Below are 70,663 nucleotides of genomic sequence, written 5' to 3'. Positions count from 1 at the left end.
ACATCTCATCTACACACAGCCACTTTTAGAAACCATTCTACCATTAGCCCTATGTGGATGATTAGCTCTCGTCATTTGATTCTTACAGAGAATACTTACTATGGTAGTCCTTGTTATTGTTTTTACTGTAACATGAATGGAACAAATCTAATGTGTGTTCCTTTGAGTGAGAAACTGGGACATTAATAAGTCAAAATTTTTGTGTGTGTGTTTTTTTTTTTTTTTGTAGTACGCGGGCCTCTCACTGCTGCGGCCTCTCCCGTTGCGGAGCACAGGCTCCGGACGCGCAGGCCCAGCAGCCCTGGCTCACTGGGCCCAGCCGCTCCGCGGCATGTGGGATCCTCGCGGACCGGGGCACGAACCCGCGTCCCCTGCATCGGCAGGCGGACTCTCAACCACTGCGCCACCAGGTAAGCCCGAGTCAAAATTTTAATAGCTCCCCATTGCTTAGGGGATAAAGTTATTCTTTTGCCCAAATTATTAATAACTCAATATTGTCAGCTTTCTAAATTCTCTACATCTCCCTCCACTCCAGTCAAACATATGTTAAGCCTTAAATCGTAGCAACGTTTTCTTAGGTCAGTCTCCCAAGGCAATAGAAATAAAAGCAAAAATTTACAAATGGGACCTTACAAGCTATTGCACAGCAAAGGAAACCATGAACAAACCAAGAAGACAGCCTACGGACTAGGAGAAAATATTTGCAAATGATGAGGCTGACAAGGGATTAAATTCCAAAGTATACAAACAGCCCACACAACTCAATAACAAAAAAACCCAACCCAATCAAAAAATAGGCAGAAGGGGCTTCCCTGGTGGGACAGTGGTTAAGAATCCACCTGCCAATGTAGGGGACACGGGTTCGAGCCCTGGGCTGGGAAGATCCCACATGCCGCGGAGCAACTAACCAGTGCGCCATGCCTACTGAGCCTGCACTCTAGAGCCCGCAAGCCACAACTACTGAGCCCGTTTGCCACAACTACTGAAGCCCGCGTGCCTAGAGCCCGTGGTCTGCAACAAGAAGAGCCCACACACAAAGCCCACACACCACAACGAAGACCCAGTGCGGCCATAAATAAATTAATTAAATAAATAAATTTATTTTTTTAAAAATGGGCAGAAGAACTAAATAGACATTTCTCCAAAGAAGACATACAGATGGCCAATAGGCACATGAAAAGATGCTCAGCTTCGCTAATTATTAGAGAAATGCAAATCAAAACTACAATGAGGTATCACCTCACACCATTCAGAATGGCCATCATAAAAAGTCTACAAATAAATGCTGAAGAGGGTGTGGAAAAAAGGGAACCCTCCTACATTGTTAGTAGGAATGTAAATTGGTGCAGCCACTATGGAAAACAGTATGGCAGTTCCTTAAAAAACTAAAAATAGAGTTGCCATATGACCCAGCAATCCCACTCCTGGGCATATATCCAGAGAAAACTATAATTCGAAAAGATACATGCACCTCAATGTTCATAGCAGCACTATTTACGGTAGCCAAGACATGGAAGCAACCTAAATGTCGATCGAGAGGTGAATGGATAGAGAAGATGTGGTAAATATATACAATGGAATACTACTCAGCCATAAAAAGAATGAAATAATGCCATTTGCAGCAACATGGTTGGACCTAGAGATTATCATACTAAGTGAAGTAAATCAGAAAGACAAAGACAAATATATGATATCATTTATATGCAGAATCTAAAATATGATAGAATGAACTTATTTACAAAACAGAAACAGACTCACAGACATAGAAAACAAACTTATGGTTACCAAAGGGGAAGGAGATTGGAGGGATAAATTAAGAGTTTGGGATTAGCAGATACATACTACTATATGTAAAATAGACAAACAGCAAGATCCTAGTGTATAGCACTGGAATATTCAATATCCTGTAATAAACCATAATGGAAAAGAATATGAAAAAGTATGTGTGTGTGTATATATATCTGAATTACTTTGCTGTATACCAAAAATGAACACAACATTGTAAATCAAGTATACTTCAATAAAAGTACAAATATGTGTTAAGCCTTATAGACAGTATGACTATAGTTAACAATTCTGTCCTACATATTTGTATTGCTAAGAGAGTAGATCTTGAAAGTTCTATTACAAGAAAAAAAATTTTTGTAACTGTGTGGTGACAGATGTTAACTAGACTTATTATGGCGATCATTTTGCAGTGTATACAAATATCAAATCTTTAGGTTGTGCACCTGAAACATGATGTTAAATGTCAATTTTACCTCAATAAAAATTAATTTTAAAAAATATGTTTAGCAATTGTTGAAGGTTAGGTAGTGTCAGAGAATGATAGAAAGAACAGAATCCATGGAGTCTGATCTTGTTATAGCTTTGCTATTAACTCTTTATGTAACTTCATGAATGCTTATTACATGTCAGACACTATTCTAAGCAATTTATGTAAGCTATCTTATTTCATTCTTGCAATCATTTTATTGTCCTGAGACAGAGAAATCTCTTACTCAAGATCACAGAGTGGTAATAAGGATTCAAAAAGGGGCACCTAACTTCAGAACCCAGCCTTTACGTAGAGCATTTATCCTTTCAGTTTTTCAGTGTATATATATGCACACTTTAAAATTTTTTAAATTGAAGTATAGTTGATATACAATATTATATTAGTTTCAGGTGAACAACATAGTGATTCAGTGTTTTTAGAGATTATACTCTGTTAAAAGTATGAATGGAAGCCATTCAGACCATTATGTCTCTGTTAAAATTACTTCTGTTAATTTCCTGTGCTGTACAATATATCCTTGTTGCTTAAATTTTTTATTTGAAATATTTCCTAACTTAACAATATTTTACAATTATTCCCAAGTTGTGTTATTTTATATATGATTATTAATGGCTGCATATCATTCCTTATTAAGGCTGTACCATAATTTATATAGCCATTTATGTCATTTACAATTTTTTCCAATTAAAATGCTTTGACATTCTCTCTTGTAATCAGGTCTTTTTGCACATCCCTGATGATTTCTTTAGGACAAATTCCTATGAGTGGAATTGCTGGACCAGAGCAATCACTTCTAAAGCAGTTGGAGTTAAGCAGATGGAATTAAGGCAAAGCAACATCAGCTAACGAAAACACTTTAATGTCTCACTCTAAGCCCCACCGAGGGTAATTCTCTGCGCCAACCCCATAGCAAAGGGCAGTGCTCAGATTACTGGTGGCTGTAGAACAGAAGAGCCTCCAATGCCAAGATCAATAAAATGTCTTTCTGCTGGCATGTTCAGCTTTCCGCTCTGGTTTAGTAGGATTTCTGCCCTCAAGGCCATTGGGGGTGACCTACTCCAGGGTTTGCGTCATGTAAAATTACTTGGACTCCATTAAGGGACTTACAGGACAATCCCGCTATCCCTCTGCAGGGTCCTTTCTCCCACTTTATACTACACAGTTCAATGCAATAGCTTCAGAACAGCACATCTCTATTCTCTCTTAGAGAGATTCATTTTTTTGTTGTTATTGTCGGGTAGGTTTTAGAACTGATATCCACCCTATTATCAATAGCATAACAGATCTGGTGTCACTACAAGTCTTCAAAAGTGACATACCTCGCCGTTCTGTTAATCCTGGACCTGTTAGAGAGGTTACAAATCAAAGAAGTCTACCTAATAATGGTTATTGGGCACATAAGCGTCTCGCAATTTTGAGTTAACTGGTAAGGCTGTTGAAAGGTGCATGATTTACGCCTTCTTGTTTTTCTTGGCGTATGAATACAGAGCTTTATTGGGTTTAAAACAGTTTCACAAAATGCCGGCGGAAGGAATCGATTACACAAGGTTCTTCCTTCTTAAGTAAGATACTGTAGCACGAATATTTTCTCACGAGAGCCCGGATAGCTCAGTCGGTAGAGCATCAGACTTTTAATCTGAGGGTCCAGGGTTCAAGTCCCTGTTCGGGCGTTTCGGTTTTATCGTTCTTTTCGTTTTTTGTTTTTTTGTTTTTCTCAAGTACTAGAAACGTGAAGGAAAAAAAATCCTTCCCGCTGGGAAACTACCATGCAAACCCTCCATACTCGCCAAGAAATTGAGTGATTTGGGGTAGTCGCTTCTTTTTCTTCTCTGAGAGTATGTTTATTTAGCATACTCTGAAATCAGTGAAAAATGAAATTAATTCTATTTAAGGTAGAAGTACGCTGTGGCATTGAGATTTTCATATTTGTAGTAAGCTAAGAAGGGACAAGAAAACGAAGAAACGCCCGAACAGGGACTTGAACCCTGGACCCTCAGATTAAAAGTCTGATGCTCTACCGACTGAGCTATCCGGGCGCCTTCTTGAAACGCTCTCTCTTCTTTTTACTTGATAGTATTCTAATAAATTTCTTCTCACATAGATTAAATTTAGGTTTTAATTAGTATTAAAGTATTTTTTTCAGCAAGATGAAGAAAAACATTCACTTTTCTATATTTTTCTCCATTTACTTAATACATGTTTTCTTCAAGTTCTTTCATAGTTCGTGTTTTGTAAATTTCCAATATTTACTAAGCTCTCTAAAACCAAGCGGTACTAAATTACAGAGATGGGCAACCAAGACGAACATTAAAAATTCAGACAGCTGCAACCTCTTTTTATTACAATTCTTCTGTCTGCCATATATTACTTCCCTGATAGGACTTCTTAATTTTAGTTATATTCTACTGAACCAGATTACAGTATTTTTCCCATATTGTTAATGAACAATATATTTCCCTTCACTAGATGATGTAGCTGTTAAACAAGCATTCCTTAGCACAAAAGAAGGAAAGATACATTTGATTCATGAATAGAGGAGCTAATATAGGAAAACAGAAGTGACTGTGGAAAGGTGGGTGTGAATTTAGATTGAGAGAGAGTTTAGACCTTTAATTTAGATTTTGATTCAATTTTTGCCTTTCTCCCTCTTCCCAACAAGTTGCAGTTTTCAGGTCAGACTCACAAGGTGAATCCTTCTAAAGAAGTATAAGTGTGTACCAGTGGAACATGTACATGTGTACCAGCAACATGGAGTATTAAGAATAAAATCTCCAGATCAGCCTAGTTTTTCCTAAAACCAGCTTCATCGACCCTGACGCATAGGGTGTGGAACATAGGACTATGAAATTTCAAGACTGATAAGGGAATTCATTTTTGTTTCTGGGAACTTGAGGCTTCTGAACACAATGAACAAACTTGCCCAGCCTCAGTTGTAGGAGTTTGTTTCCTACAATTGTCTGATTCTTTTAGAACAAAGACTAACAAACTGTGTGATCCTAAACAGGTCTGGGTTTCCACATCTATAAAATGAGGGAAATTGATTAGACGAACTGTAAGATACCTTCTAAATCTAAAATTTTACTACTCTGTTACTTTTCCCACTGTGAATAAGATTAGAAGGAATAGACTCAAAATGCAACAGGAAAGAACAATTTAATTGAACAAACATTTATTGATCATCTATTATGGCTTAGGTTCTGTGCTGGCTCTAGAGTCAGAGATATATAGGACACGGATCCTGTTCACAGTCTAGGCAAGAAGGCAGACATTTAAGCAATTAATTTTAACAAAGTAATAAATGCAGTAATAAGAATTCAAGTGCAGGAAGTGGCAGGAGATGAGAATGGACAGAAAGGCAGTAGGTATAAAATGAGGACAGGGGTCCTTAAGTTTTCAGGATCGGAGTTGAGTTTCAACAAGTAACTGTCAGAGGTATGCAGAGGAAATTGTAATGAGCCAGACAGACATTTATTCAGACATTTCTTGAGCCCTCATGTGTTAGATACAGAAAAACTTTTTGCTCCGTTTGTTTGAATGAGATGTGGAAATGTATTATACCTAACTTTTTTTAAGAAAGTGAAATGGTGTCTGTCCAGCGTCCTAAAGGGGCAGAAATAAAGTTGTTTTTTTTTCCTGCCCAATGGCTTTGTTACATCATATTCCCTTTCCTCCAGGATAATAAAGCATTTGTTTAAATACCCTGAGATTAACTCATGAATTGCTTATTGAGTACCTATTTCCACAGCAGTGAGCTAGACAAGGTGGGAAGGAAAACAATAAGTCTGGAAGGAAAATGAATGAAAATTGTGTTTAGGGAATGGTGAATAAATTAATCTGGCTGGAATGGAGGGAGGTAGAGAGGAAGTGAGGGGTTAGAGACAGCTGACGGGTTTATTTCAGGCGAAAGAGAATAATTTTATCATATAGGCAACGGCAAAGTTTGAAAGTCTAATTGAAATTTGACTTGTTAACATTGTAAAGTCCCACCTGAGGTAGCATGAACTGAATCTGCTTTTGCTATGTTGCACTACAAAACGCCACCAAGTAGTGCTACCTTGTTCCTTTTTAGCATGAAATCTTCCCGGAGTGCTTCATCAAGCTTCTCATTCACATTGACTATTGAACTTAATTCTCCCACCAGAGGGCAGTCTAAACTCACAGATTCTATATTTGCGGAACCACGCCCCCCACCCCGCACCCCGCGCAAGCTAAATTTCTCCCACTAATTTTTAAAACGACGCTCTTTGCTCTCCTACTCATCAGACTCAACGGTCTTTGAAAATCGCCATCACCTCTGTATCAGAGCTGGGAAAGGGAGGAAGAAAGGGGTCGCCAAACCAATGCCTAATGTAACTGCCTATTCGGAGACCCAGTAGTTCACCATCACTGTATACAGTCTTTGAAGTTTGAGACCATTACAAGGTACTGGGAGGATGCGTGGTACAGAGGAGTTGTTCTGAAAAGTCTCCTTTTGTGTTTTTGGCCTAATAACTCCAAACTGAGAGCAGCCTGGGTTTCTGGTGGGCTTTCCAAGCTCTCTTCCACTACCGTCCTCTCTGAGAACACAGCAAGGGTAGCAACTCAAGAATCTCGCACAGCACCGAGAGCTCAGACACTGACTTCCTTCTCATTCCAAAGGGCCTTTTCAGCCCTGCCCTCCTGGATGTCTCTGCTGCACTTGTGTCCCCATCCCTCTTTCCTGACACTTTCTTCTATCCTCTTTTCTGACACTCTGAGGTCTCATTTCTTCCTGCTATCAACCTGGCTATTTCTTCTTGATGATCTCTTTTGCAGGCCTCTTCCTTCTTCTATATGCCCACCTGGGTGATCTCATATACGCCCATAACTTTATGGATCATCTATGAACTGAAGAGTCCAAAATTGATATCACTTGTCCACACCTTTACTTTCAATTTAGTTTCATAAATCCAAAGTCAGCTAGACATCCCCACCTAAACATTCTAGAGACACTGCAAATCCAACATGTCCCTACGTTCAATACATTATCAAATAGTATTGATTTTTGACTTCCTGACTCTCTCTTGCATCTGTCCTTTCCTTCTCACCCCCCCTGCCCCAGCTTTGAGATTCTCTGATCTTGCACTCTGAATGTAGACAGGGCCTCCCTGTCGAGCTCCAAGCCAGTACTCCTAACCTAGCAGGATGCCAATGGCATACTCCAATTTGAAGAAACAATTTACAAAGGGCTGGCAGGGTATAGCACAACCACAAGGAACAGTGTGCAGTACCCAGGGACCAGCAGGAAAAGGAGTTTCCACTCCCTGGATTGAAAGTCAAAGGAAGGGAGTAAGTGATTATGTAAATTAGAGAGAGAAGGGGAAAAGGAAGAGGGAGGGAGAGGGGCTGAGAGGAAGGGGGAAGCACCTGGAGGGAAGCTGTGATCTTTGGTTGAGGGTGGCAGCCAGCCCACAGTGAACACAAAGAGAAGGATCCTGAGGAAGAAATATCCAGACCTCTTTGACCTCCCTCCTCCCACTCTCCTGCGGTGGCTCTCCACTGGCCCACCCCTTCTAGGAAGCCAGAGGGCCAAGAGTGGATCTACAGGGGCAAAAGGAAGAAAGACATGCAGTGTGTCTTCCAAGTCCTCCTGTGTAATATGCACGTCACTGATCACATCACTCCCAGTCTACACCCTGGGTTCTCTGTGGCCTACAGGACAAACCTAAACTTTTTGATATGCCCTGGTTGCTCTTATAACACAAAATTTTCTCCCTACCAAAATGCTTTATAAAGCCTTTAATATGATCCCCCAGTGACCCAGGCAGGCCTGTTTCCTGTTAGCTCTTCCCTGAAGACTCTTCACTCCAGCAAATTTGGAGCACTGGTGGCTCTATGCTACTCTGTTCTCTTAGGCTTCTGAGCTTAGCCTGATGACAGGCACGCAGTAAGCTGTCACAAATATTTGTGTTGTGATCAAGCAGCGAATGAGTGAGTGAATGAATGCATGTTTTTATCCCCTGTGGCTCTTCAGGATCAGGAATAGCATCATGTAGACATCATGCTACATGTAGAGCATGCTGCCTGCGGTCATCAGAATGGTCCATTACGTTCTCTCCTTTGATCTTCACAACAGCCCTGAGTGGTAAGCGAAGCTGATGGAACTATTGATGCTCAGAGGGTGAATTGGACTACCCAAGGTCATGGCACAGTGGGTAGAAAACAGGAGCCTCTGTCACATCTCCTTTCATGAGCTTCTCCTCCCATTGTCTCATTCAAGTTTGCCTGCAATTAAGGGTCCTTTGCATTTGCCCAGATTTCACCTTATATGAGAACAGAACAATATCTATCCCAAGAGATCCTTCTGAATAATGAACTCACTTTTTATATTGCTTTCTTCCCCTACATAGGACTTCCTCTGGTTATTCAAATTCCCTTCCCAACAAATATTTATCCTCCTTTGAGCTCTGGAGTCTCTTCCAATTCTATAAGTCTATGAATCTAAGACTTGTGTTGGGTTTGTTGAAGTCTCATATTAGTGAGGAAATTTTAAAAGGCCCCTGATCTTTTTAAAAAGGCCTTTCCGACACCCTTAAAAAAAAAAACCCACAAAACTCCAGTGAACCCAAAACGGGCTGGAATAATAGCTTTTAACAAATATTTAAAAGCTACTAGGGGCAGCTTTGCAGAGAAGCTGTAGAAGGGGCAGGTTTGCAGATGTTTCCCTGGGAACCCTGGCTGCAGAGTCCTGGGTATCTGATCAGAGGCTGGGAGTCTTGAGCCTTAGATACCTGAAGGGGACTGCAGGGGAGGGAGGCTGAGAACCAGGTGTTGATCATAGTCTGGCAAGAAAGAAAGAAGGAGGGCCCTGGGGGAGAACAAGATTCAAGTTTTGAGGAAAACGTACTTTGAGATCAGAGATCATAGTTATTATGCAAACCAAATGCAAATGAGGATCTGGCCAATTATTTGTTTCTTTGGGTGGAGCCCTTAGGAAAATTCTTCTAGAGACCACTGCTCAAACAAAGGTACTGAGTCAAAATTTTAAATATAACACACTATGAAAGATTTTTTTCCCCTGCGATAGTTGGGTTGAAGGACCTACTACCGCCGCTCACCCCTCAGGTTGTAGATTGCTATTTTCTGGGGCTCGGGTCAGAAGACCCACTACGGCGAATAGAAAAACGAATGAGTTTGAATGTGCAAAGCGCCGAGACAGCTTCCCCCCACCGCCACCTCCATCCTCAAGGTAGGGGTTCTTTCCGGCATCTCTATCTTAATGATGGGGGGAAATTCCGCAAACCGATAAATGGACCTCAAAACTCTGTCATTTCCAGTAGAATGATTTGGCATTCATCTGACACAGAGCAAAGGGGTCCCAGCAGGGAAAAGTAACGACCATCTGCAAAAACCCTCACGCGAGTGGGAAGTGGAAATCTTGGCTCTTGGATTCCCGAAGCACAACTTGACGCCAGCGCTTTTCTCTTCCCCCACGTACTGGAAGAGGAGGGAGGAAGGAGGGAGGGAGGGAGAGGAGGAGAGGAGAGGAGAGGAGAGGGGAGGGGAGGGGAAGGGACGGGAGGGGAGGGGAGGGGAGGGGGAAGGGAGGGAGGTCAGGGTTCCAGGACCCGCCCCATCCTCCCGCTCGCGGCGCAGTGGGCGCTGCGGGCTGGAGCCGCGGCTGGCGGCTGCCTGTCCGCGCCGGGTCTGGCCGAGTCTCGCGTCGCCGTGCAGTGCGCCAGGTCTCCGGGAGATGGCTTCTCCCCTCTCGCCCGCTGCTCCCGCTATTGTCTCACCTGGGGTTGCCTGACTCTGCGGGCTCGCTCACGCTCTCGGCCTAGAGGACTCCCCGCCCCCGCCCCCCCGCCGCTGCGAGCTGGTCCTCGCGACCTCTCCTGCCTCTTTGCCGCCCCGGGAACCCTGGGGCCGGCGCCCGCCGCGTGCAGCCCGGAGGGGGAGCGGCCCGGGAGGAGGCGGTGCGCGGCCGCCTCGCGTGGGTGCCGGAGCCGCCCGGAGCCGTGGAGCCAGCAGCCCAGGTCGCCGAGCACACGACACGTCGGGTTTTGCAGGAAACCCGCAGTGAGCACAGGTAAGACGCGCACCCATCCGGGAGCACCGGCCCGGGGTCTGCAGATTTCCCGCAGAGTGGAGCGAGCGGAGGTCAGGGGCTCTCCCTCCAACATGGCAACAGCCGAGGGGCAACAATGGAAGGAACCGAAGGTTCCCGGTGGCGGGACGCAGACGCGGTGGGAACGGAGCTCCAGTCCTGGCGCCGAGCAGGTTGCCAGCCCCCACTGCCTGCCCGCTCCAGAGGTTTCGGGGCGTCTCGGACCCAGGGCACACTCTTCCCCACCCCTTTTCTTCTAAACACACTTCCTGGCTCCCAGCTGCTGCAAGGCGACCTGAACCAGCCAGTGGTTTTGGTATTTGTTTGTTTGTTTAAAATGAGAAATAAAAAGCAAAAACTGCCCTGGAGTGAGGGTGGTGGTGGGGTGCTTTCTCTTAGAGTGGGTGGAAAGTCAGCATCTAGCCTGGGAAATATATACATTTTTTTTAGCCAGATGGATAGTAGAATTGGCTTCTCCCTTATAAGGATACTGCAGCAAAAGGAGAAAGCTTGGGAGAGGGAGAGGGGCCCCCAGGCCTGAGTTCCGGAGCCTTGGGGGAGGCGCTGCTCTCCTGGCCTGTACTTGTCTCTCGTTTTCAGCTCCGACATCGGTGGCTTTGATGTTGGGGAGCAATCGCAGCAGCAGGAAGCCCAAGGGAGGCTGCCAAGCTGGGATGGGGTGGGGTGGGGTGGGAAGCCCAGGGGCTTGGCAGGTTCCTGGTTTGTGGGAAGAGGTTACCAAATGTATGAGGTTAGTGCACACACCCTAGTTGGCTGAGGGGCGTGTGTGAAGAATCTGCCATTGCTCGTACCCCTTCAGACCAACCTTTCTCTCCATCTCCAACCCCTTGTGGGGTCTTTGTGGCTTCCCCGCCCCAGTCCCACCAGTCGTGCCTGGGGTGGAATCTCTATTGTCTCGGCTGCCCTGATGTTTTTTCTCAATTGTGTTGGAGAATTTTGTACCCTGTGCAGGCTGGACCCAGCATGGCCCAGATTCCTTAGCACACAACTATCCAGGATCCCAGAAGTGGGCCAACATGCCCCTCCTTCTCTCTCTAAACTACCTGACTATCTGGGTTGTGGCCAAGCAGATGTAAGTAATTTGCACTGAATTCCAACCCTGTATCTGCCGCTGAATGAAAACTTACTGTATTGCTGCACTAGGCCTTGGAAAGATATTGGAAGAGAAATGGTCCAGGGCGTGGCAAACCTGATCCCCAAATACTCCTCCCTCCCCAGTTCTAGCTTTGGATCCCAGAACAGAGAGGTTATGATGCTTCAGAACTGAAGCTTCTTCAGAGCCTGGCGGTCCCATCTGGGGTTGTGTCCATGGAAAAATTAAGTCGAGGCACAGTTTATAGGTCTGCCTGGCCGCCAGCATCTGAGGAGATGGTGGCTCTGAGCCGGAACCCTGGACTGAAGCTGTGGCTGCTTCTCCTTTGGCCTTTGGGTGAGCCAAGGTTTGATTTCCATGGCTCTGAATTTACTGCTGAGTGTGCATGGGTGTGTGTGTCTGAATCTGATCAGACTCTCAGCCCTGGCCAGAAGGGAGCTTGTCCATTTCCCTCTCCCTGGAAGCATTGGTGAGGGAGGCCCACAGGGTGTGCTGGGGTGAGGAAGGTTCAGTTTATCTGGGTCCTCAGGCTTTTCCCTGGGGCTCTCCTTTGGGATTGTCCTGGAATACCTGTGTCCTTGGCCATGATGTAGTGGTGCTCTAGCAGATACCCCACACCCTTGTGGGCCTTTGGTCTCTCTGTGGTGGCCCCACCCCAGCTAGGCCTGGCCCTTTGCAGGCATCTCATGTGTATGGTCATTCAGCCTGGACAGCCCTGCTAGCCAGCAGGAATAAAAATGAGAGATCTCTGTTCCCTTTAGGAGTTTGTAACTGGCCATAAACTTCGGGCTCCTCCTGTTCCCAGGATGTGAACTTGGACATGATAATGCGAAATAGTAGAGAAAACAGTGGATGGGTTCAGCGTCAGGAGGCCTGGCTTCCTAGCTGTGTGAGCATGGACAACTTGTGAACCTAAGACTCAGTTTGCATATCTGTAAAATGGTGAAAAATATACCCTTGGCTCATAGGATTGTTTTAAGGATAAAATACACTGCTTACCATGAATTGAATAAAATCATGTATGCAAAAGCACTCTGAAAACTGCAGAGTACTATACAAATGTAGGTTATTCATCATGAGTTTAGTCTCAATAATGAGGAAGGGAAAGTTGGTGGGGATGGGGGGAGGGGTGGGAGGAAAGGGATATGAAATAGAGAATGTTCCGGAACCTTTCTTTTCTGACTAAGGGAAGAGTGATGTGACAAGGCCAAGGTAACTATTCTTTGGGTATTTCTCTTTAAAGGGTTGGTAGAATGGGAACTGGGAGAGAAGGGAAATCTGCTTAATGATATTTGTAGGAAATCAGGGGGAGACATACACCCCCAAAGGTTGGCTACTGTCTATAGACAGGGTACTACTGAGTTGGCAAATAATATAATAGCTGACACTTACTGATGTCAGCCAGCTAGTAAATGACAGAGAAGAGATTCAAAGCAGGCAATCCCACTCCAGACCCTGTGCTCACAACCTGGGTGCCACTCTCAGGGAGATATTGGGTCTTGGGAGAACAAAGAGGGGAAGCAGAGTTACAGAATTCATTCATACGGGATCCCTTGATTTGAATGCTTGTGAAATGTCACCAGACTGGGACATACCTTAGATAACAGAGGCCCTGGAGGACAAATTTCCTCCACCCAGCATAGCAGGTCCAGCATAGTACCTCCTTAATTCTTGCATTTCCTATGATCACATATAGCTTTAAAATTGGAAAGTCATTTTCCTGCAAAGAAATGACTCTCCCAAGGTCACATGATTACTTGCCCCACAGATCACTTTACTACTAATGAAAGGACCTATCCTTTGGCACTTTAGAATGTACCTATCAGTGGCCTATCAGTTGACCCTATCATTGTTGGGAAATTCTCTTCTCTCAAGGTGATGGCATTCACTGTCCTCAAATCTTGATTTTGTTAAAGAGATTAAGGACACAGGACACCCGTGTTGGGGCAGAGGCTCTTGAGGTATGGAGAAGGAAGAGGAGAGGGGCTCCCAATAGCCCTAAGGCAGAATACAGAATCTATGACAAGGGATCTTCAGCAATTCATCCTTCCTCTTCTTGAGAACTTCCTGTAGTAGGTGTAGTCTTACCTAGCAGAGGCTTCATAGTGTTTCAGAGAGAAGCCAAAAATCATTTGCCTCTTTGGAAACTCTTTTCCTTCCTCCTTAACTTTCACACCTGCCACTCTTCTTTCTCGAAAACATTGTTCAACTCCCTTCCTCCTGGACCTTTCTCTCTTAACCCTAGCCATCCCTAGTCACTGCAAGACTAATCTCCTGGACAGTGGTTTCTTTTCTCCTTGGCAGTTATTCCCATGATGCTTTGTGCCTCCTTCTAAGTCTCTGGCCCGTGGATCCTGTCTTACAGGTTAGCTTCTCTTTCTGTATCCTCCCCACAGTGGAGGTGGGTGCCAGGCATGAGAGCTGTTCACACATGTTCCCCAGACCCACCAGGAATAAGCTTGCATGGAGGCAACCTCTCCTGCCAAGTTTTTTCTCTCTTTCTATCTTAGTCTACTTGGTACCCTTGATAGCAAACCAGAAGGCACAGAGTGAGGGGAAAAGACTAGAGAGCCAAGGAGATTCCATTTTGAGGAAATAGTACAGTTTGCTTTGCTAGGGCAAAGAAATAGATATGAGCTCTTCCCGTCTCAGGTCCAAATTAACCTAGAACCCAGAGAGGAGTAATGATGGAGCCCTGCCACTGTTGAAACATCTCTGAGAGCCCCACTTTTCTGAAAGCAAAGTGTCTGTCACATTCCTGACTTGCCATGCTGTTGTGTCTTCCAAAGGGTAAAAGAAGTTAAAGTACTAGGAGCGCTATTACAGCGCATTTAATTCTGACCCAAAATGGAGAGATTTTTTGCAAATTGGATATTATGGGAACCTAGGAGAAGGCAACTATATTTTCCCCAAAATATTTTTACCAGGATGTCAGATTTCCACTTTAGAATTCAAGAAGGCAGATTTCTTCCTTCCTCCCTCCCTCCCTCCCTCTCTCTTTCTTTTTCTTTCTTTCTTTCTTTTCTCCCTCCCTCCCTCCCTCCCTCCCTCCCTTCCTTCCTTCCTTCCTTTCTTTCTATTAAGAGAAAAGATGGATACAGTTCCCTGACAAGAGACTTTGAAAGATAGAGTGGTTCCAAAGGGTTGGCAATTCTCTGAAGTACAATTTTGATTATGCTGTTGTAGATGGTCCCAACAAGGAAGGCAAAAAGGAGCCACTTGAGGAAAAGTTCAACTACCGAGAAAGGCAAGAGCATGTGATAAAGAAGAATGGCCACCAGCACTGAGTGTCTGTCTACCCATAGCTTTTGAAATTTTATCTTAATTCCACACCGCCTCCCCGCAATCCATGGAGGAAATGGATGATAATGAAATTGTCTCATCCCCATTTGCAGATGGGAGAACTGAGGTTAAGCTTAGGTTTGGATTCAAACCAAGATTAAGAAACATGGCTAAGATTATACAACTAATGAAAGAAGAGCCTAAGTTGGAGTGTAGGTCAGGATACCTCTAGAACCTGTGTCCCTTCTGTGCTACACTGGAGGGACCTGTGAGGAAAAAATGTCAATGAGGCCCAAGTTCTGCATGAGATGGGACTTCCCCAAGAGCCAGGTGACAGCAGCAAGTGTTCTTCTTAAAGTCGTCTGTGGAAGAAATGATCACAAGAGTAATGAAAGTCTGTCAGATAATGTTTGAAAAGAGCTCATCCGTTCATTCAACAGATGTCTTTTGAGTGCTTACTTATGACTTCAGGTGCTTTCAGTGACTAGGACACACAGCCTTCCAGAACACATTGCTGGGTTGGAAATATAGACAAGTGAGTAGGCTGGATGTAGGGGGTGGGGTAGTATGGGGTGCTTTGAGAACTTGTAAGCAGGGCATTTAGGGTGGTCAGACCTCCTGGAAGAAGTGAAATGTTAGCTGAGATCTGAACAATGAGTAGGCCTTGGGGTGGGATGGGGGATGAAGCGAGTGGTGAAAGAGGTGGAGGGAAAGTAGTTTAATTTGGCCAGAGGCATTGAAGGAGTTTGCATCTTACCTTTTATTCATCCATCCGTCACCCGTTATGCATTGAATGTACATGATGAACCTGACGCTCTCCTCGGTGCACCGCAGTGAAGAGGCCAGACAAAACGAACTACCTGGAACGGTGCGTGGTACATGGGAAGGACTCAGTAAATGGTGGTGGCCACAATTATTTTATCATCTTCCAATAGCAGGTTTGTGCTAAACCCTAGGGATACAAACTTGAGTTCAGTATGGCCCCTGACCTTGAGGTACCCACATTGTACTCCAAAAATGCAAGTGAACGGATGAGTTTCTTTACGTAGTACGGTAATTCTATAAGCTCAGTATGAGTCACTTGTCCTGTGGCTGCCCCAAGAGTTGGTGTAATCTTGGGCAACATTTCATAAAAGTATAGAAGCTAGGACTGGAGTGCTTAATATTTGGGGAGTCTCTAAATTCTGAGAATCTAATAAATGCTATGGAGTATCGACCTGGAAAAACCAATGACAATTTTGCCTTCCTCATTCAGCTTCAGAATCTCTGATGCTACAACGGGGAAGTGATAACTCTTCTCTGGGTTGGTCAGACCACCCTCAGAACACAGTATTTAACAGCTCTGTGCCATGTGTAAAACATTGTATTGAGCATCGTGAGGAAGACAAAGATAAATAGGAGGTAATTTTTTTCTTAAAATTGATGGACTTATATCTATACAGTGCTTTGTAACTATAAAGTACCTACATGGATAGGTTGTTTTCATTCTAATCACCAGTGGGGTAATACAAAACAATATAAATGCAGTGGGATGCATTAAAAATGTTACAGATGTCTGAAAGAGAGCAAAGTCACTTTCAGTCGTAGGAGATGGAAGAAGGCTCTAATGTAAGAGCAGGTATTTGTAGAGGGCACTAGCATGAGTGAAGTTTTGTGGGAAAACATGGGGCCCTGGAGAATGGTTAATAACCATCAGCGTTTTGGGGGGCATGCAGGGGACTGGGCTGGGACTCAGTGTGGGAGGTCTTGAGTACCTGATAAGGAAGGGGAGAGACAACGTTTTTCATTGGAAGAATGACATGATCAGAGCTGTGCTGCAGGATTCCCTGGCACTGGAGTGCAGATACCTCAAGGAGTCGGCAGGGGAGGCAGAGAGGCTAGCTAGAACGCTATTCTAATGGTCAGGTAACAGAAAGGAATAATAATTTTTTGGTGCTTAAGATGTGCTTTCGATAGGTTATTTCACTTAATGAAAGTAATCAGAATCTTGGAAAGGAACGGACCAATTTGAGAGAGGTTAGAACAGAAAGGCTGAGGGACTTTCTTCCCTGGAGGATTTTGGGAACGGACAAGATAGGTTGTGGTTCAGTCTGGAAAGAGCACTTGAGTGGGGGTCTGAGACCTGCTTCCCGTTCCACTTCTGCCACTGACTACCTGTGTGACTTCAGGCAAGTCATTTTTCCCCCGCGGTCTTTGGTTCTCTTATCTGCAAAACTGTGGGTCTGGTGTTTAGGGTTTGTTTGCTTGATTGCTTATTTATTTATTTGCTTGATGTTTTCAGTGGCTTGAGACAGTGACACAGTGTGTTGGTGTTTGGGGAGAGCTTGGGGGTGTACCAGAATAGTCACCAATATCAGCTTGAAAATTTGATGAAATGCAGTATGCCTGGGTCTCCGTGGCAGGACGGGAAAAAGACCTCACCTCAAACAATTTTGGCCTCAAACAAGATTCAGTTTAACTTTTATTTATTTATTCTAATTTTAAATGTTATTTATTTGCTTATTGAAGTGTAGATGATTTACAACAGTTTGACTCAGTATCTTTTACTACTTGTGTGACCTTGGGCAAATTACTCAATTCCTTTTCTGTTTTCATAAAATAAGGATAATAATATGCACCGTTAAGGATTGTCATGAGGATTAAACAAGACAATACCTGGCACAAAGTGCTGGGGTGGGTGGGGGAGGTCTGTTTCCTTCCTCCTCTTTCTGTGATGCTCATATTCACTTAGCCTCCCTCTCTGAACGCCCCCCACCCCCACCCCCCCGCCAACCCACCTTCTCTTTCTTTTCACCAAAACAAAGTGTGATACCCTGACTCCAGGCACGACAGTGGACATATCCGTGTAGTACTAATTTGACAGACTTTGTAATGGAGTTTCCATACATTGCAGTGGTATTTCAGCAAGGTAGCTAAGGATGGTTAGTTCCGTTATGCCTGCACTTTCAGTCATATTCTGGCTACTCTCATCCAGCTGCAGGCATGCAGCTCATCCCTGCTGAGAATGGCCTCTGACTATTGCTATCCTGGTAGACCCCGACTGAGGGTCACATGGGCAAGGGCCCCATGAAGGTGGGGCTGGTGGGATGTGAGCGTGCTACACTGAGCCAGGTGGGCAGCTAGTCCACTCTTCTGCTGAGTGTCCCCATGCTGGGTATAGAGTTGGGCTCTGTCTCCCTTGGGACCTTCCCGTGCGAGTGGGACATAGGAAATGGGAGAAAGGCATTAGGGCGTATACAGGGCAACACAGAAACTGACACGACCCCTCGTCTACTCCCCCATCCGCTAGGTCACTTCCTATTTAGAAAATAAATCTTCTTAACCCCTCCATGTGCAGAGATGCAGAACAGTTGTTTTAACACCAGCCAAGGCGAATGTGTTGCTCTTGTGCCCCAGACACCGGCACCCCCATTTTAATCAGTCATGTCACCCACGCAGCATCAGAGTGTTTGGGAGACACTGAGAGAGTAAAAGAAGAAAGGACGGTTTGAAAGGGTTGACCAGGGAAGGTTTCTGAGGATCTTGAGTTGGGGTGGAAAGAGGAGAGAGAAAGCAGGAGGAAGGGCAAAGTGCCTCCAGCTGCACCCACGGCTTTTCAGGCCCTAAGAGTCAGGCGGGACGGGCAACAGGACTGGGGAGTCTAGACCAGGGCACTGGAACTACCACTATGACAGGTCTAGGGAGTGACCAGGTTGAGGGGAGCCCTAGCTGGGATCCCCAGTGATCTAGCACTGTCAGGGTCACTGCCTGCTTCCCAGTCCCCCCATCTCAGTATCCCTTTCCCTGTGGCTTGGGGATTCTGGACACTGAGGCCATCTCAAAGAGGATCTCATTTCTCAGTTCCCTCTTAGGGCCCTGCATCCTGAGTGGGGTTTCTCCTTTGACCTTGGTAAGAGAGAATCCGTGGTCTCCCCCAGGGTTCAGTGTCCTTGGCTGACCCGGAGCAGGACATCCTTCCGGGCTGCTACCAGGAAGAGTGGAGTGGAACTTCATGGCTGCTGGGTGAGGCCAGGCTAACAGCAGCCAAGGCCAAGTATGGGGAGGGGGTCAGTGACTTAAAGGGACAAGCTGCCTGGTGGGTAGCGCTTGGGGGGACTTGTGTCCTGGAGAGGGGCAAGAGATTCCTGGGGCTCAGGAACTGGGACCAGGGGAGGCCATGGACAGGCAAGGCCTATGCCAGAGATTCACCTCCCCTACCTTTTTTTTTTTTTTGCAGTACGCGGGCCTCTCACTGTTGTGACCTCTCCCGTTGCGGAGCATGGGCTCTGGACGCGCAGGCTCAGCGGCCATGGCTCATGGGCCCAGCTGCTCCGCAGCATGTGGGATCTTCCCAGACCGGGGCACGAACCCACGTCCCCTGCCTCGGCAGGCGGACTCTCAACCACTGCGCCACCAGAGAAGCCCTCCCCTACCTTTTAATGGGTCGTTTCTCCCAGTGCCACTAGAAATTTCCTTTACCACTTCCAGATTCCCTTAGGTTGAGCACCCCTCTCCTCAGACTCTGCTTTTTAAATGCAAACGTCCCTGGGAGGGACTAACACTTTGGCCTCTAACACCCCTGTGTAAATTAGTATCAGATGTTTGGTGGTGTTTTGTTTGTGTGTGTGTGTGTGTGTGTGTGTTTCTGGTCTGAAAGAAGGGGGCTACTTGAGAGCTGACACCCTTTTCTTTTCCCACCCTGGTTTGTGAGGACCCCAGGGCTTCTCTACTCTGCCCTGACCTAGGAAATAACACCTGTCCCTGAGGCTGTCCAGAAGCCAGGTGACCTTTGGACAAAGGCCCTCCTGGGCTCTTGTGTCTGGAGTCTCCTTCCCTGGCATTTCCCTCCCCGGTGCTCTCCTCACTGGCCCAACCTGTCCCCGAATGCTGGAATGTGGACAGGGAAGGCCCAGAGCTGCCCCTGGAGCTTAGAGGTCCTGTTTTCCTTTTTCTTCTGGTTCAACTTTCCTCTACTCAGAGGCAAAAAATATACAAATCAATTTTCACTGCAAAGTAAAGGAGCTGTTACAGTGGAGGATTCCTGGACTGAATGTCAATATTATGACATAGTATGAGTGTGTTTCGTGTTTGGTAATTGCAATCTTTGTTGCGGTCATCCATTTACAATGCTTGGTGTCAGTTTATTTATCTCTTGTAAAAATAAAATACAGTGTGTGTGTGTGAGTTGTGGGAAAAAAATTATTAAGTTTATAGATAGAATAGGATTTGGTGTCTGAACTTAAAAGCTTAAAGAAAAAAAAATACTTCATTGCTTAAAAAAAAAAACCAACTTTCCGTCTACTTTTCTCAGGCTTCTTTGCCAGTGGCGCTAAGGCTATCACCTCGTGATGTCTAGGCCAGCTTCTTCTCCTGCCCTTAGGGAGCTAATGAGGGAGTGAGTCGGAGGGTGCGGGAAGGTGTGCAGTTTGTGTGATTACTGTGGCTCTGGGTCCCTGGGAGTGACTGCAGTCTATCAGGGATTTTCTCGATTTGGGGAGTTAGCACTGATTGCAGATATTCTCTATTATCAGACAGCATGTCAAGATTGCTAGTTTAGGGACTGTGGTGGCAGAGGGACAGTGGGCAGGGCTTGTGGACAGTGGCGCAGAGCCTCCCTACCAGGAGGGCAGGAAGGAGCTTGCCCTGGGCATGGTGTGGCGGCTGGTCTTTGCTCCTCCGAGGTTCCCATGGATGACTGGCTCAGTCTTTTTCTGCTCGACTGCCGTTTACCCTCTTCCGAGCCAAGCAGGTGGCTGTCAGCTGCCCACACAGCCTGTGCTTGCCCCCTGGCACAGGCAGTGCCACTACACTGGGGCTGCTGGCCCCACCTTCTCTACTCTGTAGAATTGTTCTGGGGACCAAGTCCCTCGGTCCTTCTCGTCCCAGGCTCTGGCACATTCAGTGCCAAGTGTGTACTCATGGGATGGAGCGCAGGGCTGGGGCCAGTGTTGTTTTTGAGGCCCAGCACCAAGTAGCCTCCCCACATTGGTTCTGTGGGCCCTTCCCGACTCTGCTGTGGCTCTGCTGTGAGACACAGGGCAAAGTCACTGACCCTTTGTGGGCCTCATTCTACTAGACAGTAGGACCCTGTCATGGGGAAGAGAGATTACCGTTTAGATGTCTAAGAAAGGTGCTACCAGAAAATAACCAAAGAATTGTTATAATTGAATGAATTGGAGACACTCCCTAAAGATCAGAGTGTTGATTCCCAGCAAAGATGTCATTCTTTTGGAGGATGGTCTCACTGGCATTCTTCGGTAGACTCTGGTTAGTCTGATGCCTCTGTAGTTACCCTGAGATACATCCCCATCCCCTTGCCATGGGGCTGGGCTGTAATTTGAAGTCTGCTCAGGGCTGCCTCCTTCCTCCTTGCAGACTCTGATGGGTTAGCCCCACCTAGCTTGTGAGGACCTGGGGAGTCTGGACCTGAGCCGTGAGGTGGAGGACATTGCCTCTCATCTCTCCCCTCCGGTGAGTCCTCCAGGCAGAGCAGAGCCTTGCTGGCGTTTTGGGTCCTCGCTTTGGTGCCCCGGCTGGACAGGAACAGCTGTGACCTGCTTTCTGGATTCTGCTTAATGGGCTGGCCTCCTCTAGTGAGTTTTCCCAGCCCACGAAGGAATCCTGGAGAAGTGGATTCCAAAGGGCATGAGCTGGGGAAGCTGGACTGGAGATTCAGCTATAGGTGACAGAGGCGACAGTCCGAGCCTTGCAGGAGCCCTTGGTTTGCAGCAAGCAAGTGGCACGGAGAAGGGCTGCCGTGTCCCCATGCCCTCCTCCACCCACTTCCTTACATCCTCCTCCCAGAGGGGCTTCCTTTATGCTTCAGGAGTCTACAGGGCCTTCAGAGAGGCTAAGGTTTCCTAGATGTTGCTGTTTGCAAATGACAGGTGGTTTTTCTCATGTGGGTGGGCTGGTGTGAAGTTTGTCTGTAAAGAAGTTTCCTCAGGAGTCCTCTCAGCTGGAGGCCAAGATTATTAAGGGAAGGTCATCCTGGGAGCTCCTCTTTTCCTCTGCTGTCCTGTCCACCACCTTTCTCTGGAGGGTCGAGGAAACTGGAAGAGTAATTCTTAACCACCGTGCTCCTTGGAGGAAACCCGGCCGATCTGAGCTAGAAGGCCTGGAACTTGGGGCTGCGGTGGCTGAGGGCAGGGGGTGGAAAAAGCAGGAAGTGTGACTCAGACAGAGGGGAGATGTGGCTGTTCTGGCTCCTGGGATGGTTCCTGGCCAAGACCTTTCTTTCCTTTTTGCCAAACGTTCCATTCAGCTGATTGCCAGTTCCTGGTCCCTGCCATCTTAATCGCCAACTCTAGGAAGGAAAGTTTTGAGAGGAGCCACGAGCTGCCTCACCTCTTCCATCACTGACTCTCTTCGTACCCAGATCCAAAATCTACAGGGTGTGTGCTAGGAGCTGTGATCTCCAGGGATTCCGTGTGTGTGTGTGTGTGTGAACAGAACAGCTGCACAAATGGTTTCTGAACTGGGACCGAGGACTCAGGACTCTGAATGCAAACCCAACTGATGTAACTGTGTCACACAGCCTCCTGTCCCTCTGCTCTCTTAGGACCCAGGTAGCCCTTTATTAACTCTTGTGTCCACTTTGGCTTCAATTGGTGGAGAGTCCGGGTAGGCCCAGGAAAGAGAGAAATGGAAAGTAAGTTCCAGTAGCAAAACTGAACCACATGGGGCTGCTTTAATTTGGCGGAGAGGATGCTAGAGAGGGGCTGTATGAGTGGGAAGAAAATGCAAGCAGTTATAGTCAGTCTCCTCACATTTGGATTAAGTGAGAACCACACAGAGAGAACATAGTTAAACAAGAGAAAGACTTTGTTGGTGAGTGTGACTCAGTGATGGGCCTGACATCAAAGAAGCTTGTAGAGCTGTATAAAACCTGTAGGTTCTCAATACGGAAGCAGGGATCAGCTGCACATCTGTTTGAGGCAGGGAGCTGACCTACTTGACTTATTGTTATACCTTCCTGCTGGAGGAGTCGTATTCCTGGCACAGGGCATGCTGACTTCCCTGTTGGAGCTGGGGCTGTGGGAGGGGAGAGGTGGAGCTGGGCAGCAGAGTGCGGAGTGAGGGGTGGGGGATGGGTACCTGGCTGCAAAACCAGTGGGATTTGGGGTCTGGGTAAGTGTGGGTGCTGGGGGTAGATAGGGGCAGGGTCCTCTCAGAAGAGAAAGCTCTGGGATCCAAAGGGATTAAGTCCTTAACCCCTTGAACCATTCTGTCCTGAGAGGAGGTACTGAAGGTCTCTTCCTAGGGCAGTCCTAGAACTGAGTCATCTTCCCTTAGTAAAAACTACTAACAGGCTGGGGGCTTGAGACCCTCCATATTTTTCACCACCTTTCTCCATAGCTCTCCATTTCCCCTGCTCAGTGAAGATGGGTCAGGACGTGCAAGGTTCCCTGCTTTGTGCCCGAAAGGGGAGATTGAATTATTTATGATACATCTGTCACCTTTGTTAGACTGTAAGCTTCCTGGAATTGTGCCATGGTCATCTGAATACTTCTGGGTCTAGCATGGTACCTGGCATGTAGCTGGTACTCACCGCCCATTAGAATCCAGCTCTGTGGCTCAGGATTTGGGGAGATGACCGAGACCCGTTAGTCTGTCCCGAGCAGGGTAGTTCTCATACGGTGCCGTCCAGCAAGACAACAGGAAGCCCTCTCCACCCACAGCTGGTGCCATTGCTGGACCCTGGGGCCCCTCCCTCTCTGGCACAGGCATGGAACAGAGCCAACTCACTTGAGGGAGTGCCCTCTCCTTTCTCTCCATGCTCTGACTCTGAGCCATTGTGTGGCTCTGCCCTGACCCCCTTCCTCCCCCTGTGACCTCCAGCCATCTGTTGGCAGCTGTGTGGGCTGAGTTTGGTGCCGCCTAGACCCTGGCACCGACCTGCTTGGCCATAAGCATGCCCTCTTCCTTTACCAGCTGACTGCCTGGTGCTCTTTGGGGTTCCTTTCCCCAGTTCCGTCCTGTCTTCCTGGTAGTTCTGAAACCCTAGTCTTTGGTGTCAAACTTTGCTGCACATCTGAATTGCCTGAGGGGCTTTGAAATGTTCAGAGTCCAGGGACTCACCCCACTGAATCAAACCCTCCAGGAGAGGGGCCAGGAATTTGTATGTTTGAAGAACTTTCCAGATGATAATTACAACCATTCAAATGTGGACCCTATATTAGATAATATTATTGTTAAATAATAACAATTACAATTTAATGTATTGTCAACGTTAAATTTAGCTGGTATGCTAACTGGCATTGTGTTTACATCAGAGAATGTCCTAGTTTTGTAGAGATTCAGGCTGAAGTATTTAGAAGTGAAGTGTTTGCATCTTAATGTTTGAAAATGTTAAGCAGAGAAGGAGAAAGTGTGCTCAAATGTGGGGAAATGTTAACAATTAGTGCATGCAGGTGGTGAAAGGAATCTGGCTGAAAATGGTCTTTCAGATGGCTTCCATCTACTTTCTGAGAGATGGATACTAGAAGAGAACACAGCTAGGGCCACCAAGGTGCACGACTCCAGCAGGCACCGTTCTCTTTGTTGTGGTAGAAGGTGTCATTCACGTAGAGTACAGTGTGTGGGTGCTCCGTGGAGTTGTGCAACAGAGCGGTACTGGCCCCAGCCTTCTCTTCCCGGATGAGCTGCAGAGTAGCAAAGACCCCAGGCCCTCGTCCACTCCAACTCTTCCCTGGGACCTACATGGATATTTGCTTTCTTACAGAATCCCTAGTAACCCTTGAGGACTCAGGCAATAGAGAATTTGTCAACCCAGCAGAGCCTGGCAGGGAGGGAGCTGAACTGGGGAAGAGAATGGGGGAGGCAAGAAACACGAGGCTCTGATTCCTAAAATACTTTGTTTATCCCCACCCCTCCTGGAAGATGAAATTCCGGGCGGAAGCCGGCTCCCTTTAGCTGCAGGTGGTTGGGACTGGTTGCTCCTGCCTTTCCTCTTTCCCTCTCTGCATTTCCCCTGTGCCTGGCTGCTGCCCTGAACCTTCACCCTACCTTAGGGCGGGCTCTCCCGGTCCTGGTGTTCTGGCCTTGCGGGGGATGCTGCTTGTCCTGCCTCCTCACCATGGATCCCTCAGCATCAGAGCGAGCAGAGCACTGCACTTTTCGGAAGGTGCAGCTGCCGGTATAGCCCCGGGTGCAAGATGGGCTGGGCCTCCTCTGCACAGCTGACAGACAGTCTGGTGGTGTCCTGGCGGGGAGCCAGGGGGCCGGTGGTTAGAGAGGGGTGGCTCAGCTTTCCGTGTTTGAATTCCAGTCTGGGAAGAGCCTTAGGAGCTGGGCCTGCTGGATCTCCCTCGGGTCTTTTTTTTTTTTTTTCCCCTCAGCCGCGCCGTGTGGCTTGTGGGATCTTAGTTCCTACATCAGGGATTGAACCCGGGCCCTCAGCAGTGAAAGTGCGGAGTCCTAACCACTGGACCACCAGGGAATTCCCCCTCAGGCCTTTCTTCTCTTTCCTCCCAGGGCTAACGTTGGCGTCCTCTGAGAAATGTGACTGAAGGGAATCAATAGGTCAGAATCAAAGAATCCCAGGGCTGGAAGGCACTTTCTGTGGGGGTCTTGTCTATCTACCCACCTGCATTTACAGATGCCAAACCTGGTCCTGTTAGTTGAAACCCCGTCCTACTTTTGAAGGATCCCCAGGGAAGGACCCCACCTGCATCCTGATCACACATCTCTATGTCTGAGAATTCTTACCACCAGAAAGCTCTACCCTTATATCCCAGTTGAAGTACATTTTCCTCAGTGGAAATGAGGTGATTTTGGAACTTGAGGATCTTGGTGGGAGATGACAGATTCATACACTTTATTTTATTTTATTTTTTCGGTACGTGGGCCTCTCACTGTTGTGGCCTCTCCCATTGTGGAGCACAGGCTGCGGACGCGCAGGCTCAGCGGCCATGGCTCACAGGCCCAGCCGCTCCGCGGCATGTGGGATCTTCCCGGACCGGGACACGAATCCGTGTCCCCTGCATCGGCAGGCGGACTCTCAACCACTGCACCACCAGGGAAGCCCCATACACATTTAATTTTGAATAAAATGTTTCAAGATGATATTTGAGGTATATACAGGTTGCTATTGGGAGCGTGAAGGTGGGGCACATTGTTGAATCTGGAGGTTCAGAGAGGGCTTCTTGAAGAACTTGATGTCAGAGCAAAGTCTGAGCAGTTAGAATCACATAGGCAAAGAGCGTTGGCAGTTGGGAAGGGCGTGCCCTGGAGCAGGAAGGTACTGCACGAAATCACGGAGGTATCAAATGCGTGGTTCTGAATGGTTGGAGATGAGAGGGAGATGGGGGCTGGTGATAAAGGCCTTGTAAAGGAATCAAATAGAGAGCCTTTGAAGGGGTTTAAGCAGAGTGAGATGATCAGATTTACACTTTAGAAAGAGCCCTCTGACTGCTCTGGGGAGCAAGCTTTAGAGAAGGAAAGATTAGGAGGAGGAAGGACTGTTTGAAGGCTATTGTAATAGCCCAAGTGGGAGAAAATACGGGTTTAATTAGGGCAGCAGCAGTTAGCATAGAAGGAAGGACTAGATTTGGGAAGTATTAAGAGGAAAAGTTGGCAGGCTTGGTGATTGGATATAGGGTGAAAAGGAAGGAGGAATCCAGGATGACCGTCGGGTTCCTAGCTTGGGTAACTGGATAGTGCCTTTCACCCAGATGGGGAACCAGGAAGGAGGAGAAGGTTGTGGGAAGGAAATAAGAAGGTGATAGTTCAGTTTTGGACATCTGGGGTTTGAGACATGGGTGGGCATATCACCTTGATGGGGGAGACACACATTTGGAATCATCAACACGCACGTGATGTGAGTGGGAGAACAGATGAGACTGCCCAGTGGGGTTGTCACATTAACAGAGGCTGAGAATAGAGTCCTGAGCCAACACCAATATTTCAGGGGTGGACAAAGGAAGAGGAGGACAATGACAGAGGTGGAGAACATGAGAGAGTAGTGTCATGGAAGCCAGGGGGTGGAGGATGTAAGGAAGAAGGGAATGGTCTGAGAGCCAAGTGCAGCAGCAACGTCTGGGCAGATAGAAATGCCTGTCTGCCCAGGCATTTCTGGGTGGCCTGGGCATTGTTGTTGGGGCATTTTAGTGTAATGTTGGGGGCAGAAGTCAGATTACAGTGAGTTGAAGAGTAAATAAGGGAGAATTGAGAAACATCGTGTGTCTTCTGTGAAGCTTGACTGGGAAGGGAAGGAAGAACAGGGAGGGTATGAGCTGAAGGACAGAAAGGCAAGAGAAGGTGCTTAGGGTGTAGGGTTCTGGTTTTTGTTCCTTCTTCTTTTTCTTTTTAAGGCTAGAAGAAGCTTGATCATGTTTATGTGCTGAAGAGAGAGACCCAGTTAAGGAGAAGAGGTGAAAGTACAGGAGAGGGAAGGGAGGTTGGTGGAGCATCAGCCTAGAGGAGATCCAGTGTGGGGGGCAAGCGCCCTGGAGGCTCTGGAGGCTTCTACCTCAGTGGGAAGCGGGGACCTGCTTTCCCTGAGACCAAAAGGAAGAAGGGGAGGCCAGGAAGTTCCCTGGGGGCACAGTGGTTAAGAATCCACCCACCAATATAGGGGACACGGGTTCGAGCCCTGATCCGGGAAGATCCCACATGCCGCGGAGCAACTAAGCCCATGTGCCACAACTACTGAGCCTGCGCTCTAGAGCCCACGAGCCACAACTACTGAGCCCATGCGTCACAACTACTGAAGCCCGCGCGCCTAGAGCCTGTGCTCCACAACAAGAGAAGCCACTGCAATGAGAAGCCCGCGCACTGCAACGAAGAGTAGCCCCCGGTCGCCGCAACTAGAGAAAGCGCGCACGGCAATGAAGACCCAGCGCAGCCAAAAAATAAATAAAATAAATAAAAAAGGAAAAAAGGAAGGGAGGCCAAATGCAAGTGTGGTTAAGTTAGTAGGGAAGAGAGGCAGGAAAGCGAGAGAGATTATTTCCAATGGCCTCGGTTTTTCTCTTCACAGTGGTGCCTGGCTAAGGCCAGTGTTACTACTCTGCTTGTCCCAGCTTGGGGCTGAAAATACAGTTGTTCTCTGGATTAAAAGGCTTAATCTCAGTTCACCTTTGAGCATTTATCTTGTGTCTCCCATCGAAAGCACTAGGCCCTCCTTTTCCTGGGCCCAGTTTCCCAACTCTGGGCAGCCAAGTTCTGGGTATCTTCATCTGCGCATCCAATTCCTTTGAATTTTAAATAGCAAGACTCCCTCTTACCCTCTGTGGATAAAAAGTGATCTATAAGGAGCTGTTGAAGCGTGGAGAAACTCAACAGGCAGAGAAATCAGCAGAGAGCAGCTTTCTTATGCCCTGAAGCTGGGCTTGGGCTATTCCATTTTGGGGAAAATACTTCCTAAGACTCACTGAGCCAGCCTGTGCCTGATGGGTGCCCCAGGATCCTGGAGGGGCACCTCAGGTTGAGGGATACTCTTGTCCTAACTCCTTTGGGGTCTGATGGAACTTACCACCCACGAATCTGTCTGAACTTTTTCCCTATTGATGCTTTCAATTTTCTAGTCATGAGGAAGGACGTGCTTCACATGTTTGTTACCTGCTGGGTAACAGTACAATAAAATGAAGGATTTTTGATAATTTTATGCAATCGTGAACTTCGCAGCTGCTGGTGAGAAGGGTCAGAAACCACTTACTAAACAATCGCCTGCCCCAACCTAATCTGAAACACATACACACACAGGTCCATGGTTCTCAGCTTCAGCTACAGAATAGAATCTCCTGGGGAGTTTAAAAAAATACCACTGCCCTACTGCAGACCAATTAAATCAGAATCTCTTGAGAGTACCTGGGCTTCAGTACTTTTAAAAAATTCCCCCAGGGTTTCGAATGTGCAGCCAGGGTTGAGAACCACTGGGCCAGCTCGCCTTGTCGTTGCAACCGTGCCTTCAGTCACGGCTTCTAAAGGAAAAGGGTACCAACACTGGAGTGAATGAAGGGGCTGCTCGTGGCCAGAGGCAGCCGGCTGGCAGGTGGCGGGTGTTCTCTGCCTGTCTGGCTTCCTAAGGGCTGAGGGAAATCAGTATTTCGGCACACCTGTACTCCATCAGGTGCCCGGGTCTCACCTGTTGGCAGACTTTGTTTTATTGACTCATATCGGTGCATTTTGGGAGGATCTTAGTGCAGTCAGAGTAGCTGTTTCATAGGGCTTTGTTGTACTTTTCATTTATAGCTTTATTGAGGTATAGTTGACATATAATAAACTGTACATATGTAAAGTGTGCAACTTGATAAATTTTGACATATGTATATACCCGTGAAACCACAATCAAGACAGTGAACATTTTCCTCGTCCCCAAAGTGTCCTTGTGCTCCTTTGTAACCCTCTTTCCACCCCTTCCCAGAGAGCCACCGATCGGCTTCCTGTCACTGTAGATTAGTTTTCATTTTCCAGAATTTTATATAAATGGAATCCTACACACTCATACTCTGACTTCTTTTACTCAACATAGTTATTTTGACATTCATCCATGTTATTGCATATGTCAATAATTAATTCCATTTTGTTGCTGAGTAGTATTCAGTTGTGTGGACGTATCATATTTTTTTTAATCCATTCACCTGCTGATGGACATTAGGTTGTCTCCAGTTTTGTTTGTTTTGTTTTTTTACATCTTTATTGGAGTATAATTGCTTTACAATGGTGTGTTAGTTTCTGCTTTATAACAAAGTGAATCGTGTCTCCAGTTTTTTGATGTTACAAATAAGACTGCCGTGGATATTCATATACAAGTCTTTGTGTGGACATATACTTTCATTTTTCTTGGGTAAGTAATTAGGAGTGGGATAGTTGAGTCATATGGTAGGTGGATGCTTACCTTTTCAAGAAGCTGCCTATTTCCCAAAGTGGTTGTACCATTTAAGGTTCCCCACCAGCAGTGTGTGAGAGCTGTCCTCTTTATTTATTTTATTAAAAAAAATTTTTTATTGAGGTATAGTTGATTTACAATGTGTTAATTTCTGCTATACAGCAAAGTGACTCAGGTATACATATATATATTCCTTTTCATATTTTTTTTCCTTATGGTTAATCACAGGATACTGATGATAGTTCCCTGTGCTATAACAGTAGGACCTTGTTGTTTATTCATCCTATATATAATAGTTTGCATCTGCTAATCCCATACTCCCAAACCTCCCCCGACCCGCGCCCCCCTTGGCAACCACAAGTCTGTTTTCTATGTCTGTGAGTCTGTTTCTGTTTAATAGATATGTTCCTTTGTGTCATATTTTAGATTCCACATATAAGTGATATCATATGGTATTTGTCTTTCTCTGTCTGACTTACTTCGCTTAGTATGATAATCTCTAGGTCCATCCACGTCGGAGAGCCGTCCTCTTTAAATTGACTGAAGAGCCCTTGTCTCCATCTTTTCCTCTTAGCTGATACAAGGTGCCTCCTTCTTTCTTCGGGGTACCTGTGAGCGAGATGAGGATGGGATTTAGGGACCAGAAGTGGAAACATGTATAGATGAATGGAAGGGTAGATGGATGTAACAGATAAATAAAGTTGTCTTGGTGTCTCTTTTTTTCTCCATCTTTCTGTTCCTCTCCATCTGTTGTAGGCACTCAAGAAACAGGCAGTGGCCCAGATGATGCCACCCAGTCAGATTATTGACGCGCCTCTTTTTGTGACCGAATGATTGCTATTTTTCCTCCTCACTTGCAGGGGCCCAGACACCATGCCACAACCCTGCAGAACTGACATTGCCAGGAAGTAGAAGACTTCCTTGTTTCCTCTGTCCCCCATCCTCACCATGTCTTCGACTCAGGGCAGTGGGGATCACTGGAAGTCACTGGAGTCTGTGGGCATCAGCCGCAAAGAGCTGGCCATGGCCGAAGCCCTGCAGATGGAGTATGATGCTCTGTCCCGGCTTCGGCACGACAAGGAGGAAAGCAGAGCCAAGCAGAGCACAGACCCCTCTCTCATCAGCTGGGATGAGCCTGTCCTAGACTTCTACAGCAAGCCAGCGGGAAGGCGGAAGGACCTCAAGCTCTTACGTGGTCTCTCTGGCTCTGACCCTACCCTCAATTACAACTCGCTCTCCCCACAGGAAGGGCTGCCCAACCACTCTACCTCCCAGGGCTCCCAGCCTGGCCCAGATCCCTGGCCCAAAGCCTCCCTGGCCGGAGACTATCTCTACATTTTTGATGGTTCAGATGGGGGGCTCTCTTTGTCCTCAGGACTGGGAGACACAGACGACTCTTTGAAGAAACTGTCCCCACCTCCTCTGCCTCCCCGAGTCTGTATCTGGGACACTCCTCCCCTGCCTCCCAGAAAGGGGTCCCCCTCATCCTCCAAGATCTCCCGGCCCAATGACATCAACACTTTTTCTTTGGTCGAACAACCTCCAGGCAAACTGCTGGGGCATCAGCTCCTAGAAGAGGAAGAGGAGCTGGGAGGTGGGGGTCCAGGGCGCCTACTGGGGTCCATGGACTACGACGGTATCAATGATGCCATTACACGGCTCAACTTGAAGTCAACCTATGATGCAGAGATGCTGCGGGACGCCACCAGGGGCTGGAAGGAGGGCCGGGGACTCCTGAACTTTGGCAAGGACACTCCTGGAAAACCTGTGGCCCGGAGCAAGACCATGCCCCCTCAGGTGCCCCCCCGCACCTACACCTCCCGCTACGCCAACCGGAAAAATGGGACATCTGGCAAGAACCTCCAGATTTCTGCAGCTCCGGTGAGGACCTGATTATGTTTCTTCTGTCCCCTTTCCCCTTGTCATTCAGAAATAGAATCCCCCTTTCTTCTTTGCTGTCCAAACCACAATCTGCTCCACACTCACCCCTTCAGTCCTCTCCTGCCCTCTGCTTCTGACATTGGGCCCCCGGGCCGTGGTGGGGGAGGGAAGAGGGACACTAATAGAGAAGGCTCCTTTTCAGGGCTAGTTTTGTGTATCTTGGCCAAATGGTCCTTCTGGGGGCAGGCGTTTTGGAATACCCACTTCGTGATATAAGGACAGAACTGGGGTGAGGGGATACACTGTTGACGGCATGGCCGAATGGCCTTGTGCACTGGGGTGGGTTCCTTCTGCTTTCTGACTTTCTGCTCTGCCAAAAATGCTGCGTGGTGATGAGGTTCCGTCATGATACTAACCGATGTTTAGTGCTCACTAAGTCCCAGACCCTGGTCCAGTCCCCTCAGCAACCCTGCCTAATGATCCACAGTGGCTAGCCCTGCTCTGTCTCACCCCAAAGCTCCATTGTTCTCACTCGCTAGCTCGCTGGCTCTCTCTGCGTCACTCCCTCTGTCTCTCTCCCTCCCTTTGTCTCTCCCCCTCTGTCTCTCTCCTCCCTGTCCTCGTGTGTGTGCCCCCACACATCTCTCTCATTGTGATAAAATATACATACCATAAAATTTACTATCTTAACCAACTGTAAGTATACAGTTCAGTGGCATTAAGTACATTCCCACCGTTGTGCAATCCTCCCCATCATCCGTCTCTTTTCACGGTGAAAATGTTAAGAAAAAAGTGTGCAGTATGACAGTAATTATTTCACTTTTATCGGTATATAGTATAAAATAGAAAACTCTCTGCACAGAAGCATGGCGTAGGTTCCAGGGCAGCTTTGATCTTTTTCTGGTTTAAAAAGTGTCAGCAACATCTCCATGGGCGGGACCTGAAGCCTGCTTTGTGTTTTGCACTTGGAAACCCTGACCCCAGGGGAGTCAAGAGGCACCCCTGTGGCTGATGAGTTCTGTCCTGACAGCTTTCCACCTCATTCCCTCCCTGTTTCCTCCTTATCCATTGTCTAAGGGACCCTGGGGCTTTCCCACCTTGTGTCCCAGCAGTTGGGATCCTTCACAACTCTGGAAAAGCCACGTGGTCCTTCCTTCCTGTGCTTCGGCTAGGAGAGTCGCCCAGAGCAGAGGCAGCTCCTGGGTTAAGTCACAGCTCTAGAGCGCAGGGCTTTTTAAAGGACTTGCTCTGAGAGGTGGGGCTGTTCCTGCTATTTATAGGGACAGGGAGATTCTGTTCTGCACAGCTGGGCCTGCTTGCGCAGCGGCAGGCCACCCTGGTAGGTGGTCACCTCTGTGGCTCGCTCTCCTGCTTCCCCCCCACTCCCTCGCCCTTCCCCCATCCCCTGTGTGTTATCAGAGTTCTGGGAGGGAGCTTGGTCCAGAGTCTCCTTGAAGAAGCTAGGGCAAAGCAAAAAGCCCTTGCCAGTTCTTAGGGGGAAATGCGGCCTTGGTCTTCCCCACCCCAGCTTGGTGCGGGGGCTCATCCCACTGGGAGGGGCGGCCCCTCGGGCTCTCAACCCATACCACCGCCCCGCCTTCACCGGGCTTCCAGCCGGAGGGACCCACCTTATCCCAGGCCTGTGGAGCCAGCTAAGGAAATGGTTGGCTCCAAATGCCAGCCTGGTACCCCTGCTGCCAGCCTCTGCCCTGCAGATCCCCCCAGCCAGCATCGGGCGATGCCATCAGGGCCTGCCAGCAGGGCAAACGTAAGTGGCTTTTGTTTTCTTATGGAGCCAGTGAGTGGTACTGAAAGGCATGAAAGTGGCCTTCAGCCACCACTCTGTTCTCCACCCTCCTTGCCTTCCCCTCCTCTTGCTGTCTCTCTGTCTCTGTCTGTCTCTGTTGCTCTCTCTATCGCTCTCACTTTTGTGGGTTAGTTGCTGACAGTGGTACTATTGTTTTGACTGGGACACAGGCATGAACTTGGCAGAGCCAGGGCCTCCCATGCCAACTGCCCCCACGGCTACCCTCCCTTCTCTGCACCCGCTCCATGCTCACCCAGGGGAGCAAGGCCAATGAGAGAGGGTCACTCAGAGGAAACAATCTGGATATTCAAATGAGGAGCTCAGTTGCTGCCATCTGCCCCGAGGGGGCGGGGAGGACAGGAGAATAGCCAGGGGGAGGCTGAGAGGTGAGGCGTTGCGTGTGTGCACACTGGCTCCCCGGAAGTATCCGCCTTTACCGGATGCAGGCCGGCGCTCTGTCAGAGCTGTCACCTCATTCCCTTGCAGTGGCCTCCCTGGTGGCTCTGGGCAGGCAGGCCGAAACCTGCCACGCACCAGCTCCTCCCTGCAGCTGTGCTGCAGGCCTTGTTCGAGGGCTGCTTTAGAACTCCTCATGGGTGACTGAAAACAGCTCTGTGGTGGGAGACAGTTTGAGGTCTTGTCTGTGAGAACCCCACCAGCACACACATGTTCTTGGATAGGAAGTGGGGCCCAGGAAGGCTTCCTGACATTCCAGCTCTTGGGGACCAGAAGACTTGAGAGCCAGGAGGAGCTAAGCCTTCTTCCCGGTTCTTTCCTGCCCAGAAAGCTGCTTTGACGCTCTCTTCCTCAAGTAGTGCTTACTGGGAACGCACATGTGTCTGAGTCATTGCCTCCATTCACGGTCTCTCGGTCTCTCTCTGAGTTGGGTCCCTGGGGCTTACTGTGGATGTTGGAGCTTTGCCCAGGGCTCAGCTTCCCTGGGGACGGTTTGGGCAACCCCTTGCTCTGGCCTCAGTGGTGGGACGGGGAACAACAGCTGTCTGCTCAGCTCCCCTCCACGCCTCTGGGAGCATCCCCCAGAAAGCCAGCCCCACGGCCCAGCGTGCCGGGAACCACCTGACCTGCAGGGTTGAGCTTATTAGACACTGGCCTCTCGGGAAGGAGGTTCGGCCACACTCATGTCCATCCCACCCAGGCTTCCAGACTCAGCTAAGGCATCAAGCACTCTTTCACCTTGGCTCTTGGTCTGCCAGGACGGCAGATAAATATATTCCTGGATTTCCCACATGTTTTTTTATGCCCCTTTCACTGGAAAGTCTTTACACCTAGAGTTTAAGAGTTTAGGCCTAGGAGCCTGCGGGAAGGGGATGGCATGAGGGAAAAGGCACTGAGTAAGTTGCTCTTCTCTTAAAGGTGGGCTCCCGGCCCCACGCCATCGCCAATGGCCATGAGTTGTTTGAGGTCTCAGAGGAGAGAGATGAGGAAGTTGCTGCATTCTGCCACATGCTGGATATGTAAGAGTTAAAGACTGGGGGGTTGGGGAGGGTTGTGGGCGCTGGGGAGGAGAGTCACCCCTTTCAGAACTTTCTAGGGAGGAAGAAGAGCCATATTTAATACATCTCAATTTACAACTATGGGATGCTTCCTGCAACCGGTATTTGCAGGCTTTTTGGAATCTTAGAAGTTTCACACTTTGGACAAAATTCAGGAAACCTCGATCTAACAGTCAAATTGTTCCAATCACTTCAGGCTCAGCTGCCTTTAGGAACAAACACACCCCAGATGGAGATAAGAGTGTAATCTTATCTGGGGCTAAAAGAGAAAGAAAGTGGAAAATTTTTCCGTGGAAAGCTGTGTGGTTTTAAAACTATCCTTAATGTTCAACTCAGCTTGGGAAACATTTTGCAACTGTAACAGATGTATCAAGAACAGGGTTTCCCCCAGCTGCTTCCCCACTGCCCCCATCCTGGCCCACAGACCCACGGGCTGAGTGGGGATGGAGGGGTCCTTGGGCCTCAGGACGGGAGGTCCCAGCAGGCCTCTTGTTGACCATTCTCTCTGAAGGCACAGCGACGGTCCTTCTCCCTCTCTTCCTGCACAGCCTCCGATCTGGCTCTGATGTCCAAGACTACTCCCTCACTGGGTATGTCTGGAGCACTGTCACCCCAAGCCCAGAGCACCTCGGGGATGAGGTTAACCTGAAGGTGACCGTGTTGTGTGACAGCCTGCGGGAGCCGCTCACTTTTACCTGCAACTGTAAGTTAGTGGGGAGTCGGTGTGAGCATCCCTAAAGGTGGGGCAGGGGTGACGGTGTTTTGACTGTGTGGGGTCTTTTGCCGTCGATTCCCAACCCCAAACTGTGTGTTTGCCTGCTTTATCTGGTTGTTGATGGCTCTGGGGGACGGGATCGGGATGAACCCCGCCTGCCCCAGTGCCCCCCTCATTGCTTCCCCTGCCTCTCCCCTTGCAGGTTCCTCCACTGTAGACTTGCTCATCTACCAGACCCTGTGCTATACCCATGATGAACTGAGGGGTGTCGATGTGGGTGACTTCGTGCTAAAGCCCTGTGGGCTGGAGGAATTCCTGCAGAAGTGAGTGCACTGGTGGGGACAAGCGGGCAGGAAGTGGCACCTGCCTTCTAGGTAGTAGGCTTCTGAGGGGGCTTCACCGGGGTGGTGCTGGGCTCGAGGCCTGGGGCTGGCAGCTCCCTGCCAATCCCACAGTAAGGACTCCTGCTTTCTGGGCATACTGTCAGCCACGTCATACTTCCCCCAGGAGCTCGGTCTTCCAGCGGGGTTGGCTGGCTTCCTGGGCCAAATCTGCTGTGGAAAGAGCTTGGAACTGGGATTAGACAAAGACTAAGTCGTATCTGCTTGCAGACTTCTGCGTGTGGAGGGATGTGTGTGTGGGGGCGGGAGAACTGTGTGGGGTAGCTTCTCCCGCCCTAGATTATGTGTGGGGTCTTTATGGCCAAGGGCTGGAGGAGGACTGGGCAGAAGCGCCCTGTGGAACTAGCGGTAAAAATCCCAGTTGCTCTCTCCTCCCCCTTCCCCTGCCGACAAGCCTTTCCCCCACTGGCATGTGCAGCTGTTGTGCTCCTTACCAAAGGCTCGCCTCCAGCTCCTCTGCATCCAGTGGCAGCAATCCCCTTTCCACTGCCCTGGGACTCTGGGGTGCTGGGGTGGTGGGAAGGGGGACTGGACCCCTCAGGTGGTACAGCTGTGTGGCAGGCTGTAGAGTCAGCCAGAGGCCAGCAGATAAGGAAATAAAGAGAGCTGCTTTCCTCCCTAAGCTTCCAGTTGCCTACTGGCCACTTGGTGAAGCAGATCTTGGGAGTGGGGGAGCAGAGGCCGGTATCTCAGGTCTGAGGGGTGCGCGATGAGGGCCACCACTTGCTCTTTCTCTTATATGCAGGTCTAGATGCAAGGATGGTTGATCTATGGCTAGAGCAGTTCTTGGCTGGTTTCTTTAACCTTAGGGATATTGTGGGCCCTTCCTGGCCTCTGTGCCCTCAACTGGAAAACTGAGAGAAAAGAAGGGGGCAGGGCCCTACGTGGCACACCTCCAGGGAGCACAGTTCAAATGTGTATCGCTCTCCCCTAGAGGAATAGAGGGGGCCCCAGATTCAGGGGCTCCTGGCGCAGAGCACCTGCCACTGTTGTAAGGGAGCAGGGGGCATAATGGGTCACATCAACGCAGCTGGTTTGGGTTCCAGCTGCCACTTGCTCGTTGTGGAGCTCTGACCCTCAGCTGCTTCTGTACAATGTAGCAAGGGTTAAATATGAGGATCACCCAACGAGCGATCAGTAAATATTCCCAGGGAAGGACCAGTCCAAAGAGAGGATGCGGATTAGATGGGTACTGTCATTTCCCTTGCAGCCCCCTAGTCCTTGAGCCCCCAAGTCCAGAGGTGGTAGATAAGCCGTCAGCTTCTGACATCTTGCCAAGACTCAGGTGGAGTGTTCCAGGCGAGGTGGAGAAGGATTGTTGGTCCTAGGGTCATGCCTCTCCCACTCTAACTTGAATGCACACAGAGGAAGGCCTTCCACAGAGAAGGTCAAGCAAGTCCCTGGGGGACCTGTGTCCATCACTCTTGGTCCAGGAGCCCCCTCCTCCACCAAGGCTCTTCTCTTCCCTCCCACACAACAGAAAAGCCCAGACCCCTGAGCACAAGATAGCTGCCTTGGGTTGGGGGTGGAAAGGACCCTCTGGGGGTTCCAGAAAGCTGCTAGTTCCCAAGGAGGCCCTGTGTTTCCTACCCTTGCTTAGAAAAGGGACTGACGCTGAGGGGGAGTGGCGGGTCCAGGATGCAGGCTGCTCTCAGATAAGAACCTTGAGACAGTCCCCGGGGAGGGTTGGGTTTCCTGCCACCTCCCCCACCCCTGACGTACTCTTCCTTCCTCCCAGGGCACTCCCACCAGCCCCACCCCACAGCCCAGCCTCTCCCACCCCCAGGTTTTGACTGCAGCTCAGTCTTAGCAGGTTGGGGTCTAAATCAGAGGCTTGGCGCCTCCGGATGTGGAAAACCCACTTACGTCCTAGCTGGACTCGACTGGCCTCCGGCCCAGGCACCTCTGCTGGCTTCTGCACAGAGCCCTATGCTTTGCTCCTTTCCTCTCCATTTCTGGCCTAGATTCCCAGCTCTGCTGAGGAAGGAAGTCCCTTTCCGGCTTCTGTTACCCAGCTGCTGGGACATGGCCCAGGCCTGCAGTGCTGGCCTGCAAGTGGGACTCAGCCTGCCCCTTCTCCTTGGCTTCCTTTCTGCCTAAGGTGTGATCTGGAGGGAGGAAGGGGCTGGATCACCGAGGGACTCCCTAAGCCGCCTTCTCTGAAACTTGGGGGTGGGGCGGGGGTCTCACCTGAGCAGTGGGAATAGCATGCTGGCAGTCTGTAAAGATTTACCTTGTTATTCACCATCGCAGGAGCCACAGAGGGAGGTGAGAAGCAGCACTTTGGTGGGTTAGGGATGATAGACCTGGAATCTTGGTGGCTTTGGTTGGTTGGTCCCAGCACCCAGTTGGTCATGGTGGGGGATGTGAGACTTAGGATCACAGTGTTGGGGGGATAGTGTCACCCATTGAGCTCCACACCCAAGCCTGAGCACAGGCTGGCTTCTTTTGTGTCCTGTGTACCAAAGCCAAGAGGATGGGGTTTAAACACTGCCCCTGAGAAATCTCTTTGTTCTCCACTCCCTCCAGAAGTTCCCGCCCCTAGAGTGAACCAGTGATAATGGTAATAAATACCTAGGAAAGTCATTGTTTGTGCAGACCAAGGGTTAAATGTAATAGGTGGCATTTCTTTAGACAGACCTCTGTTTCTTTCCCCAAGCTCTACCATGACATCTCCTAAGAGCTAAGGTAGGGGTACATGACAGGTATACTCCCCCTTCACCTTTCCTCCCCCTTCCTCCTGTTTCTCTCTCCCTGAGGCTAAGGTATGCATTTCCCTTGAAAGTCCCAGTGAGCCCCCAGAATGCTAATGGCCTTGTCCCCCTGTCCCACCAGCAAGCACGCCCTGGGCAGCCACGAGTATATTCAATACTGTCGAAAGTTTGACATCGACATTCGGCTACAGCTGATGGAGCAGAAAGCTGTACGCGGTGACCTGGCCCGGACGGTTCGTGTGTGGTGGGGAGGCTGATGGCTGCGTGGGGATGGGGAGGTAGTGGGCAGAGGGTGATATGGAATACCTTGGGCGGACATGGGGCAGTAGCACTGCGCTGTGATACAGGCACCACCCTTCTCTGAATAGGGCACTTCTTACACAGGTGAATGATGACCAGAGCCCCTCCACCTTGAACTACCTCATCCATCTGCAAGAGAGGCCGGTCAAGCAGACCATCAGCAGGTGAGAGTGGGCACCATCTCGGATGTGGCCCAAGCCCGAACCGTGAGGGGACCCTAGCAGATACCCCTGCTTGCCTTTATGCCAGGGCCAGGGGTTCTTGCAGGTGTTGGGGCCCAAGAGTCTTAGAGGAGAAGATCCCCACTTCAGGGTATGTGACATCTCTTCCCTCTAGTCCTTTGCCACATTCTCCAGGTAGAAGGTAGCCAACTAGAAAGGACTTGCCGGCCTTCAGTCTTCATGGGACCTAAGGGAAGAGTGGGAACCCCTTTAAGCCAGAGTCTGATTCCTGAGCCGTGGAGAAGGAGGGAGAGGATGGGTCTTCCAGTACACTGGGTCTGTTCTGACATCTTCTATGACCTTTCCCTGTCCCCAACTCCCCAGGCAGGCCCTGAGTCTTCTGTTTGACACTTACCACAATGAGGTGGATGCCTTCCTGTTGGCTGATGTGAGTACAAATTCTGGGGCTGGCCCAGCTGCCCAACGCTCCTCCCTTCCTCTCCTCCCGTCCTCCTGGGATCAGCTCACACTGGGGATCTGGAGTAGATACTGAAAATCTATTAGCAGAGCACTTTTTTTCATTCCCCTAGCACATGGGCAAACCACGACTGCCAGCTCTTGGGCAGCTGGCCAGTGTGTATAGAAGGGTTGTGCTCCTCTGTAGAAGTAGGTCAGGAACCATGCCCTGATCCTATCTCTGGAGTAGGGCATCTTCAAAGCTAAGGGACATAGAGTTGTCGCCCTGCTGCTGAACTTGAGCGTGCACTGGAGTGTGCGTCCTGTGAGCAGGGCCCAGGAACCTCTGATTTGAGAGGTTCTGATGTGCTGGTGTCACAGGTGGAAAACCGTCAGAGGTAGAGGGTCCCAAAGGTAGGGAAGGGCCAGGACTCTCCTTACGTGGATTCACATGGAGTTTTAAGCCTCAAAACCATGAGAATAAACATTTGCTCCACATGTCGTGAAGTTGAAGAAAATCAGACAGTGACCTTCAAAAACAATCCCTGTCTCACTGATCCTGGTATAGTGGTCACATCCTTTTGGGAGAGTTCAGCTTTGTATCTAGCTCAGCCCTCCACCGACTACCAGAATCCCTTCTCTAGCAGCCTCTGCTTGAAAATTTACTGTGATGAGAGGGGAGTTCTCTGAACACCTTTTTTTGCACTAGTCTGGCCCTCTGTTAATGGCTACTGTGGATGGAGAAGCATAAGAATTGTCTTAGCCTTCAGGGAGCTTGTGTTCCTGCCAGAAAAATGGAATAGTAACGTAAAGCTATTAGTAGACAGAACAGGTTGGTAATGAGTTAATCAGGGGCTCTTGGAGAGTGATAGAGAGGGGAACTGTCCAGGGAAGGCTTGGGGAAGGAGGGTGGAGTTTAGCTGGTCCGTGATTTGCATTTACTTAGGTAATCAGGGTAGGACAGGTAAGGGGATTCCAAATGAGAAAACTGCAGGAGCCAAAGTGCAGAGGGCAGGGCATGGCCATGGTCTGAGATGAGACCCATCTGGACATTCTTGACAGTAGTAGGAGAAATGAGGCTGCGTGGGCAAGTGGGCCCTCAGTGTGATCTCTTTGGTCCCCCTGCTAGTCCCTGTGGATTGATTTTATTAAAACTGCATGTCTCTGGGGGAGACCCTGCATGTGTTTGTATAGTATAAGCAGACTGTAGCGGACAGAGGGAGGCTGGGAATAAGAGGAGTTCAGGCAGCATGGCTGAAAGCGCTGGGGAACGTGGGCTTGGCTCCTTTAATTCAGCAGGAGCTGTGTGTGGTTCACTAACGCTGGATGTTTGAAAATAAAGCATGGATTCCACTGGTTACTCCTGAGAGTCATGGGCCGCTACTCCTGCCGGCTCATTCCTTCAACACTGTGGGTGCTGGAGGCTGAGTGCTAGCCTGCCAGCCTCACTGTGCCGCCTCCCACAGGGCGACTTTCCACTGAAGGCCGACAGGGTGGTCCAGTCTGTCAAGGCCATCTGCAACGCCCTAGCCGCTGTGGAAACCCCTGAGATCACCAACGCTCTCAACCAGCTGCCCCCCTGCCCTTCCCGAATGAAGCCTAAAATTCAGAAGGTAACGGGGCCCAGAGCACTAGCGTGGGGAAGGAGGAGAGGAAAATTCCCCGGAAACCAGGTGACTAGGTGTCCACTTACTAAAAGGCTCTTCTCTCAACCTCCATCTTTTATGTTTGAACATTCAGTCACAGAGTTTTGGGGAGATAGATGCCAAGTCTGTCACCTCTTGCTGAGGATGAGAGTGGGCTAGGATCTCCCCCCGGGACTGACTGCCGGGATCCCAGGCCAGCAGAGGCTTTGTTCACAGTCACTGTGGTGCTGCCTGCCAGTTTTCGTACCCAGCAGGGTGCAAGACCAAAATCTGCCCCGAGCCGGGGATTTGGGACTCCGCAGCGGGGGCTGTGTGCTGTGCAGACGGGGCCAGCCAGCATGATAGGTGCTGTGATCTGTAGTGGGGTAGCCTGAGGGCTGGCGTGTTTCATTTGGGTGGACACGGTGATTTTATCCTTGGTCTGGTTCACTGTCCCATCACACGAATCTGGTACAAACTGTTACTCTATCCTCCCTGGGGAACCTCTGCTCCTCAAATTTCGGTCCAGTCTGGTCCAGATGAGCACAGCTGTGAAAAGCCCTTCTTCCAGCTGTGACGGAAAAGGCCATGGCCCTGAAGCTCCCCTCCCTCTCCTTTTTCCCCAATAGGATCCCACCGTCTTGGCTGTGAGGGAAAACCGAGGTAAGGGAGCTGCTCTCTTCATCCAGAAGGGGCAGCTGAAAACTGCAGTCTCTGCCCAGATTCCTTTTTCTCCCTGGCCCCTTTGATTTATGGGTCCAGGTCTGCCTCTGTGTGTGTATGTGTTTTCCTATATGAGGCGTGGACGCAGCTGGAGAGCACATTTCTTTCCACAAAATGTTTTCTAGTTATTTTTACTAGTTATTCCTGTGGTGTCCCTGGGAGATGGTGATGAGGCGGTGTAAGTGTGAGGGTAGGCGTGGTGGGGCAGAGTTAGCCCTGGGTTCCAGATGGAAAAACTTTCACTTGGGTAGGTTGTGAGCTCCTAACCCCTGTGTTTCCAACTTTGAAGGGGCCTGGGGAGATGGTGATAAAGAATTTTTCCCTAGGATTCCCCCTTAAGTCTTGCAAGCAGAATGTTGCCCTACAGAGCTCGTATCTCTAGGATTCTTGGTCAGTGATTCCCAGTGTTTCAGATTTCGTGGACCAAAAAGCATTATTTTGGGGACCAACATAGAATTATCAGTTTTTATTTTACTAAGCAATGACTTCTTTTAAGTAACTGGTAACTATTATTCCCACTACTTCCTAAAAGAAAGGACGTTTTACACTAAATAAGTAGCAATACATAAAAATAAGGACAATTTTAAAACTGAGGATCTGTCATTTTACGAGAAGCTCATGACGTGCTCCTGCTTCATCACAGATGGGTGACTGGCATTTGGGGACTACTGTCCTAGGGTATCCCACCTTAGCCAGTGCCATGACAATAAGATGGGGCTTGTTGAAGCCTCACTATTCTTCCTTCTATCCCCTTCCTTTCACAGAGAAGGTTGTGGAAGCCCTGACAGCTGCCATCTTGGACCTGGTGGAGCTGTACTGCAACACGTTCAATGCAGACTTCCAGACAGCGGTGCACGGGAGCCACAAGCATGATCTGGTCCAGGAGGCCTGCCATTTTTCTGGGCCCCTGGCCTTTACGGTCTATGCCACCCACCGCATCCCCATCATCTGGGCTACCAGGTGAGCACTGGGCTGAATGGCCTATAGGGAGCAAGCTGAGTTAGACTTCAGGTGGCTTTTCCTGTCCGCATGTGACCCCACTGTCCTAAATTTAGGATCTGTGGCATTATGGTGCGCTGTGGCTGAGGGGATGAGCCCACTGAGAGGGAGACTGACGGGCTGGGACATCCCAGAGGAGAGAGAAAAGGCAGCAGCGGTCAGATCTTGTCACTCCCTCTCAGCGATGGCTGCCTAGGCATCCCTGCCCCCTCCCATCCAAGGCCAGCTGATGGAGACGCTGCGACAGATGGCCGCTTCCCAGATCTGAGTGCATGCCTCACGGCCAATGACTGCACTCCCCTGCAGATGTACAATGGGAGGGGGCGGGGAGGTGGGAGATGACCCTTTGTCTGGCGTTCCCTAGGCCTGCAAGGGTGGGTGGAGGAGGACGTTAACTTGGTAATCCTGAGCTCCTCTCAGGGTCCCCCAGCATCCCAGGCCTGGGGGAATAGGCCTTTGGCTCCACCCGACCCCCCCCCCCCCCCCCCCGCCCCTCTCTTCCCAGACCCCCTCCCCCTCCCTTCCCCTTCTCTCTTTGTTCCTCACTTAATGTATTCCTCTGGGCGATTGGCGGAGAACAAAGGAGGCAGCCTGGGAAACCAGGGCCTTCTCTGACCTCTTCTGTCAGGCACCTGTCACGAGCTGCAGGGACTCCCATGTGTTGGCATTCATTTCAGCATATGTCGTTTTTCATCCCCCACGCTTCTCACCTGCGCATGCGCATGTGCGCAGGCGTGCCCCCGGACACCCCATGGGCTGGAGCTGGTTCTAAGGAGGAGGCTGCATGGCTGCTTCCCAATAAAGAAGGGAGAAAAACCGAGGGCTCAGCATGGAACCTGAAACTGGGCAGAGAGATCCAGATCCAGTTGCTTTTCCCGGAGCACACTTCCGCAAACCCGATTTGGCTGTCCTGTCCCTTGACCCCACGTTCCAGTCCCACAGATCAAGAGTCTTACAAGGGAAATGGTGTTTGGCATAGTTTGGGTGACTGCGATGAGGTCTGGGAGCTGAGTGTCCTGACCTACGCCCTTTCTCTTGTAGCTATGAAGAGTTCTACCTCTCCTGCTCCCTCAGCCATGGCGGCAAGGAGCTGTGCAGCCCCCTGCGGACCCGAAGGGTTCACTTCTCCAAGTACCTCTTCCACCTCATCATCTGGGACCAGCAGTAAGACCTCCCGCCAGGCTCCAGTGCCCACTGCAGACCCTCTCAGCCTCCTGAATGCCCAGATTAAACCAGGCTCTGTCACGAACCCTAACCAAACAAGCCATTCAGACTCTTGAGACTCCACTTCCCTATCTTAAATGGGGACAAGTGTAATTTCTACCTCTCAAGTTGTTATGAGTTTCCAATGAGAAGTATCCATAAAGGCTTGTTGTAAACCATAAAGGACCATATAAACATTAGTTTTAATAATAATTCATTGTTTTGATCTTGTCTCCCTTAAAAGGTTTAACTAGTCTGAGGGAGTCTCATCTTCTCCCTTCTTCCTAAAGTTCTCATGGAAGAGGGAGATGGCACCATGGTTTCTTTCTCCCTTATAGATCTGGAAGGGCAGGCTGCCTAGAGGGAAGACTAATGGGCTTAGAGCTATAGGAATAAGGCTCTGTTTCTAGGTCTGTCTCTAGTCGTATGTTCTCTCTGGCCTCTTTGGGCCTCAGTTTCTCAAACTGTAAAATGGGGACATTTGTTTAACTCAGAGGCAGTTGTGGCACGGAAATGAGGTAAGACAGGTTATAAATAGAAACATGAAAACACAAGCACAAGATAGTATTAACCACCGTTTATTAACAGTAATTTGCTGTCCGGAAGGTAGGCATCAGCCAAGCAAAACAGGAAGGAAATGGAGGCCAGGGTGCCTCGATGGTGACATTGCAGGAGCCTGTGTGCCTCGTGCCTTTTCTGTGCTGCTCCATCCTCCCTCCAGACAGTCAGCAAGCACCTTGTTTGCTCCCCGCAGCTTCACTTTCCCAGACTGACTTATCTCTGAGTCCTTATGTGCAAAGCAGAGCTGCAAATTCAGTATTTGGAGTGCAGGTTAAAGAGATTGAGGAGGGTCCTTGGGGAGGCCAAGGATACCAAAATAGGTGGATGGAGAGTCTGTGGAAATCCGGGGAGAGGTGGGCCATTTTACAGGCGGCCAACGGGAGAGGCAGACCTTTTCTCCTGTCTTCACATGTTTATGATTCTTAGAGCAATAAAGGTATAAATGAAGTCCTTTAATTAAACAATCACCAGAGCAGGAGAGACTCCTTGGAGGCTGAGGATGGCTACATTAAACGGCTCCCGAATTTCACCATCCCCTTGGGATTCTCTGGCCTCAATTACTACGTGCTTTATAAGCGCTCCAGCCCAGGCAGACCTCACAATGAGCCTTAGACCCTTTCCCCACGGAGTATCAGAGGTGTGGAAGCAGCCCAGCATGTTCCACCTCAAGCTGCCTGCTCTGTGGTCTCATTCTACTCCCTGTCTGAATCTCCGCCTCAAATCCCATAGGGCTGCTATCCTTCCTAGAGCCTTGTGGAGGGTGTCATGTCAGCGCTGCCCCTCCAGATGCCCCGTGGCACCTTCGTGATCAAGACCAAGGCATGTGGGAGGAGGCAGTACAGTGTAGGCTTTGGGTGCCACCATCCTCTCCTTCTCACCGTAGGTGCAACCTTGGGCAGGTCATTCAACCCAAAAAGGACACGGTAATAGGGCCTACCCTATAGGGTTGTTTGAGAGCAGTTGAGACACTGCAAGTAAAGTACTTGGCACAGTACCTAGTACACGATAAATGCTTTCTTCTTTATCATCTTTGTTGTGTTCTGAGCTCTCTCAGTTCTGGTTTCTCTGTTCCAAGTGACTGGCACAGTGACTGACACATGGGGATGTTTGTGCATGAAAGTACTAAATGTATATAGCTCCGTTCCAGTGCAGTAACCACAGTGTCACATAGCAAAAAGCACCCAGTATATACACACATCACACAAGTGAAGCCATGTTCCCCTTTTCACTGATGAGGAAGCTGAGGCGCAGAGGTGTGAGTAGTTGCCCAAGGTTGTGAGAGGCAGAACCAGGACTGGAACCGGCACATCCCAGGAATGCTGCCTGGAGGAGTCAGCCCCTGTGATGCACTGTTGAGGAATGGGTTGCAGAAGGGAGGAAGTTCAGGGCTACAGCTAACCTACCGGTTGTCCTGACTCACCCCAGGTGAAGGTCCATGGGGGAGGTTTTAGAATACCAGATATACCCAGGGGCTGAGGAGAAGGGGCCCTTGGTTGGTTCTAGCCATTATGGTTTCAGCTAGAAAGGTTCCTCACTCTCTTTTTCTCTGGATGCCCAGCTGGAAGCCGCTTCTTGGGTGAAAAGAAAGGGATCAGGGCCAGCTCCATCTCCTCTTTGCTGTGGGGTCAGCTGATTGTCTCCCTCACTGTAGCAGCATGGGGTCAGCTAACTCTCAAAATAGGCCCAGCAGCCTCGCTCTGCCACTGTAGCCGAGCCCTGGCCTGGCGTGCACGCTGGCTGCTGGCGGGGTCCTAATTATAGCTGTGGGCCCCATGGTAGAGGCAGCTGGGACAGAGCAGGGCCCTGCCAGTCTGGCGGGAAGGAGAGAGTGCCTCACTTACGTGGAGATTCCCCTGGAGGAGTGAGGGGCAGCGGTGGAGGGAGGCTGCTTGATCATGAAACTGCTAACCTTGGGGGTGGCCGCCCCGCCTCTGTGCCCTCTGGCATAAAAGCTGCTGGGCCCTGGGCTGGCCAGAAGGGTGTGACAGTATGGACTTTTCCCAGGGACAACTTCCCCAAAAGGTAATGTGGGTCCTCCCTCTTCCCACAGCTCCCCTCCCCTCTCCACCCACCCCACCCCAGGTCCTTATCCTGAACTTGGAGGGAGTAGCCGGGTGTGATTCAGGCGTGGGAGCACGGGAGAGACCATCTGGGCTTGGGTGCTGGCAAGGGCTTCGGTGTCAGTTCTTTGGGCCCCGCCAGTTTGCTTTCTCACCACCCAGGGACTCAGAGGAGCCCCTTCTTTTTATCCCTTTGGCTTTAAAAATGTTTCGGGGTGAGAACAAACTATTTGCGTCCAGTGGGTTAGGAGAAGAAGGGGACACGGGAGGACAGACAGGTGGGAGGGCCGTGGGGGAGGGTGCGCTGAAGGCGGAGATCATGCTGCTGCTTCCAGGCTGCTCTCAGCCGAAAGAGGTGGGGGAGGGTTGGGGATTGTTCAGTGGAGAAGGATTGTCAAAAGGAGCAGCTTCTCGGTGACTCTGCAGAAATCCTAAAACAAGGGAAGGAGTATGGCTGGCGGTATGGGGCACGTAGACACCTGAACTCTAGGTGGCTCTGGCCAAGTGAGTTCTGTCTGGTCACTGTGGGTAGCCTCAAAATCAGAGGATGTTTGTCTTACTCTACCAAGAGGCTGCAAAGACATATAGACTGTGCTCCTGCAGACATCGAGTGGAGGTTTTGCCTGCAGTTTGGGATCTGTCCTGGTTCTGCAGGAAGGCTTACCCAGGGAGCATATCGGGAGGCCAAGTTCTCAGCCTCATCTTGACTTCCTGGGCCACCTGGCCCTGGAAGCCACAGGGGTGGCGCTTCCTGATTTGGTTTCCTGTCCTCCCTAGGATCTGCTTCCCTGTGCAGGTGAACCGGTTGCCTCGGGAGACCCTGCTGTGTGCCACTCTCTATGCTCTGCCCATCCCCCCACCCGGGAGTTCCTCGGAGTCCAATAAGCAGCGGCGGGTGCCCGAAGCCCTGGGCTGGGTCACTGCTCCGCTCTTCAACTTCAGGCAGTATGTGGGCCCAGGGCAGCTTGGCCTTGGCAGGGAGGAGGGGATAGGGAGAGAGAGGCCTGGCCGCTGCATGGACCAATGCCCCTTGGGCAGGTTGGCCAGGTGGGGCTCACCGGCAGAGTCCAGAGGGTCCCAGCTCTGGTGGAGAGAACCAAGGCACAGGACTGGTGGCCAGCACAGTTAATGTAATCAAGCGCTACTGGGCAGGAGTGGTGGGAAGGGGCATGGACATGCATGCTCAGGCAGCGTCATCTGGTCTTGTCATTGGAAGGACCTTAGAGGTCATCCAGTCCAGCTCTCTACGTCATGAAGGCATCCCTGCCACCAGGTCACCCAGACCAGGGAGGGTGTGGTTAGTTTAGGAAGGCTTCCTGGAGGGGGTGGGTTTTTGTAGGACTTGGGAGAAAGAGAAGGTCGTGGTCTGTGGGGGAGAATGAGAGAGAGGAGTTGGGCAGTGGCTTCAAGCAGAAAAGGCAGAGTTTTGGATAGGGAGAGCGGGAGGAGAACCATCTCCTTAGCGACTGGGTTTGTTGGCTTATCCCACCTTCCATCCTCCTTAGAGTCCTGACCTGTGGCCGGAAGCTTCTGGGCTTATGGCCAGCAACACAGGAAAGCCCCAGTACCCGTTGGAGTGCACCTAATTTCCATCAGCCAGATAGTGTCATCCTGCAGGTGAGACCCCAGCCTCTCCCACCAACCCATCAGGACCACTCCAGAGTTGGCTCCATGTTTTCCCTTTGAGGTTTGGGCTGGGGCAGTAGGAGAAATTGCGGAACTTTGCGCGTGGGATGATGAGACTGAAGCAACTAGGTGAACATGGTTAGACCCGGAGTGGGAGGGCAAGTTCTGTGGAAGCTATGTCCCATCTCCTTGAGGTTAGCTGATTTCAAGGAGCCTGAAGGCAGGGTCTGAGACCCTTGCCAACCAGGGCTCAGCTCTTCAGAGTTCCTTATATTGAACCCTAATATTACTAATCTGAGCCATCCCCTCTTGGGGCCCATGGGGAAGCCCTCCCCACAGCCACTCAGTGCTCTAGTGGGGTGGACCCATTCTCTGGGGACAGGAGGAGGAACTGGTCAGGTCCAAGGTCTAGGTCTAGTTACCGTTTCTGGTTCCTTTTCTTGTGGTCATGAGATGCTTTGGTACGGAATATGGAATATCAAAGTGGATACAGAATGAAAGCTCCAAGAGGCAGGCGTTTTTATCTGTCTTATTTGCTACTCTGTGCCCAGGGCCCAGAACAATGTTCGGTACATATTAGGGTTCAATAAACATTTCTTGAATGAAAGAATGTGGAACTCCCTTTGAGGACTGGCTCCCTGAGCTCTGCCATCCATTTTAGAAGGATGAACATGGCAGCAGAGAGCAAGGGAACCCAGCGTTGCAGGCTTCAGAGTTGGCAGAGCTCTCACCTGGCATGTGGTCCCACTTTCCATCAGGCAGTAGTGCCCTCCAAGACCACACTGAAGGCTCCCCAACCTCGGCGTGGAGGCTCCCAGTGGCTCAGCCTAATGGCGCTTCTGTTCAGAGTTTGGCCTGGGGCCAGTCCCCTCACCTAGATGCATCTCAGCCCAACCTCTTCCTCGCTTGACCGTTTTTCTTTCTCTCTCTCTCTGTTTCCTTCTCATTTTTCGCTGGAAGTTATAGCTGGAAGGGACTTTAGCGATCACCAAGTCCAACAAGGTTATTTTACAGACAAAGAATCTGAGGGTAAGGGAGGGAGGAAGGGAGGCAGGAAGGCTGGTGGGTAAAAGAAGAGCTGGAGACCCAGGTAGGTGGCAGCCCCACCCAGCTTCCTGTTCTCTCTCCTCACTTCCCTGATGTCATCTCCCAGATTGACTTTCCCACCTCAGCCTTCGACATCAAGTTCACCAGCCCCGCTGGAGACAAGTTCAGCCCCCGCTATGAGTTTGGCAGCCTCCGGGAGGAAGACCAACACGTGCTTAAAAACATCATGCAGAAGGAGTCCCTGTACTGGTGAGGCCCAGGGCAACCCCCATGTGTGACTCGGGCCTCCACTAAGTCTCTCGAGTTCTAACTGACTTTCTCTTACCTCCCAGCAGGTCCCTGTCCTCCTGCTTTGGGAGTCGAGGTGGGATAGGGTGGGCACTGCCGCCTAGGCAGGAAGTGGTGGAGAGAGGGCTCTGCAGCCCCCAGATGTTTTTCATGAGCTGACCTTAGGCAAAGTGGAGAGCTCACAGTCAGGATGTTATATCTGGGAACACCCATCCCCACGATGGGGACTTGGCCCAGAATCAGCTTGCCAAGAGGACCAGAGCTTTGCCCCACCCCCAGATAAGCTGTGTACTATTTGCTGTCCATTGGGGCAGCTGGCCGTTATGCTTACCACCCTGCCCCCACCTCCTGCCCCTTCCACACCCACAGCCTTTGCATTTCTCTGGCCCTGTCACTTTCCAAAAAGGATCAGGTGTCAAGGCAAGCTGGCAGCTGTCAGGGGTAAGCGAGTCCAAGCTGATCTCATCCTTGGGGCTGCCTGTCTCACCAGGGTTGAAGAGGCTGGAGGAGCTGGTGGGATCTGGGCTCCTCCCCAGCCTGCTCTCTCCTATACCTCTCTGGCTCCTGCATGGCCCTTGCATGTGGCGGTTGGGGGAAATGAGAGAGATGGGGCTCATCTCTCTCCCTCGTGTCTCACCCAGGGCAGCCAGAATCACTGAGTGACGGCAGACCTCCCCTGCCCCCACTCCTCTGCTGACCCCTTGCTTCATTAGCCCCTGAGCTCCCTTCTCCCATTAGACACCTGATCTCAGGCAAGGCCCAATTAGCTGCAGGTCCTATAAAACCTCCAGCTGGCCCCAGGAAGCCACAGGAGGCCCCTCAGCTGCCCAGACCCTGAGCAGTGGGGACCACTGCCCTCTGGTGGCTCTACTTGGGAGTGATGTCCGAAGGGCATCCTCAGGAGGGGTCGCGAATTCGGTGCCCTTGGCCCCTGCATGCTGCCTTGGTGAGATGTCCCCGAGTCAAGGATCAAAGATGCCATTTGGACCCTGGCTCCCAGAGTTTGCTTCACACATTGCAGTCACTTAGGGATATTTTTTAAATTACCGATGCCTGCCTTCCCCAGACATTCTGACTTAATTGGTTTTGGGTGTAGCCTGGACAAGAGGCGTTTATAAAGCTCCTCAGGTGATTGTAACATGCAGCGAAGTTTGGCAACTACTGAACTGGAGTGTGTCGCATTCTCTTGGAGCGTGAGTACCTTACCCTCTGGCTGACTCTGCTGTCTCTCTCACCTCCCCCTACCACTTCCACCCCCAGGCTCACTGATGCTGACAAAAAGAGCCTGTGGGAGAAGCGGTATTATTGCCACTCGGAGGTGAGCTCACTCCCCCTGGTGCTCGCTAGCGCCCCCAGCTGGGAGTGGGCTTGCCTGCCCGACATCTACGCTCTCCTGAAGCAGTGGACCCACATGAACCACCAGGATGCCCTGGGGCTCCTGCATGCCACGTGAGTTGTAACACCTACGTTTCCTGACCATGTGTCCTTCCAGAAGCCAGGGCTTGGCACTGCCCGTCACTGCCCTGGCCAGCCCTGGGGAGAATGGTCAAGTGGGCGTGGAAATTCAGGGCTTTTCCACTTCTCCTTTTCCCTTTCTTTATTTTATTCCACCCCCACCCCCCATGTTATATTATGAACATTTTTCAAACATACAACAAAACTGAGAATTTAATAGTGAACATCCATATTCCCACCACCTAAATTCTAACCGTTCACATTTGTTATATTTGCTTTATTGTGTATATACTGTCCATCAATACATCTTATTTTTTAATGCATTTTGAAGTAAATTGAGGCATCATAACTCCTTCCTAAATACTTTAGCAACCATAACATTAACTACAGCTCAATGTTTGTTTATGTTGTTTTCTTTTGAGACAAAATTTACATGTAAGTAAATGCCCAAGCCTTATGTGTACATTTGCTGAGATTTAACATATGCACACACCTGTGTAACCCAAACCTTATCACTTAGTTCTGCTCTTACAGTCCTCTCTTCCTTCGTTCCTCTGGGGACACAGGCTCCCAGTCTCAAACCCCTAGAATGGTTTATTTTCTTCCACTCTTAGTAATTAAAATGTACCTGATCCATGTATTTTGCCTTCAGGACTCTTTGAGGCAAAGGTTTTGCTAATCTCTGCTAAACTAATTCTGGCTAGGTGTACTGGCTTATATATAATTTCATGATCTCTGTTATTTGCCTGGCAAGCTTTGCATTAAAAGGATGGTACCAAGAAACGATAATGCTTTGGCCCTCACGAGGGCTCTGTGATGATGGGATTTCTGGCACAATGGGAGTCAAGGAAGAGATCTTTGGGAGTGGGGTTGAGGACTTTATCCCATTTTCTTAACTCATACAGAGAGTGAGAGTGGCTTCCATGGCCCAGGGCTGACTCTGACCATGGGCCAGGGCCATTCTCAAGGGTTGCAATCCAGAACAGGTGCTTAGGCCTCTTCTAGTGGCTTTGGCAGGTTCTGGGAGTCATTGCCGTTTCTTCGCCCATGGCTCTGAGGCCCAGGGGTGAGGGTGCTTGCTCACTCCTGTGCCTTAGACCCTGTGGCTGCATTGGCAGGGTCCTGGGCTCTATTTGCAGGTTCCCGGACCAGGAGGTGCGCCGTATGGCCGTTCAGTGGATTGGCTCCCTCTCTGATGCTGAGCTGCTGGACTACTTGCCCCAGCTCGTGCAGGTGGGTGAGCTGGCCTTCCCTCCAGTTCTGATGGTCCCACCCCCAGGACCCCAAGACAGACTGCATCCTGCAGGGATAGCAGTTGGTGTAGATTACAGGCAGTCAACAAAGCCTCCTGTTCCCTCTCTCCTACACAGGCCTTAAAGTATGAGTGCTACCTGGACAGCCCCTTGGTGCGCTTCCTCCTGAAACGAGCTGTCTCTGACTTGAGAGTGACTCACTACTTCTTCTGGTAAAACTGTGTGCAGAAAGAGGAGAGGTGGACACACCTCCTTCACTTGGGGGTGTTTTACTCTAAGCCTGCAAGGGTGGGGAGCTGAGCCATCTGGGTTGCAGTATGTGTCTGACTTACCAGGTGGCCTTGGGCCAGGACCTTTTCCTCGGGGGCTCTCAGCTCACCCGCATGTAAGCGCAGTGGGGATCATCCCTGGCCCTCCCCTGCACCCACGCACGGCAGAAATACAAGGAGAAACCAGATGCAGAAGGGCTTTGAGCCCTATTTAAAGACAGCATGGGCAGACCGAGGTGTGGCTGAACGCCTCTGTATAAGTTCTGCATCCAGAGCCTGTTTTCCTTCCCAAGTTTGGGGTGGGTTCTCCAGGGAGCTGGAGCTGGGTCTGACCACTCCCCACCCCCCCTTGCCTGTTATCCTTTGAGTGTTCTGACTTCCCCCCTCCCTTTGCCTGGTAGGTTGCTGAAAGACGGCCTCAAGGACTCTCAGTTCAGCATCCGCTACCAGTATCTGCTGGCAGCCTTGCTGTGTTGCTGTGGCAAGGGGCTGAGAGAGGAGTTTAACCGCCAGTGCTGGCTTGTCAGTACCCTGGCCAAGCTGGCCCAGCAGGTCCGGGAGGCTGCCCCGTCTGCACGGCCGGTGAGTGGGGTGAGGCTGCCTCTCCCCATTTCCGGTTCTGGGCCTCTGCAGCCAGTCGTTAACTTCTTAGGCATCCTGACCAGCAGGGTGGCACTTGACCATCTCTGGTGAGGGGCTGGAAAGAGGTGACTCCCTAACCTACAGGCTACAAACTGACAGTCTGCAGGCTGGATACAGCCCACGGAATGTGTTCACTTTGGCTTGCGAAGTATTAAAATTTTTATTTAACTGTTTACCTTAAAGGCTAAGCCCAGTTGTGTAAGTTGTTCACTGCACAAGAGCACCCAGCCAGAGGGGGCAAGTGAGGGCTAAAATTCAGTCATACTTTGTTCACTGTGCTGTGAGCCACGGCTCAGGGCTGCTACCACCCAGAGGGGGCACCTTTATCTGTTTGCACAAAGGGGTTGTATTAGACCAGTATTAGTGATCCTGGTTGCTAACATTTAAAAATTGGGAGATTGTGAAGTCTAGATGATTGGCTTTTTTGGCAACGGCCCAAGTGGCAACTCCTCGTTGACCTGTAGCCCACCCTCTCAGTTCACCATGGGCTGCTTTAAGCTGTTCTGTCATCCACCCAGTCTCTATAGGTGTTTGGGCTGTGGCCCCGGCTGTGGTGTGGGTGGGGCAGTCTTCCTTCTTCACCGTCTCCAGGAGGTTGTCCACATCTCTCTGGTGACTGTCTCCATGCCAACCACTACTGGCACCCGCCCCTGGGAGAGGCCTGGCTCTGAGTGGAGCTTATGGGCCCCTCACCTCACCCCTGCTCTCCTTTCCCCACCAGGGGATTCTCCGCACGGGCCTGGAGGAGGTGGGGCAGTTTTTTGCCCTCAATGGCTCCTGCCGCCTGCCGCTTAGCCCCAGTCTGCTGGTTAAGGGCATCGTGCCCAGGGTGAGTGACTGGTGGGTTTGGGGTCTTGGAGTGGGGAGGGCTCAGTGGACGCCAGGTCCTCACTGACCTGGTTGCTGAGAGAGATGAGGAAGAAAGGCATATGTGGGGCCTCTTGCCAACGCTAACGTGTATGGACTTTTACCTGACAGCTCTGCGGGGTGGAGGAATTGGGTTGGGGGCTGGGTAAGTGCCTCTGCTGATGGTGTCGGGGTTGAAGTCCAGGCTGGTGACGCTCCCACCTGTCATTCATCGAGCACGCACTCTGTGCCTGGCACTGTTCTAAGTGCTTTCCCTTGGTTATCACATTTCATCCTCACGACTCTTAGGAAGTCGGTACTGTTGTGAGCCCCATTTTACAGAGGAGTAAACTGAGTTATAGGTGCGACATACGACTTGCCAGAAGTCACACAACTAGTAAGTTGTGTGTGGAGTGAACTGAAGGGGTGAGAGAGACCAGGTGCAGGAGCTGAAGTCATAACAAACTGAACCAGGGTGATGGCGGGAGGGAGGGAGGGAAGGAATGTGGGCTCTGCAGAAATCTGGAAGAAACAATGAGCAGCAGCTGGTGGAGAGTTGGAGAGGCCATTTTCCTTCCTGGGCCTGGGCCTGGGCCTGGGCCTGGGCCACCCTGACCCTCATCACTACCCTCTCTACTGTGGCAGGACTGTTCCTACTTCAACTCCAATGCAGTCCCCCTCAAGCTCTCCTTCCAAAATGTGGATCCGCTGGGCGAGAACATCCGTGTCATCTTCAAGGTGAGGACGCTTCTCTCAAGCCTGGTGGGATATAGATGGTAGAGAGAAGGAGAGGTGGGAATCCAAGGGTGGCAGAAGCAGCCTCGGGGCCATTCTCTTCCTGCTGGGCCACACTCATGCTGCCATTTTAGTGCGTGAAAGACTATCGGGTGAAAAAGGAAATAGATGAATTGTGTGTGGCCCCAGAGGGCTAGGAACAGTGTTGGGATGTGTAAGGAGGTAACTGACAGCTCAATATCAGAAGCGCTTTCTAGAAGGCAGAGCTACCTCAGCAGTGGAATGGATAAGGTGCTGACCTGGCTGTCCCTGGAGTATTCAAGCTGAATGACTATGGCAGGCGTGCTGAAGAGGAAATTCATAAATCAGGTGCAGGTTGGACTTAGATGAATCTTAAGGTCCCTCTAACTGGTACATCCATGATTCTGAGGAGTAAAGGATAGTCTCAGAGTGGACAATCCAGTGGGGGAAATGAAAGGCATGCGTGACTTAGTGACATATGTTTGTTGTGTGTAAGTTCCAAATCCAAGTTTTAAGGCTTTGATGGTCAGGAAGGCTGCATGAAGAAGAGGACCCTGACTTCAGTGCAAATGGGGACGTGGGGTTGGGGGAAGAGCTGGAACACCACACGGGCAAGATGTGGTTCCTGGCCCATCTCTGGTGTTTGACCTGGTGTGAGCAGGTCTGAGTGTGAGGTGGGAGCACTGAGTAGTCCCTGGTCACTAGTCTGGGCCAAGGTTGCCCTCCTGGGAGATCTGGGAGCTGGGGGAAGTGGGGGAGGTGGTTCCGGTCACTGTCTTCCTTCATCCAGTGTGGGGACGACCTTCGCCAGGACATGCTGACCCTGCAGATGATTCGCATCATGAGCAAGATCTGGGTCCAGGAGGGGCTGGACATGCGCATGGTCCTCTTCCGCTGCTTCTCCACTGGCCGTGGGAGAGGTCAGTAGGGAGTGGGCGGGGCGCTGACTGGGCAGCTGGCGTGGGGGGCATTCTTGCTTACTGCCCTTTTGCCATTCCCTGACGAGAACTGTGTGCTTCTCCAGAAAAATGAAAAGGGCAAGATTATCCCATTAGAAGCTGTGGAATGACATTAAAAAAAGAAGGCAGAGGAGAGAGACTATTATAAAATAAAGCAGGCTTGGAGACATAACCAAGCAAACCGTGTAGACTTTGGATCCCAATTCTAACAAACCAACTGTAAACAGATACTTTCTGACACAGTTGGGGGAAACTTGCACGTAGACTGGGTTAGATCAGATCAAAGAATGGTCGTTGAATTTTTGGATGTGATAATGGCATGGTGGTTGTGTCCTTGCCAGTTATACTTGAAATACTTATGAGTGAAATGACATGTATGGGATTTACTTAAAAATACTCCAGCCGCGAATGGGGTAGGGGGAGGGTGGAAGAGAAGAGGGGGAAGCAGGGCTGGGTGAGTGAAATAGATGAAACAAGATTAGCAAAGTGTTGATAATTTTTGAAACTGGTCTTGTGTGAGTTCATGATACCATTTCTTTATTCTTATATGTATTTGAAAATCCCGTAGTAAAAGTAAAACAGAAAAGGATCATGGCTATGAGCTGGGGGGACCAAGGAGTCACAGCATGGAGTATGAAACCAGGGGAAGGATCTTTCCCTTTATTATCAGACTTTGTCCAAATGTCCTGGAGCTTAATTTGTAGGGAAGCATCCGGCAAAGCTCTTGGAGTCCTCTCCTGACAGACGCCTTCTCTCTGCTCTGGAGAATGACTTGATGTCTCCCCTCACAGGGATGGTAGAGATGATCCCCAACTCTGAGACCCTGCGCAAGATCCAGGTGGAGCACGGGGTGACCGGCTCCTTCAAGGACCGGCCCCTAGCCGACTGGCTGCAGAAGCACAACCCTGGGGAGGACGAGTACGAGAAGGTAGGATTGAAGCGTGGGGGTGAAGCTGGGGTGGGATGTGCGTGACTCTGGCACACTGTGTTCCCACAAGGCCCACACATGCACAGAGAAGACAGCTCAGCTGTACTGGGAGGAGAGAAACACTCTTGGTTGACCGGTGCCCCCAGATGTCTAGAGGTGGGTCAAATGACTTTTGTAAGCTGACCAAGAACATCCCCTGGTATCCAACTGGGAAGCCTTCGCTGAGTTCCGCTGGCAGATTGAGTTTGGAGGAGGGGACCCTCTTAGTCACGATCCTATTCAGGTCCTCCCGTGTCCTGCGAGGAGTCCAGTGGTGCTTTGCAGAACAAGAGTTGGAAGAGACTTTAGAGATCATTTTATCCAACTCTTCTTTTCATAGATGTGAATTAAGACTCACTCATTTGTTCCCAGTTATGGAGCTGGTTTGTGACAAGCATGTAACCGGAAGCCAGGATTGAGGATAGATATGAGACAGAGATGATAGAAAAGGTAGCTGACCTTCCTCAGGCAGGGCTGTACTGGGTGGTAGGGCCTTGGTGACCTGCTGTGTTCTGGGGCTGGTCCACAGCTTCATGGCTTTTGCCTCTGGATTAATTAAGTTTAGGGGAGAGAATAAATCATAATAACCAAGCTCATAAGAGAATGACCATAAACCAGAAGCGACCCATATACTAACTTATATTGATCAATGGCTTTTATCCCTGAAGGAGAACCTACGTGGGCAGCCAAATTATAATCAGAATGTTGTTTAGTGAACATGTAATTAGATGATCTTCCGAGGCCTTAAATGTTTGCATTCCCCAGGGTTTAATTCCTGGCCTGCTGTGCTCTTTGTACTCTTCTCGTGCCAGCTCATCATCTCTTATTACTTCACCACCCACTTGCTGATGACTTCCAAAGCCATTCCCTCTCCCCTCTCTCACCTCCCGATTGCTGGACTTCTCCTCTTCTGTTTTACCTGTATGTCAAACTCAGTATAGGCAAAACCGAGCTTTCTGTCTCTCCTTGTCCTCTTGAAACCTGCTTTTTGTGTTTCCTGGATGGTTTGACTCTCTCTGTGCAGTCACCCAAGACAGAGCCATGAGTCTTCTTGATGTTTCCTTCTGCCTCTCCTCTGCTTTACCAAGCCCTGTTCCCCAGATGTCTCTTGAATCTGTCCTCTTCTTACCATTTCTTAAAGCCATTTGCTTTCTGTTCCCTGAACTACTGGACTGCCTCTCCTCCTTCCATTACCATCCTCTGCTTGATTTCAGAGTCTTTTAAAATAAGGTGCAAACTGCTCATGTCACTCCTTTGCTCTCAGTTCTTCAAAGGCTCCCTGTGTCCTAAAAGATGAGTCCGTCATCCACAACATTGCCGCAAGGCCTCTTGTAATCCAGCCCTGCCTGCCCCTGTGGTCTCATCCACTGCACCTCCCCATCTTATGATAATTTATGCTGTAGTTTAGGGAGCTACTTGCATTTCTTCAATACCTTTAGACAATAGTATTTCCTTTGCCTGGAAAGCCCTTTCTTCCCTTTCCCATCCCTCAAAACCCATCCTCTGTATGATGTAAATGTTAAGGTCCTCTACCCTTGGAAAGGGGTGATATTGTTTCCTCCCTCCCTCAACCCTATATACTATTTATACTAACATGTATTTTTCAGGTATTAAGCAGCCACCATACAGAAGCACTGTGCTTGGTCCTGGAATTATGATTACTCCTTGCCAGTATAATAAAGAGTCATAATAAATATTATAAAAGCTTGTACAACAAGAATACACACAGACGGCTTCCCTGGTGGCGCAGTGGTTGAGAGTCTGCCTGCCGATGCAGGGGACACGGGTTCGTGCCCCGGTCCGGGAAGATCCCACATGCCGTGGAGCGGCTAGGCCTGTGAGCCATGGCCGCTGAGCCTGCGCGTCTGGAGCCTGTGCTCCACGGCGGGAGAGGCCACAACAGTGAGAGGCCCGCGTACCGCAAAAAAAAAAAAAAAGAATACACACAGAGAGAAACTAACTCAGTGTCTCAATGTTTAATATCAGTCTTTCAAAAATAGCTCTCAGCTCTTCTAGTCTTTCTGTTAGAATGATGCTGGTAGTTTCTTATGGTGCCTTCCAGGAGGAAAGAACTAGAGATACTTGTCTCTTGGCCACCTACTCAGCAAACCAAAGTACCTCCATCCTATAAGTGAAACCCCTTAAATCAGGAGAGCTCTCTTTATCCAGTGAGACTTCCTGCCCGTAAGCAGCCAACACCCTGCGTAACTTAGGTGATGAGACTTTAGTTACTTATTCTGTGGCAGAGTACGGGCATATAGCTGCTTTGTAAGTCAAAATAGGATGCCTTTCAGGTAGAAGGAATATCTGTGACATGAAGACAGGTTGATGGAGATGGTCAAGACTGGGAGTTGATGGGTTATACTTATTGAGTGGTTTCTTTTCAATTATATATTTCCCTATCATAGAAATCATCTCTTTCTTCCAGAAGGTACGTTCTGTGATTTCTTTACAAACTTTTTATTCTTAACTTCCTAGCGATTAGTCAGCTGGTTTAATTTAACAAGTAGCCAGGGGATTTCTGTGTGTAGCTAGTTTTTTGGGGGGGGTTTTTTTTTGGTTTTTTTGCAGTAGGCGGGCCTCTCACTGTTGTGGCCTCTCCCGTTGCGGAGCGCAGGCTCCGGACATGCAGGCTCAGGGGCCATGGCTCATGGGCCCAGCCGCTCCGCGGCATGTGGGATCTTCCTGGACCGGGGCACGAACCCACGTCCCCTGCATCGGCAGGCGGACTCTCAACCACTGCGCCACCAGGGAAGCCCTGTGTGTAGCTAGTTTTGAAGTAGGCCTGTGGAACAGCCAAGAGGCTGCTGGGAGATAAGATCCCTGGACCCTGGGAAAGTGAGAATACTAAGTTCTGAGTGAATAGTGCCTGTAGGGGCTCAATGGGGAGGAGTCAGTGCAGGCTGGTAAGATCTGGGAAAGGTGTGGAACTCAAGGAAGGTCCTTGAAGGCTGGGTGGAAGCTTGCAGAGGGAGGTGGGAAGGGCATGTGTTCTATGAAGATTTCTCTCATTCCCAGCTTTGTCCATTCTTACTTGGCTGTGACAACTGTTGCCTCTGCTGATGAGTCTTTCTTGAGTTCTTGGGAATTCCAGAAACCTCACAAAGAGGATTTAGAGGATGAAAGGTGTCTATTCACTAATTCCATACGTTTTTACTGGAAAGGCAGATAAGGGGGCAAACGTTGACCAGATAAAATAAGGTAGATCCAACCCCTTACTCCCTCCCCTCCTGCTTGAAACTCAGAAATTGCTCTAACACATTTTACCAACTAGAGATGTCTGATTTTCAAGTGTAAAACATCCCCTAGAAGTGTTAAGCTGCCTCAGCTCTTCCTTGGAGTGAAGTGACTTTAATTAGATTAGCATTCATCTGTTACCAAGAACAGTGGAAATGGGAGTCATACTGGGGGCAGGGAGAAGGACAGAAGAATTCTGAGCAGGGTCAGGAAGAGGCCCTTAAGTCAGTTGCCTCAGTGCTGTGCTTGAGTTAAGGTCACCACAAACAGCTGGGAAAGTTGTAAACGTCAGTCTTCCCTGATTATGGGCTGGTCAAGTCTGGGCTCCCGGATCAGTGCACTGTCTTTCCAACCAGTTTCCCAAGGAGAAAGAAAGGTGCAGAAGGTGGTGAATTGCAGATAACGTGGTGGAGATATACCTATAAGCCTTCCATCTCCTTTTGCCCCATAAGATACGAGAGAAGTTTCTGTGTGCATCAGTGTGTACGTATGTGATGAAGGCTGAACAGGCGGATGTGAGAGCTGTTGGACTCATGAGAGAGGGGCAGGGCTGGCTGAATTCAGTCTGGCTGTGCCCCTGGGGTCTGTCCACACCAGCTTCATGACCCCTCCTCCCCTCTGCCTTCCTTCTCCCAGGCTGTAGAGAACTTCATCTATTCTTGTGCTGGCTGCTGTGTGGCCACGTACGTCTTGGGCATCTGTGACCGTCACAATGACAACATCATGCTGAAGACGACTGGCCACATGTTCCACATAGATTTTGGCCGTTTCCTGGGCCACGCCCAGATGTTCGGGAACATCAAGCGGTAAGTGGTCTCCTGAAGCCAGGATGCGTGTGTAGGCCAGGGAGGTCAGCGGAAATGGTTCGGAGCTGGAACACGAGCCCGTGATGGGAGGGCCCGCACTGCAGAGTGTGGTCCCTGGGCTGAGCAGCTTTGGAGAAGAGAAGACTGAGAAAGAGGTCAAGTCCTTTCAGGGCCTTGCAGAAGAGGGCAGGCACCAGCCATTGGCCCTCCCTGCTGAGGACTGAGCAAAGGGAAATGAGCCCAAACCACAGCAAAAGGGAATACAACTAGATATCCAGGGACAATATCACTAGCTCACAGGCAAGGAACCAATGAAGGATGTGTTTGGGGATTTTTTAAGATTAAGGGAGGAAAAGAAAAATGAAAATGTTAGAGGAGCCACATCTATCCATTTCACACAGGTGTTGAGGGATGAGGAAAACCATCCCCTGATGCAGCCCACAAAGTGGGCTTCCTCCTTCATGTTGACCTTCTACCTGTATGTTCCCCTTGGCCCAGGGACCGTGCCCCCTTTGTCTTCACCTCGGACATGGCGTATGTCATCAACGGGGGTGACAAGCCTTCCAGCCGCTTCCATGATTTTGTTGACCTTTGCTGCCAAGCCTACAACCTCATTCGCAAGCACACCCACCTCTTCCTCAACCTTCTGGGCCTGGTGAGGAGCTCCATCCCTTTCTGAACCCCTCCTTCTTATCATCTGGCACCATCTTTAAGACTCCCTTGTCTTGCTTCAAAGGATTTCTGGAGATCTACTTCTCTGAGCCCTAGGTAAAGGCAGGGCTCAGACCACCTGGGGACAGTGGTGTCTGCAGGTATCTGACTTCCTGCTCCAGCCCCCCCAGTTCCTGTGGACTGCTAGCCACTGCCCACAGCATCTGCCTGCCACCCTCTAGAAGGGTTAGGGAGCCTAGCTGTAGAAAATCTTGCCTTATGGTAAGGAAGAAGCAAGAATTCCTGGTTGTTACAGGCACCCTCTCTTCTTCTTTGCTCTTCTAGATGTTGTCCTGTGGGATCCCTGAGCTCTCAGACCTGGAAGACCTCAAGTATGTGTATGATGCCCTGAGGCCTCAGGACACAGAGGCCAATGCCACTACCTACTTCACCAGGTAAAACTCTCCGTACGAAACAGTGCTGCCCACTCTGGGTAGTTAATTTCCAGCCTGCTGGATTGGGAAGAACAGGGCTAGGGAAACGGGAGAGGCTTAGCTCCGGTGGCAGAGCTTAGAGTTGACAACATGGGTCAGTGGCCCCAACTTTGCCTTTGACTTCGGTAAATCATTTTACTTCTCTCAGACTCAGTCTCCCGTCTGCACTTGGGTGCTGACCTTTATATAGAGGTACTGCGATCCCCTACTTGCATTCTCACCGTGTCTCGGTCAAGGATTTTGTCTATGGGGCAATGTATAGTAGGGATTTTGTACTAGTTTTTAGCTCTCTGGATCAGAACCTTCCCCCTTGTCAAAACATGGAATTCCATGGTTCTGTTTTCCCATATTTGACATTCTTAGACACACTTTGTGTGAAAGCAGGAAAGTGTCTGTATACTAATGTCTACTGTTTTTTGTTTTGCGGTACGTGGGCCCTCTCACTGCTGTGGCCTCTCCCGCTGCGGAGCACAGGCTCCGGACGTGCAGGCTCAGCGGCCATGGCTCACAGGCCCAGCCGCTTCACGGCATGTGGGATCCTCCCAGACCGGGGCACGAACCCGTGTCCCCTGCATCGGCAGGTGGACTCTCAACCTCTGTGCCACCAGGGAAGCCCCTAATGTCTACTGTTTTGTCCATTTTATTATGCACCCTTTTTGGAACTTAGCGAACTAAACTTTCTCTGTTGGGTCTGATATAGTACCTTTCCTTTTGAACTAAAATCTCTGGATTGAGCTTTGTTTGGTGAGGTTCCATTATATTGAACCTTGAAACTCAGTTTGACAACAGTATTTAGACATTTACATGGTGAGCCCACGGTGGCGTCCCTAATTCCTTCCTACCTTGGTTTAATTGTCTTTGGGTCAGGTGGGCAGTGGGGAGAGATAAGACCCCAAGTTTCACAGAAATAAACTGTATGCTGATCATTGTGTGCAATCATGTACTCAATGAGGATATCACACAGGGAAAATGATCTGACCTGAGCTGAGTATTAGTCTCAGGTGTCAGGGGATATTTCTCGAGATAGCTCTGCCAGGCAGTGGGGACTTGGGTCCGTGGTCACATCCTTTTCTTCCCATCCTCCTTCAGGTTGATTGAGTCCAGCCTCGGCAGTGTAGCCACAAAGCTCAATTTTTTCATTCATAACCTGGCTCAGATGAAGTTCACAGGCTCAGACGACCGGCTGACCCTTTCCTTTGCTCCCCGAACACACACTCTCAAGAGCTCTGGCCGCATCACTGATGTATTTCTCTGCCGCCACGAGAAGATCTTCCACCCCAACAAAGGCTACGTAAGTGTTTTCTCCGATCTGACCCTCCCTTGCTCCCCACTGCCCCAGCTTGTTGGGGTTCTGACTGTTTCTTCCCTTCCACACTGTGGGCGCTGGAGTTGACTGATCACCCTGTGCTGGGAGCAGTCACACACCCCTTCCTTCTCCACTGCCCAAGTGGCCTGCCTACAATCAGGGAGCTGAGTTGGATGGCTGTTCCCTCTGAGTCAAGGGTCTTGTGAAACAAGGATTCTTGTTAATCTTTGCTTTCATTTTGCTGCATATGTATATTATCTTTGTCTCCATTAGAGACATTTTTATCCTCTTCCTTCTGGAAAGCGTAACTCCTCCAACACGTGTGTGTGCGCGCGCGCGCGCGCACACACACACACACACACACACACACACATTCTGTCCCCTCACCTACCCCCTTCATTGGGTGTAGAGGGTTTGGCAGGGAGTATTCTCTAAGATTTGGATTTTGCAGATTTACGTGGTAAAGGTGATGCGAGAGAATGCTCACGAGGCCACTTACATCCAGAGGACGTTTGAGGAGTTCCAGGAGTTACACAATAAGCTGCGGCTGCTCTTCCCTTCTTCCCTCCTGCCCAGGTATCTGTGGCCTTTACTCTCTGCACTGAGGGATACTGCGGAGGGAGAGCGGATGGGGGCTGGGCAGGACTGCGGGAGTGAGATACTGCCCTTTGGAGAAAAGACCTATGTCCTTGGTTTTCTCCTCCTGGCAATGAGTTTGGTGACAAGTGCTCCTCCTGCTGGTCATGCTCTTCTGAGGCTCTCAAGAGGTCTTCCTCCAGCCTTGAAAATAAGCTTGGGTCCACCTGCCAGGAGAGCAACCTGGGTCTAAAGGCAGGGGATTGACTGAATCTGAAGATTTTTCGAAGTTTCTAATCTTCTAAAGAGTAAAAGTATGTTTCAAATAGATAAACAAAATGCAGTGTATATACAAAATGGAATATTATTCTACTGTACGATTCCGCTTACATGAAGCACTTAGAGTAGTCAAATTCATAGAAACAGAAAGTAGAATGGTGGTTGCCAGGAGGGAGGGGGAGTTGTTTAATGGGTATATAGTTTCAGTTTTGCAAGATGAAAAGGGTTCTGGAGATGGATGGTGGTGATGGTTGCACAACAATGTAAGTGTACTTAATTCTGAACTGCACACTTAAAAATGGTTAAGACGGGGGACTTCCCTGGTCGTCTAGTGGTGAAGACTTCCCCTTCCAATGCAGGGGCTGTGGGTTCAATCCCTGGTCGGGCAGCCAAGATCCCACATGGCTCGAGGCCAAAAAACCAAAAAAAAAAAAAACCTATAAAACGGAAGCAATATTGTAACAAATTCAATATAGACTTTAAAAATGGTCCATATCAAAAATATATATATTAAAATAATGGTTAAGATGGTAAATTTTATGTTATGTGTATTTCACAACAATTTATAAAAGCGATTTTTCCAAATGAATTTTTACCTTGATGGGGAAAACTGGGGGCTCCAGAGCCGCTGAGGCACTTCTGGAGAGCTGTAGGACTCTGCTCAACGGTTTGTTTTTCTCATCCGGTGTCCTAGGAACTGTCTGGTGTGAGATGCTGCGTGTGTGCCCTTGGCACAGACCTGGGGAGCTTGGGGAGGCATGGAGTCGGGGAAAGGTCCCTGGGAATGGAGGCTGGTGAGAAATGCAGATCAGGTGACTGAAAATGCAAGTGAAATGTGACTAAATCCTGTTGCCTCTTCATTATCTTTCCCCATCTTCCCCCTCCTGCATCGCCACTGCCCACCTGCCGTGCAGCTTCCCTAGTCGCTTTGTGATTGGCCGCTCACGGGGAGAGGCGGTGGCGGAGCGGCGGAGAGAGGAGTTAAATGGCTACATCTGGCACTTGATCCACGCAGCCCCTGAGGTGGCCGAGGTGGGTGGCTGCCTCTGTTCCTGGCTGTCCCTGGCGCTGGTGGGGGGTGGGGGATGCGGACGGAAGCGGGTGGCAATCATGGAGGGGACTTGGCTTTTCTGGGTCTGTGTGCAGAAAGAGGTGGGTGGGTCGTGGCTCCAGCCCCACAGGACTATGCACAGAAATGCAGTGAAACACAAACATGCAGCTGGGCACGCGGAGAGACATGTCCGTGTTAGGTGCTTGTAGTGAGCAAGAGCCTGAGGAAATGGAAGGTTTTGAGCAGGTTGAGTGTGTGTATCCGCCTAGATTTTTCTTTAAACAAATGGTCCTATAATGGACATAAAGACATACAGTCATCCGGAGTCCCATCAGCCTAAAAAACCATCTGACCCCATTTCCATGTCTCCTTCCTATTTATCCGTATATAAATGTGACTTTTATAGTTTTATAGTGGTCATAGCTTATGTATAATGCTATATTCTGTTCTTTTTTCACTTAAGTGTTTATAGTAAGCATAACTTTAACTATGTGTACCAAATTAATACACCAACTTGCAATACCATAATCTCTTTAACCATTCGCTTCTTGAAAGATATTTAGATCATTCCCCTCCACCCTTTTTTCACTCCTAATGCTAGAGTGGGTATTTTCACACATTTTAGTTTTTGGTTTTGTTTTCCCTAATTGCTTAGTAAACATTCTCAAAAGTAGGATTCATGGTCTTTGTCCAAGGCTGCATCAGGCATTAGTTCCCCGACCAGGGATTGAACCCTGGCCTGCCAGCAGTGAAACGCCAAGTCCTACCCACTGGACTGCCTGGGAATTCCAAGAACAGACTGCTTTTGCCCTGATGTGACCTACTTTTATTTGATTTTTTTTCTTTTTTTTAAACTTTTGTATTATGAGAACTTTCAAAACATATAGGAAAATAGAGAAACAGTATAATGAATGCCTGTATATCATCACTTAAACAGTTATTATTTTGACGTGTTTGAGTCATCTATTTTTTATGAAATATTTTAAAGTAAATCACAGACATCATGACTTCTACCCCTAAGTACTTACTATGCGTCTCTAAAAAACAAGGACATAATCTTACATAACTACACTTCATTATATCACCCCAAACATAGTCCATATTCAAAATGTCCCTGTCATCTCCAAAATTCTTTTAACAGTTGGTTTGTTTGAGCCATGACCCAAACAAGAACTGCATATTACATTTGGTTGTCCCATTTCATAGGTCTCTTTTAATGTGGAACAGTCCTTTTCCTTTTTTCACTGGGCCATTGTCTTACTGAGGAATGACCCTGTTTTCTGATTCCATTCCAGTGTGATTTGGTGTACACCTTCTTCCACCCCCTGTCCCGGGATGAGAAGGCTGCGGGCACCAGCCTGGCTCCCAAGTCCTCAGGTACAGTGCCTTCTCTGTGACATTTCTGCCAACCTCTCTGAACCATTCCCAAAGGTCATTTTTCCTGCCCCTGCCCCTTCCCAGTTCTCCTTCCTTGACTCGTCTCTGTTCCTTTGCTTACTGGCTAGAGAATCTGGTTTCCCACTCAGGCTATGGGTCCACAGCTCCTTGAGCAATTCCCCAGGGACTGGATATGCTTACACACTGGAATTGGATAGACGCCCCCAACCCGATTCTGCGTCATGTTCGCGGATGCCACTTGGCAGATCCCTGATGGGGTATCAGGACTCTGACGTGGAGTTACTGGCGGGGGGTTAAAAGAAAACAGAAATGTTTGCCTGGCACCAGATGGGGACAGGGCTGGCCTCATGACCTTTCTCAGTTTCCTTTGTCCCTACAGATGGCACATGGGCCCGGCCGGTCGGAAAGGTTGGGGGAGAGGTGAAGCTGTCCATCTCCTACAAAAACAACAAACTCTTCATCATGGTGATGCATATTCGGGGCTTGGTAAGTGCATACACAGTCCTCCTTTGGATCTTTATCTTTCTTCTGGTACTTTTCTGACTGATCAGACCTTTTCTGCCCCCCTCTCGTGAGAGTAACCACAAAGATTACTCAATGAATACCCAATGGGCCTGCTACCGTGCTAGGCCTATGGTATGACCAAGCAATACTAGACACAGCTCCTTACTACCTGTGGTCTTTGGCAAGTAACCCAATTACCCTTAGCCTCGTTAAAATGAGGATAATGTTAGCACCTATCTCATAGGGTTGTTATAGGGATTAAATGAGATAATGCATGTAAGAGCACTTGACATAGTGCCTTGTATTATTATTATGGTGATTATTATAAGGGAGAGGCCCAAGGGGCTTATTTCCTGGTTATAGAGGTAAGGCAGCCATGTGACATCCTTCAAGCATAATCAAGGCAGAGTATAATCACTAAGTTTTTGGTATGATTCTAAGAACCTTGTGAGTGGAAGGGGAAGGGAACTCTTATTGAATACCACGATGTGCTGGACTTTTGCAGGTTGGGGCATTAGTATGTAGCAGGAGGTACATGAACTTTGGAATCAGAGAGATCTGGGTTTCACTCTTACAGAATCATTCATTCATTTTATTCAACAAATCTTCATCAACTGCCTACCGTGTGCCAGGCACTGATACATTAGCTCTGGATACAAGGGTAAACAAAATAAAATCCCTGCCCTCAGGGAGCTTACATTCTAGTAGGAAGAGGCAGGCAGACAAATAGTTAAGTTAAATATATGGCAAGTCAGATAGTGGTAAGTGCTCTGGGGAGAAATAAAGCAGAGAAGGAATACCGGGGTGGAATGAAGCTAGCAGCAATTTTGCAGAGTGGCCAGGGAAACCCTCATTGATGGGGAGGTATTTGGGCAAAGGTGGAAGGAGGTGAGGGAGGGAGCCATGCACATACATCTGAGGGAGGATTGCTCCAGGCAGAGGGAGCAGTTGAACCCAAAAGCCCTAGTCAGGAGCCTGCTTGGGGCATGTCAGGAACCGCAGGAGGAGGCCAGTGTGGCTGAAGCCCCTGCAGCAGAGGGGAGAATAGCAGATGGTGAGGTTGGAGAGGGCAGACCAGAGCCTTGGTCCCACAGTCTAGAGTGTGGCTTCTCCGTGGGTGAGATGGGAGCCCTTGGAGGGTTTTGCGCAGAGGCGTGACAAGATCTGACTTAAGTTTTAAAAGGATCAGGCTGAGTGAATCACTAATTGGCTGACCTTGAACAAGCAACTTAATCTCTCTGACTCATTTCTCTACCTCTTAGGGGTTACTTGGAGCAAAATAGACAAAAGATATTGGGCAGAGATATCTGGGGACATGATGGTTCATTCAGAACAGACCAAGTTATGGCGTGCCCTGAGCATTCGTATACAAAGTATAGACTGGATATCATAGGCAATCTGATGGATGTTTTAGGAGGACACCTAACGTTACCGTGGTAGGTGTTTCTAGCAGAATGCAGTGGGCTGGGAAGCATAAATTATTGTGCATTGCAAGAAGCCAGGTGTGGGAGAAGAGGGTCTGGATCAGGGAGTGATCACAGGAATGGTGATAGAGAGACAGATAGAAAAACCTTCATCTTTTTTTTTTTTTTTGGTTTTCATTCCCTTTGTAGCAACTGCTCCAGGATGGGAATGATCCCGACCCCTATGTCAAGATTTACCTCCTTCCTGACCCTCAGAAAACCACTAAGAAGAAAACCAAAGTGGCCCGGAAAACCTGCAACCCCACCTACAATGAGATGGTATGTGAGGAAGGTGCTGGGTGGGGCTGGGGTTGGCCGACTGTGCCAGTTTGTAAATAAAGTTGTATTGGGACGTGGCCATTACTATTCATTTAAGTCTTGTCTGTGGGTGCTTTCATGCTGTAGCAGCTGGGTTGAGTCATCGTGACATAGATCAGAATGTATGGCCTATAAAGCCTAAAATACTTCCTATTTGGCCCTTTATGTAAAAAAGTTTGCTGACACTTAAGGTAGGGATTCCACAGCTGCGGCATGGTCTGTGGGGAGGAAGAGCCTGCTGGTCCTTTGCTGATAATGAGCTGTGGCCCCAATGACAAGCCTTCATTTGCCTGAACTCTGAGCTAAGAGCAGGGGTCTTTATTTATTTTTATCTTTTATTTATTTATTTGGCTGTGCCAGGTCTTAGTTGCAGTTGCAGCATGCATGTGGGATCTAGTTCCCTGACCAGGGGTCGAACCTGGGGCCCCCTGCATTGGGAGTGTGGAGTCTTATCCACTGCGCCACCAGCGAAGTCCCCCCGAGAGCAGGGTTCTTTAAGCTTCCCTTGGGCTCTGTATGCTTTCTCTATTCCCTCGGGCTCTGTCTGGTTGGGGAGGTAAAGGGGTCTCAGCCAGATCAGATCACACCACCACAGACTTAAGCATCTCCCCCTTCCATGTTCCCTCTCTCACTACTTCCCTTTCTTCCCAATTTTGCATTTGCAGCTGGTATATGATGGAATCCCCAAGGGAGACCTCCAGCAGCGGGAGCTACAGCTGAGTGTGCTGAGTGAGCAAGGATTCTGGGAGAACGTTCTGCTGGGGGAGGTGCACATCCGCCTGCGAGAGCTGGACCTGACCCAGGAGAAGACCGGCTGGTTCGCACTGGGATCTCGAAGTCATGAGACTTTATGAGCCCAGCGGAGCCATGGCCCAGGACCCCAGGCTCATGGCAGAGCTGGAGGAGAGGACTCTCCCTGCTTGACTTGTCCCTTCCTTGTGTAGGGGCAGGGCCCTCGGTGGGGCTTCCCTCTGTCCCGGCGGATCGGGCCTCCGTGGTAGGAGGCAAGGAGAGTAAAGATGCTCTCTGCTATCCGCTCCTCTGCAGACTGCATTTGGGTTGGTTGTGATGAGCAGCCCCTTGGAGGCTGTGAGGGTGCAGCAAAGTTTTAAGTTTACCTTGTGTCAAGGGAGCAATGCCTGGTTTGAGGTGTGTGGGGTGGGCTGTAGAAGTAGCATTTGGGGGGAGGGTGGGTGGATATCTTTATTTTTATTTTTAAAAAATGAAATAGTAACGTTGTCCTAACTGGACAGGAAGCCTTGTGAGAAGGAACTTACATGTGCCTCAGAAGGCAAAAGAGGAATTGGACTTTTTGTATGATTGAGGTTCTTATTGGACTTTTCCCTAGGATTTTGTTTGTTTGTTGTTTTTGCATTTCTATCTATAGGAATTATTTGGGGAGGGGCTCAGTGGGCCCTCAGTTAGTGCCCTCCGTCTCTGAGGCAGGTCGGGAGGGACAAGGAGGGCTGCGTGTGCTGGACTGAGGCCTGCGCCACTGGGCCTTTCTGATTTTGCCTCCAAAGGAGAGCGATGTGATACCTACGTGTGTAAGGAAGGGCCTTCCGTATGGAGGTCTGTAGAGGACCTGTGTTCAGGGACCTGGGCTCTTTTGGGGGGAGTTTTTCCTCTCGTCTTCCCCTATTTTGCTAGGACTTGCCCTGAATACTGTCTTCTACCCCTCCATTCAGCTCTTCCGGGGGTCATCTGGTCCCTGTGAATATGCCTGGGTGCTCCCCCATAGGTCTCTCCCTTCATTTTTCTCTGGTGGGATAAACTGCTGCCTCGGCCCTTAGGTTTGGTT

General features: G+C 49.6%; 1 protein-coding gene across 1 annotated transcript; it reads left to right on the top strand.

Annotated features, from left to right (window-relative positions):
- Positions 1–10,249: 10,249 nt before the first annotated feature.
- Positions 10,250–69,716, top strand: PIK3C2B (phosphatidylinositol-4-phosphate 3-kinase catalytic subunit type 2 beta; the record flags this gene model as incomplete). The annotated part of the gene is made up of 34 exons (XM_082833742.1): positions 10,250–10,325; positions 30,412–31,432; positions 34,614–34,714; positions 35,302–35,456; positions 35,671–35,791; positions 38,705–38,816; positions 38,968–39,047; positions 39,429–39,492; positions 40,967–41,113; positions 41,755–41,788; positions 42,613–42,808; positions 43,889–44,011; positions 47,449–47,616; positions 48,177–48,288; positions 49,451–49,593; positions 50,893–50,950; positions 51,035–51,081; positions 52,227–52,320; positions 52,458–52,552; positions 53,011–53,191; positions 53,973–54,080; positions 54,743–54,835; positions 55,644–55,773; positions 56,604–56,740; positions 60,653–60,822; positions 61,321–61,477; positions 61,819–61,928; positions 63,057–63,258; positions 63,725–63,849; positions 65,043–65,160; positions 66,475–66,556; positions 66,957–67,063; positions 68,695–68,823; positions 69,528–69,716. The coding sequence occupies exons 2-34, from the start codon at positions 30,500–30,502 to the stop codon at positions 69,714–69,716; spliced, it is 4,821 nt and encodes a 1,606-aa protein (XP_082689868.1). The 5' UTR covers positions 10,250–10,325; positions 30,412–30,499.
- Positions 69,717–70,663: the final 947 nt, after the last annotated feature.

The sequence above is a fragment of the Leucopleurus acutus genome (genome assembly GCF_964270905.1).
Source record: "Leucopleurus acutus genome assembly, chromosome: 2".
Taxonomy (NCBI): Eukaryota; Metazoa; Chordata; class Mammalia; order Artiodactyla; family Delphinidae; genus Leucopleurus; species Leucopleurus acutus.
Note: the sequence above shows the minus strand (reverse complement) of the source record. Positions and strands in the feature narration are given on the sequence as shown.